This window comes from Diceros bicornis, chromosome 6, assembly GCF_020826845.1.
Source record: "Diceros bicornis minor isolate mBicDic1 chromosome 6, mDicBic1.mat.cur, whole genome shotgun sequence".
Taxonomy (NCBI): Eukaryota; Metazoa; Chordata; class Mammalia; order Perissodactyla; family Rhinocerotidae; genus Diceros; species Diceros bicornis.
In genome coordinates, this window is record NC_080745.1 from 65753615 (window position 1) to 65823680 (window position 70066).

Sequence of the window (70066 nt, forward strand, 5' to 3'; positions counted from 1 at the left end):
TTTCCTCCCCCTGCACTTTTCCAGGGGGCCAAGGCTGGCTGTGGGGAGGCTGCAGTGACAACGTGGGCTTCGGAGAGGCAATATCCAAGCAGTTTGTGGACGCCCTGGAGACAGGACAGGATGCCCGGGCAGCCATGAACCTGCACAACAACGAGGCCGGCCGCAAGGTGAGTCCTGCAGCCCCTGGGGTTAGGCAGCTAGCTCCATTCACTACCAGACCTAGGTGCGGACAGCTGTTCAGTTCATTTAACAGATGGGAAAAACGAGGTACCAAGCGCGCTGGCCACGTAGACTAGCTAGACGCCTCGCAACCCCCCAGAGGCAGAGACTCCCACGCGCTTAATCCCTGGCCCGCTCACTCCTTGCTCTCTCCTCAGGCGGTGAAGGGCACCATGAAACGCACGTGTAAGTGCCACGGCGTGTCTGGCAGCTGCACCACACAGACCTGCTGGCTGCAGCTGCCTGAGTTCCGCGAGGTGGGCGCGCACCTGAAGGAGAAGTACCACGCAGCTCTCAAGGTGGACCTGCTGCAGGGTGCCGGCAACAGCGCTGCCGGCCGCGGCGCCATCGCCGACACCTTCCGCTCCATCTCCACGCGGGAGCTGGTGCACTTGGAGGACTCCCCGGACTACTGCCTGGAGAACAAAACTCTAGGACTGTTGGGCACCGAAGGCCGAGAATGCCTGCGGCGCGGGCGGGCCCTGGGCCGCTGGGAGCGCCGCAGTTGCCGCCGCCTCTGCGGGGACTGCGGGCTGGCGGTGGAGGAGCGTCGCGCCGAGACCGTGTCCAGCTGCAACTGCAAGTTCCACTGGTGCTGCGCTGTCCGCTGCGAGCAGTGCCGCCGGCGGGTCACCAAGTACTTCTGTAGCCGCGCGGAGCGGCCGCAGGGGGGCGCGGCGCACAAACTCGGGAGAAAACCTTAAGGGTCTCCTCCCCTCCTTTCCCCATTTGTCCTTGGCTTCCTTTAGAGACCCCAGTAATAGAGGACCCTAGGGAATGGGGACCCCGCAGTACCAAGCCCAGGGATCCCAAGAGGGAGAGACGCTGCAGTCTCTCCGGAGCTTGTCACTTGCCAACCTCTTTCCCCCATTCCTCTGCGCTCTCCTCGAGCTGGGTCTGAATCGTCCTCAGCCCACACTTAGGTCTGAGAACTCTCTGTTCTTAGATTTTGAGCTATTGATCTTCCTTGGGTTAGGTGGGGAATAGGCGTTCCTCCTCCCCTTCCTAGCTGCCCTAACGCCTGACCTAGCCTATGCAGCCTTAAGAACTGGAAGAACCCTTCTCAAATATGCAGAGCCCGAGGAAAGCCATGGCTTCTCTCTTTTGCCCATTTTCTTGCCCCCGCCCCGACCCCCTTGTCTGCTGCCAGGTCTCCACCATAGCTGCATCCTCCTTCTGCAGAGCCCCTCCTGCGCTTCTGATTCCCTGCTAACTGTTGGCATGGACTCCCCAGGAATCTCTAATGCTTTCTCTCTCCTTCTCCTTTCCCTCTTTCCCTGAAGAGAAACTGTGAGAAAACTGACCCAGGAAAAAGCATGTCTTTGGGGGTTGGTTCCTAGACGCAGGGGGTTGAAGACGGAGGAAGCAGGAACCCTCGAGTGCTGACTTGCTGAAAATCCAGGGTGCTACTCATCCTCGTGATACCACGTCTCTAACGGACTTTACCAGTGGGGCCATGACCTTCCTAAACAATCACCCAAGGTGTTCCAGACACACATCCACAATGTCAGGAATTATGGAAGGGCAGATTACCAGTCATTTCCTATCCTTTAAAGTAACCTTCCCCTGCTCCTAACCTATTTCGTCCTAGCAACTAACTTCACCTCTTCTCCTTCCCCAAAGGATCCTTGTTCCTCTCAGTCAAGACTGAGCTAAATAAAGCCAATTTCCCATTCAGAACCTGGTTTGCACCTTTAAAGGCAGGTCATAAGGAAGGAGAAGCTGGAAGCCTTCCTTTTCACTAACCTGGTTCTCAAGACAGGCAGGATTCAGGGCATTGGATACTTGCCTTCAATAAGTAAACTTCCTACAATGAAACTGTTGCTAATAGGAAGTTCAGCACCTTGAACTTTAATTTATTGCAGTCACTGTGATATGTGCCTTTCTTCCCCCCAGGTATTGAATTTAGTCTTGGGGACACAGGAGAGGGCGGATGGATGAAATAACCTCTAGGCCCCCTCTTCCCTCCCATCTTGCCGGGATATCATGCTCCCTAGAGCCTCACTTCTCAGATGGCCTAAGCAGTTATCCTGACCTGACTGAGGCTAATCTGCCAAGGATTAGTAAACCATCCACATAAATCTTCCACCCACATGTTCACTCAGCAGCTAAGAGCCTATGCTTGTGGTGCTTGATTCTTCTGGTCCTCTTCCCAGAGAGAAGCAGTGGGGCAGGGACTTGTTGAAATAGGGCTCTGGGAAGGGAAGACCCAATCCCTAACAGACCCTCTGCAGCCCAAGGAGTTTCCCAGGTAGCTTCCTTCCCCTAGGCCAGTCCTGGGTCTAGGCAGCTCTTCTGGAGCAGAACTGGTCAAATGCTAGACAACCTCATCTCACCTCTCCCAGAGCAGGAGAGAAAACAGAGGAGGTGTGGCTCCAAGTAGGTAACAGGGGCTGAGGCTCTAGGGGCCACTGTGAGAGCAGAAGGGCTCCCATATTCCAAATTGACACAGTGGCCAGGTCAGACCCCAAAACACTGGCCTCATCCCTACACATCTTCTGATCCTACTAATGCTTACTGACAGGATCCCCTTCCTTCCTTACAGGGAACACACTTCCCCTCAGGGTCTCCTGGTGCTTCATCTCCAGCTCTGTCAGCAAAAGGCCTTTTGCTCCCTCCCTCAGCTTTGATCTGGGCCTCTTGAATCTCCCAACTTGCCCTTTTTCCCTAATCAAGCAGCATCATACATTAACCTGGCTGTCCCACTTGCCAGAATTACTTGATAGTGTACAATAAGAAAATCTGGCAAGGCAGCTAGAAAATGTAAAAGTACAATGCTGTAACAGAAAGCTGCATTCTCCAGGAGGTCTCTCAGCATAAAAGTAGGAGAACTATTGTGCTTTGTATTTGATAACTCAAGATCAGTACTTGAAACATGTCATGATGCCAGAAAATTCTTTCATAGGTTATTGTTTTGTATTCCCAAATGGATATGATTGATACCACACTCGAGTTCTATAAAGAAAACATTACTCAGCTATCTTAGATCTGTATTGCTTTTTCTTCCCCTCTTGCATTATCCATTCATTCATTCATTCATTCAACAAACACTGGAGTGGAAATAAACTGGTGAAGGACACACCGACCTCCCTGCATTCATGGAGTTTAGGTTCTTTCTTATACTCAATCTCCAGTGCTGTGTTCCCCTTTACAAGTGTGGAAAACTTCAGAGTGGCTGCTTGGGAAGACATCTTCCAGGTCAGCTAGTCAAACCTTTTGTTTTACAGATTTAAACTGATGCTGAGAAAGACGTCTGGCTTGTTCCATCAACAAGTAAGTTACTGTGGGGTGAGTACTGGAACCCAGGCCCCTTCCCTTCTCTTATGTGCTCTTTAGGAGCCCATCTGTCTCAACCAGAGGACAGAAGCAGAGGGAGGGCCTGAGAAGTGACAAGGACACTGGCTGGGGGGGCAAAACACTGTCTCCTTCCTGTTCCTGGCCTGTGAGCCTACACACAGGCAGGGCTTTCTTTTCTTGAAAAGAATCCCAGCCTTAACTGGCCTTAGCAGCAGGTTAGGGCAAAGACAGAGATAGGGTCGTGTTCAGCGCTGGTGGTGCTGGTGGTGGTGGGAGGGGAGGGCAGGCCAGGGCACTTGCCTATTGTGGGTCTGGATTGGATGCTTCCACTCATTCATTTCCTTTTAATTAACCTGCATTCCTGGAGGAGAAATATTTATGTTGGCTCCCATAGAGGCAATCCACAGACTGGAAAGAAGGGGAAAGAAAGCCTGCCTTAGCAAAACAATATCTCTAAAGAGCTCAAGAAGAGAAAATAAGAGAACAAAATGCCATTAAAACAGCCTTCTACCCCCACTGGAGTCAATGAAAACTTCATTTCACATGCTAATCCCTCACTCCGCCCCCTTCTCTTCTCACAACACCTTTTCCGAAAGTGTTTGGGAAAAGTCTTCGCAGTCAGTACACAGCTCCCTGCAGCTCAGACTTCTCCTTGTGTTAGTTCAGGGCCCCAAGTGGGGCTCTTGCTCCAGCAGAGGCTTTTTTCTCCCCCCCTTTAATTTAAACAAAGACTTCTGAGTTCATCAACCTCCCACTGAAATTCACAGCTGCTGAACAAACTAATCCCCTCTCCCGGCCTTTCTTCCCTTCAATGGGCTCTTGGCTTCAAAGACACTTTGGGAAAGGACTTTCCTGGGGCTCACACTGCTTCATCAATAGAAGTTAGTGCAAGTATTATCTGAAGAGCAAGTGGCTTTACAAACAAATACTGCCTAACAATCCCTTCCTCCCAAACACACACATCTAGCCCACAGACATGATGGGATCTACAACAGGATTAAAGATAGCAGCCCCTGGCTTCACACCCAGCCTCTTTGTGTAGCTCAGCTCTGCCCTGAAGTGGTGTGGGGAAAACCCTGGAGCTGAACGTCAGGCATGGATGGAGACAGACAGACAGAAACACACACACACACACACACACACACACACACACACACAGCAGAATGGCCACAAATGTTGCAAAGTGAAAGCCCTGCACCCTAATTCAGTGACACCCTCCTTTCTTCAACTTTCTTGACTCCCCATCTGTCCCCAAGCCTCTCTTCTGCCTTATTAGGGTGCAGGGAGCAAGAACAAAGGGGACTAGGAAGAGAGGTAAGGGCAAAATAGGACCCAGAAGAGACAATAACTGGGAGATGACCAAGGAAACCAAATCAAAGCAGCTTTATTGCACATTAAGTCCATCCATGCTTCAAATGCAGTGTCCGACCATGAAGATGCAGCCAGAGAAGGCAGCCCTGAGACATGCTGGGGCTGAGGGGGGAGAAGGGCCTCCAACCCTTGAGGAACAGTGCTAGGAGAGAGTCTTTCCTTAATATGGCTCCTATTCCAGAACTGGGCTTATAATCACAGAATGAATGGTCTGGGGCCTTGGGCCAGGGCTCAAATGGTTTGAATCAGGGGCTGTTCCCCATAGGCAGTGGTCCCTCTGCTCCTATCTCATAGCCTAAGACAGCTCCCAGCAAAAGGCAGTGCACCCCTGCCACCTTCCACCTAACCTAGTCCACCCTTAATAATGCTGGCAGATAAGAAGTTCCCTTTAAAAAGGGCCAAAGTTCCTTCTCTTGGTTCTGCTCAGTACTCATCCCTCAGGTCCATGACTTGTTCAAAGGGTGAACGTTCAACAGTCAAATCTACCCCGGCCTGTGTGGCTCAGAGAAATATGGACCTGGAAATATGAAGTCAGAGGCAAGGAGAAGGTAAGGTCAGGCTCTTAACCCACAGAAGGGGAAAAACAAAAGACCTAGAATATGGGTACAGTAGAGGTAGACTTGGAAGTAATGATCCTGCCACCCTCTCAGAAGCCACTTAAACAGAATAACCCTGGAGGAGAAGACAGCATGCCCCAGGTCCTGTCAGAGTGCAGTATCAGGGAAAGAACTGGCCCTGTGCTTTGCCTCAGAGGCTGAGAGAACCTTGGGCAGATCCTAGAAGGCCAGGCATACAGGGGTACAAAGCAGGCACTCCGGTGATTTGGAGCCAAGCCTACAGCATCACATACCTGGCAGCAAGAGAAGAGGGCTGGGAAAAACAAACAGAATCTGTTCCAAAATTCCCCTTTTCTGCAGGGAGGAGTTAACTAACAGCAGAAGTGGCCTCCTGGCAAGGGAGGCTGCCTGGTTTAGAGGTGCAGCTTATGAGCAATGGTGAGGGCAGCCTTCAGGACAGGCATGAAGCTGGAGACCTCACTGAAGCTGCTGCAGCCCACCACCTGGGCATGCACTGTGAGGCCCTGCTCAAAACTTCCTGCGTCCATACATCGGGCAACCTCGTGGAGCCCAGCCAGGACATGAGGAGAGAGCTGTAAGGCGATTGAACCTTAGGTTAGTAAGCCCAACCCAGCCCCTACCCTGGCAGCATGGAAAGGATAAGAGAGGACCTAAGTTCTGGAGCCCAGTCCAGACAAGATGTATGTATCTGGTGGGGAACCCAGGTCGGTGAGACCTAGGGGAGGGGACACTGAGCTCCCACTGGCCACGGGTGATGGTGGGAGGGCAGAAGGCAGAGGATCACTGCTAAGTGTACTTACTGTCCCCTCGCGGAGCTTTTCATATAGACATTCCAGACGTTGGGATGCCTCATCCAGCTTCCGTTTTGTCTTCTGCAGGGAGGGAAATGGATTCTGACTCCAGCCCCTAAGCCTAACACCACATAGGACTATAAAGAATCACAGTATATTAGAGCTAAAATGGCTTAATGCTACTTCTTTCATTTCACAGAGGAGGACTGGAGGCCCAAAGAGGGTAAGTGACTTGCTCAAGCACACACAGCCAGTGAATGAATGACAGGTTTCCTTATTCCTGGTTTCACCCGCCTTCCAGTCCTCCCTGCTGCCTTTCCAAGAGTTAAGTCTTGGTGCTGTTGGGTCCAGCTACCAAGGAGCTGGACTTCAGACTAGACAAGCCCCCCCATCAACTCCGCATGGACATCAAATAAGTATAAGATACAGACAGCATGTCGAGGGACAGTGAGAAAAAAGTCACACAAGGAACTACAACTAACGGGTCTGGAACCAGCTAAGGGTAAGGGGGGCACTGTGGGGAAGGTTCAGACTCACTAAGTCAGTGGCTGACAGGGAACGACGTTGTAGAAGCACCTCAAAGCTGGTCTTCAAAGACTGATGCTCTGGGGGCAGCTCCTTCCTTTCCATCTTCTTGGGTGGTTGTTGCCGAAGTTGCTGCAGAAGAAGCAGAGAGATAGGAGAGGCAAGCTGGCTTCCCTAAGGACTAGTCCTCAGTGACTCAGCGTCACGCTGCTCCCGCTAGAGCAGAGCAGAGTTGGGGAGAGGGGCCCTCTCCCTTCTCTGCAGCAGGGCCACTTGGTATCTGCCCCCCAACCGTCTCCTTTAGCTCAGAGTCGGCCTCTACCCTGAGGAATGAGGTCAATCACCATGCTCTCTGCTTTTCCACACCCAGGGAGGGCCAGAAGGTTTCCAAGGGAGGGGAACACACTGTTCTTGTCACCTGCAGGCTGAATTCTCCAGGCGCTCCAGGGGGACCATGGCCCACACCGGGAACGGGGGCTGGGAGGAAAGGACCCCTCGCGCGGCTCAGGGGTGAGGCACATAACTGGAGCTGTAATTGGTGCTGGGGGCATAAATGCCTCTGGCAACTAAATAGAGAGAAAGAAAGGCACATGAGTCTAAGCTGAGAGGCTCCTTAGGCCCTGGTTTGAGAGAGCGGCTGAAATTACAAGTGAACAAGGGGACAGAATAGTGAGTGGGGAACCGGGAAGTGGGAAGACTGGTGTGTGTATGTAAGAAGGAAAGAGGAGGGGCCTAGGGGAGAAGAATGAGTGGGGAAAGAGAGAGGGCAGAGCATAGCCTGAGAATGGGAAGGATTGGCTTGCATTCTGTAAGGAACTAGAATGTGAACCATTGGTGAATGTATGACGGAGTGGGTGGGGAGAAATGCATTGACCTTTTTCCTCTGGAGGTTTCCCCTGGGAGCTAGAGCATTTTTCAAGGAATCTTGAGGTCCTATACAGTACAAAGATAGAGGTATTAGGGCCATGGTCCAGGAACATGGGAAATTTTTGGTCTGAAGGCCAGCAAAATTATTTTAGTTGGAGTCCACCATACCTCCCTCTATAGACCAGCCATACTCTCAGCTGACATTCTCCAATCCAAGGGGCCCCAGTTCATTGGCTTGAGGAAGAGACTCCCAAGGTGGTAGTGGGGAGGGGAGGAGAGAGAGGCAATGATCTAGATGAGGGAAGCCATGGAAGGAAGACTGACCTGGATGAGGAGTCAAGATGCCAGTGGTTGGGATGGCACTAGAGCATGGAGCACCTGGTCCTCCTGGCGGGTGTGCCACAGGGAAGCTGACAGGAGGGGCTGGGGGCTGGAAGCTCATAGGGCTGAGACATGGTGGTCTCACTGGAAGCAGATGGAGCAGTTGAGGAGTCTCAGGCAGGGAGGCAGAGGCAGCCTGCATGGTGTCTGGGGGTACCGTAGGTGGAAGGGGACTGGAAAGAGGCCATGTTCCAGGGAATCCCATGGGGTTAAGAGCTTGTGCCCTTGGCCCTCTTAACAGCTGCAGCTGAGACAAAGCTGAAGTGGAGCAGAAACAGGTCATTTGCCGCCAAACTTCAATTAGGGAGACACTCAGAGCACATCAGGGAGGAATAGGACAGTAATAATAAAAAAAAAAAAACTCCAATAGTAATAAATGATTAATACATGTGCATGGAGATCTATCATTTACAAAGTACTTTTAACTATATTCCTTAGTAGACCCTCAAAACAATCCTGTTGAAATGCCCAACATAACACCTACTCTCATTTTTCAAAAGAAACAGAGTGGCTAAGTATATTGCACACAAGTACAAAGCCAGTAAGTGATAGTACTGGGAATTCAGACTTCAAATTCTGAGCTCCTCTCACTAGACAGACATACTGCCTCCCAAACCCATGCTGGCCATCCCAATTGTTTTCCTCTGTGCTCTGCCCACACAGATCTTCACTCAGTCACTCACCAGGCCTTACCCCAGGGCCCAGGGGCAAAGGCTGGGCTGCCTGGGATCCAGGTACCTTGTAGTCACTTGTATTCTGCATTCTGGAGTCCTGATAAGGGCTATGATGAGAAGGTGTCAAGGACATCATCAGTGATGACCGAGGTGTGAAAATTCTTGGCCTTGGAGATGGAGTTGGAACCTGTGAAGAGAAAAAAAGGGTCAGTACTTGGAAAGGAAAAAAAAGGTAAGTAATTGAAAATAGAAAAACAATAGAGAAAATGAAACAAAAAGCTAGTTCTTCAAAAAAAAAATCAACAAAATTGATAAATCTCTATAAAGATTGACAAAGATAAAGAGGGAAGACACAAGACATCAAGATCAAGGATGAAATAGGGAATATTACAACCGACTCTGCAGCCATTAAAAGGATAATAAAGAAATACTACAAATAACTTTACATTCATAAATTTGACAACTTAGAAGAAAAAGACCAACTCCTCAAGAACCACACACTACCAAAACTCAGCCCAAGGAATCCATAAAGAACTCCTAGAACTAATAAATGAGTTTAGGAGTTTCTGAACACTGAAAAGTTACAGGATACGAGATTAACATACAAAAATCAACTGCATTTCTATAGACTGACAATGAACAAGTAGAAACCAAAATTAAAAATGCAATACCATTTGATTTCACATTACTCGAGAAAATTAAATACTTAGGTTTGAATTGAACAAAACATGTCAGGATCTGTATGATGAAAATTATAAAATGAAAATGAAAATCCATAGAAGGAAAACTTTATAAATTGGATCTTATAAAATTAAAATATTTTGATCTGTGAAGGACCCTGTTAAAAAGACGAAAAGGCAAATTCTTATATGGTTATACACACACATACACAGGAATACATGTAAAACTGGTGAAATCCGAATCTGAAATCTGAATCTACGGTTTATACTAATGTCAATTTCTTGATTTTGACACTGTACTGTGGTTGTGTGGGACACTGGCATGGGGGTGGGATGGGGTTGGGATGCATGAGACTTTCCAGCACAGCTCTTTGCACCTTCCTGTGAATCTATAATTATTTCAAAACAGAAAAGAGACAGGGAGATGGGGAGAGAGAGAAACAAAGTAGGGAAGGAGAAGGGAGAGGAGGGAGGGGGAAGGTGGGGGAAGGTGAGAGAGAGAAGAAAACTAGGGTGGGAATTAAAGGTGGGACAGGCTGAATCATCAGCGCTTCTTCCTGATACCTCTATCTACAATCTCCCTGGATTTTGTTCCCTAGCCCCTCTAGTAAGCTCCTGGTGTTATGAGTTAGCATAAGTTAACAGCACCCTGTCCATCTGGGCACTATGGCCAGGAACCTGGGAGTCAGTCCCCCCACTTCACACACTCATCTAAATCATCACCAAATTCTGTTATTCTTCCTACTAAATATCTCAAATCCAACCTTACTCTCCAGCTTTAGGTCATTCACGTCCTTACCATCTCTTGCAACAGCCTCCTAACTGCATCCAGCCTTGCCCTTCCCAGACTCATAGCTAGTCCTTCTGCTGCATAAGACCATTCAATAGCTCCTGACTGCCCTCAGGGTCAAGTCTAAGCTCTTGAGCACAGAATGCCAGGTCTTTCCTGATCTAACTCCTACCTGTTACCCCAGCTTCATCTAACCTCACTCTACTGCCACAAACACCTGCTTTGCAGCCCCATTAAAACATTAGTTCCTCAAATGAGCTTTGTTTACCCGCCCTTCATTGCCTTTGTACATGCCATTCCCTCTGCCTGAAACAGCCTTTACGTACCCCTTCCTTTGCCTAAATAACTTTTAATCTTCAAGACTCAGATCAAACATCATACTCATTCTGAAACGTTCCCTAAACTTTCCCTGCCCCCCAGAGTAAACTGCTTTCTTCTGTGTGATCTCATGGCACCTTATCATACCCTAATCATGGCATTTATGAATTTTACTGTAGTTATTTTTCACATATCTATCTTTCCACTAGGCTATGAGCTAATTAAGGGCAAGGATCATCGTTTGTGCACCTTTCTGTTCTAAGAGCCTAGCAGTTGTTCAATAAACAGTTATTAGAAAAATAACTGAATCTATGCTTTATGAAAGCAGGAATTTTCATCATTTTTGTTCACTGATATATTCCAAGTGCCTAGAACCACACCTCGTAGACACTTGATAAGTATTTTTGAATAAATGAACAAATGAATGAACAAACAACGTCTTACCTGGTGATAAGGCTGGAATCCTGATCTGTAAGATGATGTATCTTTCGAGTGAGGGGTAGCTCCCACAACAACCCGGGGGAAGGGGAAAGGAGGAGACGGTTGGCCCAGGACACCAGAACCCTGAGCATGAAAAAGCCGATCTCTCAGCTGCTGAATTGGTAGCTATAGAAGTTATAATAATGAACACCTGTTTAAGTAAAATAAAAACAAGCAAACATACTCTCTTCCAAGCCTGGCCCCATATAGCATTCATACTTCAGCTGAGCCTCTACACTCTAGCCATGTGAGATGACTCAAAGGTCTCTAATCCCTGCTAAGCCTCCCTTCTTGCTGTTCTTTCTGCCTAAAATGCTCTACATCTGCTGGTAAGCTATTTCTCTTTGAAGGTCCAGCTCAACTGTGTTAACCACTGCAAAGCCTTCCTTGACTTCTCCAGGCAAAACCAGCCCCTTCCCTGGAGTCCCCCAGTGCTTATTAAAAGCTTCTGTTATGGCACTATAAGTTATTGACATCTGATTTTCCCCCAAGATATTGTGAGCTTCCTGCAGGACTAGATCTTATTTATCCTGGGAGCTTCAGCATTTAGCATAGTGCCTGGAACATCTAACACTCAGCCAGTGTTAGATGATTGAATTAAATGGTTTGCTTTCTCCACATGGCCCCACTCACCTGAGCACTCTCAGTAGGTAGGTAGCTCATGGCAGTGGCCAGGCTGCCCTGGGCTGCCAGGAAGGTGGCATACTGAGTGACCCTGTAGGTTGTGGCAGGACCTGGGCTCACGCCATTAGGACCACGTAGTAGCTCCAAGCTCCTGTTAAGGACCATCACTTTCTCCATCAAGTCCTATAGGAACAAAGATGAGGGCAGTCAGTCCTCTTCAAAGCACATCTTGCTCTCTAATCCCTGGCAGCTCACCCAGGGACTTCCCACTGTGGGTATGAGGGCACCTGGCCATAGCCAGGTGAAGGCAGCAGGTGATGATATACAAAAGACACGACAGTTAGACAAGGGCCACTCGGCTACACCTCCAAGCTGTTAGCATTGGCCTTGACTGGGCCCATCTGGGTTTTAGACTCTCTGCCTCTTTTTTTGCTTTCTTTACCCTTTCTGCTAGTACATCATCAATTTCAGACTCTCTTATATTATTGTTTCATGTGTGACTTTGTCTCCCCATGAGTCTGTGACCCCCTCCTTCCCTGGTCACCTGCAGAGTGAGTGTCTGGTACAATTTAGATCCACAGAACTTTTCATAGCAGCTAATAGAAGGCCCAGGTTCACAATTACTCAAATATAGAATAAACTTGTATATCCAAATCTGAAGTGGGAAAAAATTATGAAGGTTAATACCTAAGCAGCTGCTGCTCAGTCTCCCCCAGCTGAGAAGGAGGGAAGGAAGTATTGATAGCTTATCCTTGGGAGAAGGCCCCAGACATTGAGGGCCCTTCTCTCTTCCCTAATACCCTGATTCCAGCCTGGGTACCCAGAAGACTCACCTCTGATGTCCCTGCACATCCCCACCACTAGCCTCTCCTAAGGGTCTTGTATGGAGAGAACAGAGCCCTGCAGAGAAGGGGTACCTGTAGAGCCATGGGGGATGAAGCCTGCTGGCATTTTGCCCAGCACTCCACCAGCCGCTCCACACTCCCTGAGCACACATAACAGAGTCTGGCTTCAGAGGTTAGTGCCCTGCCGCCCTCCTGCTCCATGCGAGTACCCAGCACGCCTGCAGAGAGATAGAAACTTCTTTCATGGCACAGCTTCCCTGTGCTCCTCCTCCTTCTCCAGTTTGGAAATAGGTGGAAGACCATGAGCTATGGGACAAGTGACCACAGTAGCTTTGGACAAGTGAGGCTAACTCTGCTCTATAGTGAATGGCAAAGCTCTTGCATCAAGATGTGACAAGAAAAACAGGACAACAAATGATCCCTACAGAAAGTAGGGGCATGCACTGTAGTCCTTGCCTCCCAGCTGAACCAGACCTTGGCCCTGACAACATGGCCTGGCTTCCCAGAGCTCGGGATGCTCCTCTGCCTCTTCCCTCAGTGTGTCCATTAACTCCATGCTGGAGTCACACCACTCCATCCTGAAGCCTAGGGCCACTTACCACAAAGCTCAGGGAATTTTTCTGGCTCTGAGTATGTCAGTAGCAAGGCCAGTGCCTCTCTCCAGTTCTGCAGGCTACAGGAACACACCATATCCTTCCAATTCTTCCACACAACACAGGCTATAAGCTGTAACGGGCAGAGAGGGAAGGAGGCCATCAGCCACCCAGGCAGCAGGAGTCACGCACAGGGATATGCTAAAAAAAAAAGCCACTCATGAGCAGGCTTCCTGTAGACCACTGACTAGGGGCTAGGGGTGAGGTCGGGGTGGTTAGAGTGGAAAGAGGGACAGGCAGATGCTCTAAACTCTAGTCCCAAGGTGTGGGCATCCACCTGACAAGGTCCAAGTAATGCCCTCCCCTCCTCTCATGCATGGTGGGCAGTTACCGAGGAGATTCTGGTTTTCTTCTTGGCCAAGTAGCGCTCCTGTGTTTGCTTTAGCAGATCTGTGCCCCCAGCCTGGGCCAGGATGATGGCATCAGCAAAGTTCTCTTCCTTCAAACACAGTTCCACAGCAGGGCCCAGTTCTCCAAGCAGGAGAGCCTGGCTCAGCAGTCCGTCAGTGTCTACAGGCAGAGGCACCCCCTCCACGTTAGTGTGCCCTCAGACCCTAGCTTCCTGTCCCCTGCAGGGCCCACAGCACACCTCCTATATCTCTGTATCACTCAGCCTCCCCTGCCCCAAACAAAATTCCCAAGTTTCACTCCTCAACAACAAAATGCAGTGGGGTGTCCTGGGGTGCCCAGGTATGGTGGTAACTCTCTAAAGATAGGACCTAAGATGAGGGAAGGACTCGTGTGGTAGTAACACAGCTGTGATGTGTGCTTGCTCAGCAAGAACAGGGTCACAGTCCTTCAAGCAAGAAGACAGAAGGACAGAAAAAAAAAATATCTTGGTAGAAGGCCATCCAAGAAAATCTACAGCCAGAGAGAGCTCTAACTGGTAACAGAATCACCTAGCATTTGTGATGGTGGGAGGGAGGCAGGAGACAGGGGACAAAAAGGAAATGTCCTCAAGTCTGAGAACTCTGAGCCCATCTACTCCCATGCAGAGGGTTTCTCTCCCTCAGGGTCAGGGTACCTTCTGTGATGGGGATCTCCCATGGAGTCATGTTCTGAGGGACCAGCTCATCAAAGAAGGTTGAGGAGGTAGAAGCTTCCTCGGTGGTGTGTTTGGAGGCCTGTACAAGAAAGGACAGAGGTGGCTACTTAGGAAATGAACCCTAGAGACCGAGAGCTGGCTTAGTAGCTTTCTCTGGGAGCTCTACTGTTTGGTCCTTAATGGGTAAAGTTAAAAGAATAACCTGGTAAGGTTTGGGAAGGGCTCTAGTTCATGATTAAAACACAGCTCCAGGCCAGCCCTGTGGCTCAGCGGTTAAGTGTGCGCGCTCTGCTGCTGGCAGCCCGGGTTAAGATCCCGGGCGCGCACCGATGCACCACTTCTCTGGCCATGCTGAGGCCGCGTCCCACATACAGCAACTAGAAGGATGTGCAGCTATGACATACAACATCTACTGGGGCTTTGGGGGGAAAAAATATATCAACTTCATTGAAGTATAATTTCCATATAATAAAATGCATCCATTTGAAAAAAAAAAAAAAACACACCTCCACTCCAGCCCAAAAGCTTATGGACTCTGTGTCTCACTGTGCTTCCAAGAGATTGAGGAGTTTGAAGAATTCTACAGAAGCTGAGCAAAGGGTAAAGCAAATGAGAGCAAAGCAAAGGGCCAGGAAGGTGAAGCTACCCTAAAGGTAGATCTCCCGTGCTACCCTAGGCCTGGCTAGCTGGGTTTCTACCACACCTGGCTGCAGAAGGCCTGCTGTCTGTTACTGCTGAGGTCATCTCCCTTGAGCTGAGGGCTCTCACCCAGCCCCACGTCACTCTTCAACCACATGGCCACCTGCAGAGACCTATGAGTACTACTCTTCCTAGCACAAGGTCAAACAAGCATTATGCTTTCTTCCCACTTCCATACCCCACCAACTGGACTTTCTAAGATCCTTGAGCTATTTTCCTGGGAAAAAGCCTACCACCAGGAGGTAAAATGTTTGTATATGCATTAATGAAGCCCAGGAAGAGGTATTCTGAGATGGTTTCCGCTGGCAGGATTCTCTTAATCTCTGCATCAAGTACATGTTTCTGATGTGAAAGCAGCTTACCTCCTTTTGAAGCTCATCTTTACTGTATCCCAAGAGCTTTAGGAATTCCACTCTGGAGTCTTGCTCTAAGGTCACCTAAGGAACCACAAAACACAGAAGTCTCTATTAAATGAATGTGAATGACCCTCTCCTGTACCAGCTGGTCATCTGTGCCAGTGTACCCTCAAATACAGTTCTTTGTACTAGCAGAAGTGCCCTACTGAGACCAACATGATCTCTCCCCTTTTCTCCCCAGCTTTGATTCCTGCTGGGCTATGGGCATAGTGCTAACAAAACCCTTTCCCTCTTCTGCATGAGAATTGGACCTTCAGTTGACTTCCTAGATCTATTACCCTGGTAAGGTGATAAGAGTAAAATGTCAGCTACGTTTCTAGGCAACATTGCTTGTGACTGGTAAATTGCATCTGGACTGGAACTATATAAACTATAAATAAAACTATATAAAATATAAACTATTATTTATAGTGTCAATGTGGACACCATCCTCTAGGCTTGCTTGATTGCAAAGACTCTTCTAACTGAAAAGATCCCTTATAGGGATTCTAGAGACTATGCTTTTGGAGTTGGTACAAGAGATGTTGTCTGTCATGGGCATAAACCTTCTAAGCCAGGGCAACTTACACACTTGCCTGATGTACATCTCATCTCCTTGCACCTGAGCTGTCTTCTGGAAAACTGAAGGAGAGAACTCTGAACTGCTGCATGGACTGCTGCAAGGACTCCCACAGAAGAAAACCACCCAATGCTGCCCTGCTGACAAGCTATGGTTCCCATCCCATATCCTTCTGAGGAGACTGATGCCACGAGCCTGCCGTAGTCTTGTGAGTCTAAACGTCTAGTTGAGAACACTCCTGGTGGAAGTTGGAAGGATATAGTAAAGTCAGCCTACCCATTCAGGGTTCCAGATTCTGAGGGTTGAGCCATCCTGAAACCTCACCCTAATCTGGGTTAGCTGGCCTGGGCCCTTCATTTATCTTCCACTTAACCGTGAATTCTGACTACCATCTTTCTCATAGTCTCTCAGGGCCCCTCCTTCTTCCATGCTTTTCCTTGGAAATGTTCACCCACATTCAGCTTCAGGACCATCATGATGGACAGCTCTTGGTTAGCTTTTCAACCAGACTCCCCTCTGTCCTATGGGCACAGCTGCCTCCTTTGTTCAGCAGAGTAAAGGCTGAACTCCTGATCATACCCTCTATTCTCTTTCTCACTCCACCATTCCTGGAGCTATTACCTGTATCCTGCTTATAACAAAAGCATCATTTCTTACTCTTCCCACATCTTTTTCCAGCTTCACTCTGTAGTTGCTGATCTTTCTCAAATCGTTTCCTTTTCCAGATTCCTGGTGTCTACCTCCATAAAGTTCTACTATGTCTGAAGCACAGGTCCCCAAGTCCTTCTCAGACTCCCTGGGATGGCTTTGTCTTCCTTTTTTCATTCTTCTCTACAATCCCAAAGATCTGAAAATCCACTCACTGCCTGTCTAGTCAGTTATTTCTCTTTCTTCCTTCACCCCTCTCTTCTCATTTGAGCAATTCCTTTGACAGGTATAGCACTCCTCCTGGTGTCATAACCAACTTGAAATTAAATTAGTGCCGGAACTGAAGCAATGCCTCCAGAGTAGAGTGGGACCTGAGCACTGAGTCCCACCACAATGACTTACCTTGTGTGACTTGAAACAAACTCAAAGCCTTTTCATGACAATGTACCCTTCCAGCCAATCTTCTTCCCTTCTTCTCCCTTTCTATTGCCTTATCTGCCCTTTGGCATGGCACCGTGAAAGCTTCCACCTTGGCTCTGGTAAAGTATCCAGGACATCACCAAGAGTAGCAACAAAGGCAAATGTCACTTGTACTCCTCAGCTTCCCTAGCCGCAAATGTCTCTGAGCCTCTGGTAAAGGGTAAAGATTTATTCTGTGTCCACAAGGTGGGTGTCATGTAGGAAAAAACCTAATAGGGGTTAGGGCCTCTGTAATCTGGGTCACAGTGTAGCTGCACATCTCCTGGAGTTCACAGAGGTTGGAATACACGGCTTTGGGGAAACACTTCTGAGCAGCCAGCTTTCAGGCTTCCTACCTTCAGGAACTGCCAGAGCATCTTTTCACTTTGCAGTGATGTTTGCTGGATCTTGTTCTGACGATAATTCAGGAGATTTCCTGATCCCAGGGCCTCCTGCAGCTCAGCTGACCGCATCAGGAATTCAGATTCTGTGGTGACTTGACTGATAAAGACTAGGCGGAGGCAAGGCTGTGGCACCTGATGGGCAGGTGTGCTGGGGAGGCCAAAGGTAACCAGCTTCCCCCCAAACTGGTGAGGAAAAACAATATGGGTAAAGGTCATACCTTCAAGTTAAAAATTAACACCAAGTCAGGATCACAGGAAAGGCTATCTATTGGTTGACCCTAGGATAGGAAATCAATAATAAGAGAACTCCTGGGGGTGGAATAGCATCAAGAACTGAGTATGGAATATGCCCCTATACCAAAACCACCCCTGCACTTTTAGCACCATCAGCTTAAAACTTCAGCACATGGTACTCATCTTCTCCTCACCTGTCCTGGTACCACCATTCTCCCAGTCACCTGGACTAAACACCTTGGCATTATCACAGTCTCTACAGCCAAGCAACAACAAAGTTTTATTTTATTCAATGTCTCTCATGCAGGTCCCCTCGTCCCGTTCCCAGTGCTAGTACACCTAGATTACTGGAATAGCTTGCTAGCCTCTGGGTTTTTCCTCCTCCAATCCAAGCCTTAGACTACCACCCTATACCTGCTGCTACTCAGGAGCTTGTAATGGTTTCACAAGGCCAGAGGAGAAAGCATAAGCCCCTCTGCCTGTAGTGCACAAAATCCTCCAAAATCAGAGCCAGAACTGCCTCTCCAGCATTTCTCTCCCTGCTCATTTATGTGATCGTTCCACATCCCCAAAATGCCCAGTTCATTCCTGTCTGTGCCTTCACACACCACAACACCCTCACCTGAGCACCCTTCTCACCAAATTAGGTACTTTATATAAAGCATCTGGCACAAAAGCAGACTTGAGTCAAGTTCCTTTACTCCAGCAGTTCTCCACCTTAGCTGCACACTAAAAGCAACTGGGGAGCTATCCAGAGCCACCAGGCTGTACCCAAGACAATAAAACCAAAATCTCTGGGGGTGGGACCTGGCATCAGTATTTTTTAAAGTTCTTCAGGTTACTGCAACTGCAGCACGGTTGACAACCACGGCTTTAGTCCTGAACCGTTCACTACTTCCCTTCCTGAGAACCCCTCCTTAACGAGCTTTCCCAGTCAGAATTCTTCTCTTGACTCCCACAGCATAAAATCTACACGACAGATTAGTGCTAAAGAAACCCATCTTAACTTTTGATTTGTATAGTACGTGATAGTTTTACAAAGCGCTTACATATATTCTTATTTGAGGTTCATGTCAACTCACTAACAACAGCTGAGCAGGTATTAAGTACTATCCCCATTTTGAAGATAAGAACACAGAAGTCCTTAGGTAAGTGACTTGCCCAAGGTTACCTAGCTAATAAGTGACAGAATTATAATAAGAATTCAGGCCTCTTGACCTCAGAATTCTTCACCTCACTGCCTCCTCAGAGTGTTGATCTTACCTCCCTAATAAAACTGTTGGCTCTGAAAATAAGAAGCTCTACTTTTATACATCCATTTTTAATTCAAACCTAATATTTAAAGCACCTGACTGAGCTAGGTGCTCTAGGGCCTTGCTGCTCCTCAGACCAGCAGCAAGGGCATCACTCGAGAACTTGTTGGGCAATCAGAATCTTGGGTCCTACCCGAGACGAACCAGAATCTGAATTTTAATAAGACCCCAAGCGATTTGTATGCACATTAAAGTTTGAGAAGCACTGCTTTAGGGATAAAAACGAATAAGATGTCCCTATCCTCCAGGAGTCTATTACTTAGTAGGGTCTCCAGACATGTATATAAATAACTTTAGTAGAGTTAGAATGTATCATTACAGGAGTGTGACTCTGTGAGATTACAGAAGTGAGGTTACGTTTGACCAGGGTTAAAGACAGGTATCATGGAGGGGGTGGCATTTAAGTGAGTGACATTGAAAGGCTGCAGTAGGATTCAATGGCCCAGGAGAGAAGCTGAAGGGTAGGGTACAGGTGGAGGCAGCAGAGTTGAAGAATTATTTGTGGAACAGAAAGGAGTCACATGTAACTGGAGCACAGGGAACACGTGAGCATAAAAACTGGAAAGGTAAATGGGGCCCTGTGGACATTTGGTCTTGAGTCTATAAGGCAATGGGGGTCAAAAGTTTTGAGCAGAGGAGTGACAGGATGAAATCTGCATTTTTCTCTTTCCTGCTTTATATTCTTTTGTTTTTTCTTTCTTTTTTTTTTTTTTTGCTGAGGAAGATCCACCCTGAGCTAACATCTGTGCCAGTCTTCCTCTATTTTGTATGTGGGCTGCAGCCAAAGCATGGCCACCGATGAGCGGTATAGGTCCATGCCTGGCAACCAAACGCAGGTGGCCAAAGCGAGTGCACCGGACTTAACCACTAGGCCATGGGGCTGGCTCCCTCCTGCTTTGTATTCTAATCCTTCCATGTCTGGAACCACTACCAGCCCAGACATATAAGGATTAAAGAAAAAATCCGGTGTAATCTCAGGCTGTTCTCCATAACCAAGAAGTCTCAAGCAATCAATTCGTTTTAGACAAGACTAGCACAGCAAGCAGGGCGATGGGGTAGAGAAGGAAGCCATCGTAATGGTAAAGTGGGACCTGATCTGAGACACAGGCAGTGGAAATAAAACTCCTATAGAACATAGCTCCATGCTACGCACACAGTAGGCTTGACAAACACATATACACGCATACAACCACACCCATACAACCATACACACACTACACTTACAGCAAATGAAACGCCTGCTGGCCTTCTCATCCATTTGGGGGGTTTTTTCAAGGGAGGTATCAATGATGCTTGGGCTACTTGCTCTGGCACCTGCAATGGTGGGAGAGGCTGGCCTTTGCTGAAGGAAGAAGAGATCTGGGAGTAAAAGGACATCTGCATCACCAGCCTGAAGTGATGGCTTAGCCAGTAACTCCACCTACAAACTCCATTTGGGGAGGAATCCTTGAGATACTTAATTTGGCCCACAAAGCCTGGACTCCCATATTTCAGGGGATGGCGATGGGACTGGCAGGGAGGGTAGGACTCTTGGAAAGCATACTGCATCCAAGGTCTACAGTAGAGTGTGACACAAAATGGATCTATAGGAGAGAGCGAGGTAAGACAGTTCATACTTCAAAAATAATGGTCCTAGTACGGAGGTCCAGTGTCCCTGAAATACCACAGGGAACAACCAAGAACAAAATTTAGGACAATATGCATGGATCTTGATGGAATTTTGCTAAGTGAAATAAGTCAGACAGAGAAAGACAAATATCATATAATTTCACTCATATGTGGAAGATAAACCACAGATACAGAGAATAGATTAGTAGTCACTAGAGGGAAGGGGAATGGGGGGAGGGTAAAATGGGTAAAGCAGGTCATTTGTACAGTGACAGATGGAAACTAGACTTTTGGTGGTGAACACAATATAGTATATAAAGAAGTCTAATTATAATGTACACCTGAAATCTATATAACATTATAAACCAATGGTTACCTCAATAAAAGAAAATGTAAATGAAAACAAGAGGAAAAAAGAGCCCAGGTGAAGGCTTCCTTTGTATTGTGGCAGAAATTGACATCTTCCCAGGAAGAAGGGCTGTCCTCCCAAACCCAGGGCCCTGGTCTCCCAGTCTCCAATAGTCTCCACTTTTTCCCAGGCCATATGTCCTCTCTGCCTCCAAACAGAGACAGCCCCTTCCCTCCAGCATTCTCCATATAGCCCTTCAAATCTTGTCAGCCTGTCTCATCTGCTGGACTTCCCAGCTCCTACCCATCACAGAGTACAAACTGATTCAGCCATCGAAGGAGGAAGCAGAGAACACCGCAGGGTCTCGAGGGCACCACTGCACATCAAAGCACCAGCTGCTCTGTGTGGGTAGCTTATATACCACCTAACACGAGGGAACACAACCATTAGGGAAACTCTGACTTAGGTAAGGCAACCCAGAACACAGAGCTGCAGCAGGGATTCCTCTACCACCTCATCTACCATCCCAGCAGGCCCACAGAAGGGCCAGCATACCTCGCTGCTCCCCAGGTTCCAGCATAAGATCTGGTTGTCTTTGGCACTACTGAGCAGCAGCTCAGCATCAGCCTGGCTCCATGACACTGACAAGATCCCCCTAAAAAGGAAAGGAAAGAGGAACTAACATTTGTTGAATGCCTATATAAGGGTGCCTTACATATCCTGGATAAATCTCATCCCCATAAAATAAGCGTTCTGATGTCATTTTACAAATGAGGAAAATGAGGCTTTGAAAAATTAAGTAACTTTTAGCAGTCACAGAGCCAGAATGCAAGTCAAATCCCAGAGCCTGTGCAGTACACCTGTACCACTCTGCCTCCCATAGGTCACTGCAGGGTGGCCTGCTTCTTCTCCCTGATTGTACAGTAGGGACTATGAATCAGTATGAATCAGGCAAACACCTACCCCTTCGGGTGCTTTTATCCCAGGAGGGTAGCGAGGACCTAATTCTCATAAGTCTGCAAGGAGGTATAAAGGCAACGTGGCCCTTTACTTAGAAAGAAGAGACTGTGGGGCTGCTTTCTCTGCTGTGGGCCCAAGAGCTACAGCCTCAGAGGCAGGCCTGTTCAGAGGATAGACAGGAGCCAAGGTTCTTTTATTAAGAAGAAGTCTTGGAGGAAGCAACTTCATCACTTAAAGAAACCATTATCCTCAGATCAGAGCCTGGGGACTCTCCCAGGGGGACTAAACACTGGCTCCAATATTTCTCATGACCCCATCCGCACTCCCATCTCTGGAAGTTACATGGAATCTCAGGCTCTTCTCCATAACCTCTGGGTCTAAAGGAGTCCTCTTGGTTGGGGTTGGAGGTTGGACTGGGTGATTGTGTGTTCACTGGGATGGCTTTGAAGCGAGGAGGGACGTTTGGTAGCTAAAGTGAGGCATCATTGCCTCCTACCCTGGTCAGTTATGCGCCCTCTCCCCTCACCCACCAAGGATGTGGATGGGGTTTGAGATGATACCTGCTGTGGCTCTCCAGCACCTTCAGGGGCGAGGAGGCAAAACGCAAGTCCCACAGCTGAATCACTGGGAGATGATCATCTTCTGAGCATAGCACCAACTGGGTGGCTATGTCTGGGTGCCAGGCCAGTCCTGAGCAGTGCATCTGTGAACAAAGCAGACCTCAATGGGTGATGTAACCTGACTCTTTTGGTTATGAACTTTTTATGCCCATTGTAATGGGACTACTGTGAGGGTAGATTTTGGGTTTCTTCTATGTGACTGGGAACATCACAGCCATTAAGTAATAAGTGATGATCATGAATAAGTAAGGAGTGCTAGGAAGCCTCCAGATCACCTCTGTTTAGCTTCCCTAAGCTTTCAGTCTCAATAGGAAATCTGCTAAGGGGCTGAATCCACATGGGCAACAGCTAAAAGCAGAACCCTGGCCAGGGAAAGAGCAGTTCCAATGGCTACATACAAGAGAGAAGGCAGAGTCCAAGCCTGTATTCTACTTCCACAACTCACCCTATTGCTGTGATCACTGACTTTAATGATAGGTTCATTCTTCCTGAGATCCCACACAATTGCCTTGCCACTGGGGTGAGCAGAAGACAGAATGTGTTGAACTTGCTGGTTCCAAGAGAGTGCCTTGATGTCTTCTAGGGGCTGCTGAGGCAGGAAGGGGTCAGGGGTGGAGGACAACTTGTCACCCCCAAACCAAGAGACATCTGCTGTTCCACTGCTCCCAACCATCCAGAGAAAGCCCAAGAGTAAACATGGGGCTACCCAAACCAAGACAATCCCAGGGAACAGGGAGTTGAATTTTCCAGAGAGGATGCTTTAGGGTACTGGTGTACAGCAGAGAAAATGGCAGGCACACTTGGGTTTTACTCCTATCCCAAGGTGCTCCTGAGCCAAGATTTAAAAACAGCCCTCTTGTCTATGACAGAGAGGGAGAGAAGGAGGAAGGTGAGGGAGGGAGGGAAACAGACACCCAGGACCCCCAGAGAGAGTGAGGCAGAAAGAAAAGCCATTGCTACTTTTAGGGCACAAGGCATCAAATTCCTACTTAAGTTACCTCATAATACTGTAAGCATAAGATAGAGAAAAGCCAGGAAGCAAAAAGATGGGCCCAGTTAGAGACTGACAGACAGGTACACTCAGAGACAGAGATACCCAGACCCCCAGCTGCATGGCAGAACCAGATACAGAGACAAGGCTGACCCTCCCCACAGGAAGGACAAGGGTATATCTCGGTGTCCTCTTGCCTCCCTCCGCTGAGCCCAGAGCCCTACCCAACTCTGCCTAAGCTACACTATGATAAAGAGTACTCTCACTCCTCCTCTCAAAGTCTTTTACTCCCCCACCCTTCTTCATTTTCCTTCCAGAAACCCCTAGGATAGTTAATGACCACAAAACAACCCCCCCCCCCTTACCCTTCCCTCCATTCCTGCTATTATCTGGCTGGTAGCATGTTAGTCTGTGGAGCTTTATTGCCCTCCAGTGGTAAAGGCTGAAATCTCCTGTGCTCTAGCTGTCTCCAGAATTCAAGACTTTCCCTGGGAAAATCAGCTGCACACTCTAAGCAGCAGCCCCGGGAGCCTCCTCACCTATGACTTGGATCCTGGGGTCACTGGCACACTCAGGTTATTCAAATCCCAAATGAAGATTTCAGAATCATTGGCCCCTGAGGCAAGGAGGTTGCCCTGTATGAAGAATAGGCCTTTGGAGACACCATCCCAGGAAGAGATGAGAACAGGAAAAAGACTCACATTTGGGACTTCTAAAGCCTCTTCCATAACAGCCTGGGGAAGGTTCAGAGTTACCGACTGGAGGTCACAAGTGAACACTTCCATTCAGATCTGTTGCTCCATGGCTTGGCCATGTCTGACCAACTGAAATGTAGTACCTGGAAAGGATTAAAGTCGAGGGCTCTGACAGCACCTGTGTGCTTCTGTCTCTGGGCAATCACAGGCTCCTTCCCCGAAGACAGGATGTGGGTCACATTGTATAGAGTAAGCATGCCATTGTCCCCGCCGCCTGCAATAACCCCGGAGCCTTCCAGAAGCCCATTGCCAAAGCTCCCCCAGATCAGCTTGTGGAACCTACAAAGAGGAGGAACTGGCATCAGCACCAACTCAGATCCACGGCAGTAAGCAGAGGGTGGGCATCCTTGTCAGCCTCTGCCATTATGAAGGCATCCCCACCCCTAGCCGGGGCCTGCCTGTCTTCCTCATTTCCCAAACACAGAACAGAGGTCTCTTCTGCCCGGTCTTGCCCCTTCTCTAAATAAATACTCCACCTATATTATACTAGAAGCCAGGAGGCCACTGCCTTGGAGTTGTGTGGGAATGCTTTTTTTAAAGTTAATATTATTGGGGTTATCTAGGCTCAGTGAAAAATACTTCAAAGAGATTACTTCACTTAATCCTCACAACTCAAATAACAACAACAACTAACACTTATTGAATACTTACTATATACCAGGCACTGTTTTAAGTGCTTTACATGTATTAGCTGATTTAATGTTCAACACCCCATGAAATATTGTTATTAACTCCATTTTCAATTAAGGAAACTAAGGCACAGAGAAGTTATGAAACGTCTATAGGAAGTGGTAGAGTCAAGGTTCAAAACCAGGCCCACCTTATTTCAGAGCCAGAGCTTCTAACCATCATAAAATACTGTCTTTTGTTTAGAGGAAGATCCAAACTCTTCTGTACCTGACTCAAAGCAGGTTCCTGAGACCAACAAGTGCTATCCTGTCTTCCCTCTCAAGCTGGAAGTGAGAAAAGACCCAAGGATCTCTCCACCCCATGCTTCCCCGACATGGCTGGCTCACTGGAGCTGCTACGTGGCTGCAACAGGCAAGCCCCAGAGACACAGAGGCACGAAGAATAAACACACACTTGGGAAACACTTTTCTGGCTCTCTGAGGATGCTTCCCACAAGACACTGCCAGTGTCTTGCACAAAAGAAAAACGTGGACCCTGGGCCCCCTGCAGACAAGTAAGGGTACTCTGCAAAGCCCCCAGGGAAGGCATGTGAAATCTCCAAAGCCTCTTAGAGGGTCTGTCCTCTATTTCACAGCTAGCCAAGGATATTTCCACAGCCCTTCAGAGAAACTAAATTTCACATCGAATGATTTCATAAGATCCCCAATTGAAATGAAATGTTTCCACACCCTGGGAACAGTCAGCAAAGAAATTGAGTGGGGTGACTGGGCAGGAACCTGTTCGGCCAGTCATTAGAGCAGAGCCAACCTGTCAGAAGTTAAGAGCTAAGCACTAGTTCAGAGTAGGTCAACATCTGGACAAAACAGCAAAGTCGACACAAATGATGGCTCTAAAGCCACCGTCAGAAAGGCTATGTTTTCTAAGGTTGCACTGATCTTAATGTATTCAGAAGAATATGGCAGAAGAATGTGTTCTGCCATATACTGGCTCAAGAGGCTGCCATGTCCTCCAGGAGCTAGAGCTCAGTGTGGGCAGAAGGCAAGTCAACAGAGTAGCTAGAGAAGCCCATAATAGGTCACAGAGGAACCAGAAGAGGGTATGGCCAGTGAAAAACTCACATGGGAATGGTAGAAGAGGCTGCAGTGACCTCAGTGTGGTCAGAACACATGACACATAGACCAGAGTAAAAGGTACCTGAGACCTCAGGGGGGTGTCACCAAAGGGTTAGAGAATAGAGCCCAGTTACTTTAGAGTGACTGAAATGCAGAACACAGAATGTGACAAAATGATTTTCTTTCAGTAAGCACATATAAAGTACATTCCTATTGTTAACTACTTCACTAGTAAGGGTGAAGCTGCAGCCCAAATAGAACATGATAGAGAACACCCGCAACAGTGGAACCACTTGGGATAAGTTAAGCAAGGAAGGGGACTTGACTATTCAGTAGGCTCAAGGAGTGTCAATCATCTCTGCTCTGCAAACAGACAGGGAACAAGAGATAGCCGTGTGTGTGTGTGTGTGTGTGTGTGTGTGTGTGTGTAGAAAGAGAGTGTACAAGCATGTGAGCAAATGTGACAAACTGTTAACAACTGATGAATCTAAGAGAAGGTATATAATTGTTCTCTGTAACATTCTGCAACTTTTCTATGGTCGAATATTTTTCAAATAAAAAGTTAAAAAACAAAAAAGATGGCCTTTGGCCTGAAAATAGAAACCAAGAGATTCAAGGAGAAAGTATAGGGAGGAGAGTCTGTATAGGAATGTGGAAACTTTCAAAACATGAGAATACAGGTGGAATTCTTTGCTAAAGAGGTTCCCATGATAATGATGGCAATGATGGAGACCATATGGCATCACAGAATGATGGCTGGCACCTAAAGAAAATACCAGTTCTTTGATTCCTACCTAGACCTGGTGAAGCAGAAATTCCAGAGATAGGACCTCAGAGTCTACGTTTTTAACAAGAGCCCCCAGGTGATTCTACCAACGAGCCAGGGTTGAAAACCACTGTACTACAGATACATCAGACTGCATACCAGCCTAGAACAACAGGGGAAGAAGCTGAATTTCATAAAGATAGAATCAGCCCTAACAACCAGCTCATGACTATGTTTTTGGCAAAAAAAGAAAAAAAAAAAAAAAAAAAAGACAAGGCTGAAGAGAAGAAACTGAGGCCTCTTAGATCAGAAGGTAGCACCAGATAAGCTCATCTGAGGCCAAGCTTCAGCTACCTTATGATTAGGAATGTGTGCTGTATAAATTCTTGCTTCCATGATTTATGTACTTCTTTGTTTTGGATTTTGCTTTTATTTGCTTAGTAAGTTTTCTTTGGAAAAATCCCAACCTCATATTAGTGAACTAAAGTGAAAAAGAGTTTGTCCACATCCAGGCCAAAAGAGCTGAGGGATTCCAAGTTTCCTCAAAGTCAAACAGAGTGGTGAAGGCAGTGCTCCAAGCTGGAGAATGAAGGCAATGGAGTGGAGTGACAGCTGTCCTACAGGAGAATCACTTCTCTGAATGCCTAGTATGAACCAGGCTACTATGTGCCCACTATGGATCCCGAGTGTACAGCAGAGAAAACAGGGTCAGAGAAGTTAAATAACATGCCCAAGAGGAGAGCAGATGGCAGAGATGGGATTGGAACCCAGGTCTGTCCAATAACAAAGCCCATTCTCTGTCCACTCGGTGATCTTGATGTCTCTAGAGAGAAGGCAAGTCTTGGAAAGAGAAAAACTAAGAGAAGTACACAAAGTGATCTTTTTCTGCTTGGTGTTGTCCCTTACACAGGCACTCAAAGAGAGGTCACAGTGCTCCCCAAGTAGCTAGAACTGAGATAAAGGTACTGAAAGATAGATCACCTACTTTCTCCATGTTACTAGAGGATGGGTCATACCAAGGTTATGGAGATCACTCAGAGATCTAGAACCTCAGTGTAGACAGAGGATGGAGTGCAGCAAATCACACGTCGACCTCTGACATCAATTTAGCAACAGTAGCTATGTCCTCAGTTCAAAAGTCAAAACATAGACAATGTATTAGGGGCTGGCCCTGTAGCGTAGTGGTTAAGTTTGCACACTCTGCTTTGGTGGCCCAGGGTTCTCAGGTTTGATCTCGGGCACAGACCTATGCACCACTCATCAAGCCATGCTGTGGCAGGGTCCCATATATAAAACAGAGGATGATGGGCACAGACGTTAGCTCAGGGCTAATCTTCCTCAGCAAAAAGAGGAAGACTGGCAACAGATGTTAGCTCAGGGCCAATCTTCCTCACAAAAAAACCAAACAACAATGTATTATTCTCCCAGAAACCTTTCTTCTTGAGCGAGATTCATCTAACAAACCAAACATCGCTTGCTTCGGTGCACATGCTAATCCATATTGATTCTGACTAGATCCAGTGGCATTTATCCATGCACTCTCTCCAGACTACTTATAGCTTGAGGCTATCTCTTATCTACACCCACACCAGTGTTTCAGAACAGTTCTCTTTCAGTCAGGTATTTCTAAATAGATATTTCTTTGTTGCATCATGGATTGAGGATAAGAGGATCTTCAGGATTCAAATATAGTTGAGGCACCGGTCTGGTGAAAAGGGCAGGCAAAGGAAGGGGGAAGATTTTGCAAAGTATACATTTAGTTAATAATGAAGAGACACAGGGAGGGGTTAAAAAAAAGGAAAAAAGATGGAGACTAAGCTAGAAAAAGAAAGGGAAGGAGAAACTGAACATAAGACCAGAATTTGGAGCTCAGTAGGATCTTAGAAGTCATCTTGTACAACCTCTTTATACATAAGTGAGGAAACCTAAGACCACTGATGGAACTCAGTTTGCTCAAAGTCACATAGCTTTAGCCAAGGCTACAACTCAACACAACTGTGCTTTCCACTAAACCATGCATAAGATGACAAAAAGAAAAGAAAAGAAAGAGGAAAGCATAAAGCAAAGGATGGGTAGCCCTCTATCAACCCTGATCATCTTAGTCAACAGTCTGTGGTACTGACTTTTGAGTAAGTGACCTAACCCAGGCTGGAACAGAAAGAAGTGGGTGTCTTAGACCCCAGTGTGTCTAAGATGATTTCTTCAGAAAGGCCCCAACACGACTGTGTCAGAGGTAATCCCTTAAGTCTTTGGGAATGAGAATCAATCTTTGGACATGATTACAGAGGTGGAAAAAGACAGCAGGGATGTAATACTATCAATAGGGTTAGCTGTACTATTTATTTTGGTTATAGCCCCCAAATCCCTGCAGGGTGGAGCAGGGTATGAAGGGAAGTTCATAACTCCTGAATTCAGTACCAACACTTCAAAAAGGGTCCCTTCAACCTAGTTGGTTGTACAACAAACAGATCATCACCCCTGAAAAGCTCTTAAGGCACTAAGACTAACTGAAGACTAACTATAACTAACCGAAGTGGTGGATAATAATGCTCAGTTTGTTACCCCATAAGTTTCTAATATCACTCATTCATTCAACAAATATTTATTAAACACCTAATGCCAGGCACTGTTTTAGGTGCTAGAGATACAGCAGTGAATAAAAGAGACAAAAATCTCTGCCCACAAGGATCTTAGGATTCAGTCTCAAGATTTCTCAAGCAATTATATTGCCTCTTTCTTAGGAACTAAGGAGCCACTACTGTGCTGAAGCTGCTGCTTGGCTGGTCATAAAAGCCTTGGCCACTTCTCTTATCTCCAGCAGCATAAACATTATTGAATTAGCTCACCCCTTTCAGGAGCCCTTGCTGAAATGCTTGTTTAAAGGCTAAGAATATCCCATCACTATTGGTAAACCCTCCAGTGCCTGCTCTTCAAAAGTTACAGGTACTGGAAATGGAAATAGATGTAAAAAACCGCAAAATAAGGGATACTGTCATAAACTGATATAGGGGCTCAAGAAAGGGAGAACAATAACTAACCTTTCATTATTAGGTTAAACCATGAAAAGAAAGAGGAGGGTAGTTCTGTCTAAACATCTTAACTAGTCTCTCAGATGCACCAAAAAATGCACAAGAGGATGGAAAGTTGTATTCTAGACCAGTAATCTCTAAAATGAGATGGGCAAGATAATTCTCTGGTCTGTAAGAAAAAGATTTACCTTTTTAATCTAAAACATGATAGAAATTGCACTTTGTAATAATACAGTAATACATGTATATTATTTATATTGAATATATAATGACTATAGTAAATATTCATTTTTCCTGATGGTGCAAATTTGAAGAGCATTGCTTCAGACTGTAAGCCTTATCTTTACAAAACCTATAAAAGAGCAGTTGAATAATGGAAAGAAGGTAGGCTTTGGAGTCAAACAGGCCTAGACTTAAACCATAGCTTCTCAGAGTTTTGGTTCCCTCCTTTGTAAAATGGGAGCAATGGTATTTATTGCTTAGGCTCATTCCGAGGAACAAATAAAATATACAGAGCCCCTAGTATAGTGGCTGGCATGTATACATGTGCACATTAAATGCTAGTACCCAGTCCTATAAGCCTGCCAGAGCCGTGAAATCTATGAGTACCCAGTCAGTTCCTAATAGCCATGAGGAGAGAATCATTCGTTTTCCTCCTGCTGGCAGAAAAGGAAGATGTTGTGCAAGGTTGTTTTCCTCACAAGAGCCAAGGGAGGAAAGAGCCAACACCTCTAGGTTCAGATAGACACCAGGTACCTGTGGGTCGAAGCTTCTATCACATGATTCTGCCTGACACTGCTGCTGCTGCTGCTGACAAGAAAGGTGGGAGTGGGTGTTTTTAAAATCCTCTTGCAAAATAAACCCAGAGTTAACTTTTCTCCAACTTGCTGAAGGTCTTTCTCCTCTCACTTGTCTCCTCATGAGCCCTGAGAAGCACACACTACTTACTCCCGGGATTCCCCATCAGGGTCTACATCAGGATCTGCCCTGCATATCCATCAACAGTTCAGACACAGTACCTGCTTGAGGCAGAAAGGACTCCCTTGTGTTTCAAGTCCAAAGAAGGGTCCCTGAAATCAACCTCAAAGATTTCCAACGTGCCATTTGTGCTAAACGAGGCATCTAGCTGCTGGGCGGATGTTCCTAGGCACAAGAAAAGTCAGGAAGAGGCAGCATATGAGCAATGATATATGCATGGATTTGGGGTATAAATGGTTAGGGAGGGGAGAAGAGGAGGAACAGGAGTGGACTAGATACACCGTTTTTCAAATGGTTAACTCCAAAGAAAGCATGAGGTGCCTAGCCTTGAGCCATAGTTCAAGGCTTCCCCAGGTACCAAAAACACTTAATATCTGTTTGTTTATGCTATCCCCACCTTTCCATGACTCTAAAGCTTTCTCTGAAGCTCAATAAAGAATTCCGGATAGTATTAAGTTTCCCCTCAACCTATGTACTTCCAGTGGCTCCTAGTCCACATGTGGATCCTATCACCATACCTGTGGCCAGATACACAGGGTACTGGCTGGCTGGGCTCCACACTTGGACAGCTGGCCGCTCAAGTTCCTTCAGCTTCATGGTCTGTCCTGTAGGTGGCAGAAAACTGACATGGCCCTCAGCCCACTGAAAATAGAAACCAGCAAGCTTAAGGGCCAGATCCAGGGAGCATCTGTGGACAGGAGGAGATCTTGTTTCTCTCTCTCCACCATGGGATGGGGTATTTTAGGGCAACACAGGGTGACAAATACATGACCATCTGCAGATCTGTAATGACAGTTCATTTACCCAATTACTGAAACCTAATGCTTTAAACTTTAAAAGATATTCAACTGCACTGGTTGCCAAAGGTCCAATGGTGGTGATAACCATCAAACCAGACAATCTCTCAGTGACTTTATCTATTCCCTTGGCTTTAAATATCATCCATATCCTGAAGACTCCCAGACTTATATCATGAACACAAATCTCTCCTCTGAGCTCCAAGTTCTTATATACAACTGCTAATCAAATATTTTCACTTGGATATAGAAAAGATACCTAAAAGTTAGTCTGTCTAAAATGGGGAATTTTCTATTCTACCATCTCCTCCTCCCAAATCTGTTCTTCCTCCAGTTTTCTTCATCTCAGTAAATGGTACCACTATCCACCCAACTGCTCAACCCAGAAACCTGAAAATCACCCTGGATTCCCCCTTCTCCCTTATTCCCATCTAATCCATCATTAAGTCTTCCAGATTTTACCTTGAAAATATATATTAATCTGTCTACTTTTCTCCATTTCCACCATCACCACTCTATTTGAAGATATCATCATCTCTCATCTGGATTACTGCAATTATCTTCTTTGGTCATCTCCCTGCTACTCATACCATCACCCAACTCATTCTCTACATAGCAGCAGGAGGGAGCTTTTAAAATCAAAAATAGGATTTTAGCATTCCATGCTTAAAATCCTTCAATGGCTTCTATCACACTCAGAATAAAATTCAAACGCCTTATTATGGCCCTGCTCAAAAGCTCCAGCCTACTGCTTCAAACTCATCTCTCACTACTTCCCCCTTACTCATTGTGCCCCAGCCACATTAGCCTTGTTTTCATTCCCTGACTTTTCCCCACCTTAGAGGTTTCGTAAATTCTGTTTCTTACACTTAGAACGCTCTTCCTTTCATTCTCTGCATGACTGGCTCCTTATCACATCTTTCTGGGCTCAGCTTCTCACCTCCTCAGAGAGGTAAGACACCCAATCAAAAACAGCTTCCATTTTTTCCTTCTTAGCAATTACATATTTATTTACACTTACATTGTTGGTCTCCTCCACTAATAAATAAACTCCACAAGAGCTTGAACTGTGCCTGCTTTGTTCACCATGTTGTAACTAGTGCCAGAACAATGTCTGGCACATAGTAAGTGCTTGATACTATTTATTAAACAAATGCAGACATCCATTTTTACTCTGGTCTCCAGTTCAATTCTAATGCATATTCAAGATGCCATCCCAACAGGTTAGCAAAGTGGAAGAAAAGTGAAAAAAAAAAATTTAACACTGAACTTGAGGGAGGAAGCTTGGGACCTGCTTGAGCAAGCGACAGTCAGGTCAGTTTCAACCTACAAAAACAGGAGGTAGTATTACTTAATTTCTAATGTACTTTCCAGTTTAAAGAAAGTTTAAGGCTGCCAATTCAGCCAAGATTTCTAGCGGGCCTCTAAACGCTTGAGGCTACATCAACGTATCTTCTGACAGGCTGCAATATCATACTATATAGCCACCAGTGCCACCTGCTGGTCAAAGCCATTTTCACGTTTCTGGGGAAAGATCCCTTAACAACAAAAGCAGGAGCTGCGATTAGCACTCGATTAGCACATTTGACGTGCACATCTCATTTAACTCTCACAACGGTTTTATGCAGTACTATTATCATCCCCATTTTACAGGTTAGGCCGAGATGTGAACCCCAGTCGGCCTCCAGACCCCAGTGCTTTTAACCATTATACTAGTCTAAACCAAACTAAACTCCATAAAGTGTTTAAACCCGACAGTCTAGAAATTGGGAAGATAGGCTTTTAATCTGCTTTGTTAAGAGACATCTGTTCACAAAAGGCCCCTGCTGGGGTCACAATGGCGGGGGGTGGGGGGCGTTGAAGGTGGGAGAGCTATGACCATTCAACGAAGAGCTGAACAAGCTCTTGCAGGGAGGGAGGCAGCCAGCTACCCTTGGCAGCCCAGTCCCTAGGGAGGGTGGTGAGCACAGCTTCTCTCCGGCCTTCCCCGAAGCACGGCGCGCGGGGGTCAGTAACGACAAGCCTTCCCGCCCCCGCAGGTGGCAGAGACTCGGCGCGGGCCCCGGGTCGGGCCAGCTCAGGGCCCAGTGCGGATGGGACGGCGCGAGGGCAGCGCTGAGGAGACAGCCTTGTCGGGCTGAGGGGCTCGGGCGCGGCAGGGAGAGCCGAGCCGCGTCCAATCTGAGGGCGGGCGGAGTGGGGCCCGAGGGACACACTGGCGGGCCAGGGTCTCCGCGGAGGGCGCACTCCCCCTGGCGCTCTCGGTCCCCAGCACGGTCTCGGCTCTCAGCGGCCCCAGTCCTGGAAAACCAACCCGCGCGGAGAGCCCAGGTCAGGGGTCAAATGCGGCGGCGCCGGAGCCAGTCCTCTTCGAAGGGCTTTTGCGCTCAGCTGGGCACTGTGGACGGCGGCTGCGAAGTGCCAAAAGAGCAGGGCACCGCTGTCCACACGTGCCGCGAAGCCCAGGCGGAGGACCTGGCTGACCCACGGAGGATATAATAGGATTATACGGAGTTTTTAATCGGGCCTTCCTCACCTGTCCTGTGATTGCGCACTCATGGCGCAGTGGGTCAGATCCTGCGACCATTAAGTTCTGGTCTATTAAATCTGAGCCAGGCTCCAGGGGCAGCCTCTGAAAAGGGAAAATACTAATTCATCACCTACTCATTGGAGACGACCTGGCCCTAGCATCAGGAGCAATTAGTGGAATCCTACTTGAAAAAGTAAAAAGCAATGGAGGCCATAATTAGCCGTGAGTGATGCACTGCAGCCCAGCAACAACTGGTGCCCAGAACTGTCAGCTAAACTAATAAAGGGCTATAGGTGTGTGGAGGGCGAGGTACTGTAGACCAGGGGCTTCCTGGAAGGTTCAGGGACATGCAACAGGTGTTATATCTTGGAGCTGCAAGAAGATAGGTGATGCTCCAGTGAGGAAGAAGAGGTTCAACTGGCTAATAGGTGCCCTGACATTTCCCATGCCATGAAGAGGCCATGGCTGGGGGAGTGAGCTGGATACAGACTGTGGAATACCAATTCAACTGCAGATAATTGGGAGTTACTGAAAATTGTGGGTAGGGATGCAATAAGATAAAGATTGTTGTATTTTGAGACTAGCAACGTGGGTCCCCTTGGAGAAAGAACAGAGCTGGAGGCAGGACTCAAATTAGACTAATAGAACATTCAGGTACCAGGTGATGAAAGCCCGGATTAAAATAGTGGCAATGATTGTAAAGGAAAACTGGACAGGCTCTTGTGACTGATAAACGTAAGGACTTGGAGGGGGAGGTAAAAAGATCATTGTATTTTTTATGTTGAGGGAATTAACGGCATTTCTAAATAAGTGTTCTGTAGGCAGCTGAAGTTATTAGACCTAAGTTATTTGATTCAAAACTTTCACTTAATGCATGAATTCTATGGTATTCCTGCCTGATATACCTTCAAAGATGGTGAGCCAGTTATGACAGGGTCCCCAAGTTATTGTGACACAACTCCAGATTTCCTTTTCCTGTGGACTTGGGAGTTTTGAAGTCAGGACAGAAGACAATTTAGGGCACTGTCTGTGCCTGCCCACTCTTTCGACATACTAAGTACTCACTAAATATTTCTTGAACTTCTTAGCATCCACAACAGTGGATGAGACCTGAGGGGAAGTAAACAGTGTTGAATACTGAACCTCAGGCAACACCTCAAATTAGGGAATGAGGCAGAAGTGTCACAGATGGAGTGCTCTGAAAGACATTTGAACCAAATGCATAAGGTCCCAGTTTCAAGCTGGACATGATTTAAAAAAATAAAAAGTGCACTCTTCTCTCAACTAACACATCTCTTAGAAATTCTTTTTTTTTGGTGAGGAAGATTAGCCCTGAGCTAACATCTGCTGCCAATCCTCCTTTTGCTGAGGAAGATTGGCCCTGGACTAACATCCATGACCATATTCCTCTACTTTATATGTGGGATGCCTGTCACAGCACAGCTTGATAAGCAGTGCCTAGGTCCACACCCAGGATCCGAACCTGTGAACTCCAGACCACCGCAGTGGAGTGCATGAACTTAACCACTATGCCACCAGGCTGGCCCCTCTTAGAAATTCTTTTCACCTTGTTTTGTAACTGCCAGTCTCCTCTTCTGGGTAACTACTAGAAGGCAATTATTTTGTCGTGTTCAGTTTTATATTCCCACGGCCTATCAGTGTCTGATACATATTAGGCACACAGGTGTTTGTTAAATAAATCATCAAGTGCCTTGGCAGGCAGAGAATGCAGGCAGTGGAGACCTCCAAGGAGTGGCATTTTAGAAGTACCCACTCCTCTTAAAAGTCTCTTTCACTACCTAGACAACCACTAAAGGACCTGTATCTAACTTGAACAGAATTGCTTCTATAGGTCAGGTTGACTATATGCTTTTTTATGGGACAGGTTTTCAGGCAATGACTGTAATTTAAGAAAATGTCCCCAAAGGGACGAAAAGAATATGAGTTGGTTCACTTAAAAACAGATACACTGAGGGGCCGGCCAGTAGTTCGCACGCTCCGCTTCAGTGGCCTGGAGTTCGCAGGTTCAGATTCCGGGCGCGGACTTAGACACTGCTTATCAAGCCGCGCTGTGGCAGTGTCCCACATATAAAGTAGACAAAAATAGGCACGGATGTTAGCCCAGGGCCAGTCTTCCTCAGCAAAAAGAGGAGGACTGGCAACAGATGTTAGCTCGGGACTAATCTTTCTCTCCAAAAAAAAAAAAAACCAACAGATACACTGAGATGGACCCTCAAAAACATGATTTTCCGCTTTCAAAGGCTATCATAGGTGCTTGGATAAATCATTAAGTTAACAAAAGCCATGCATAGGTTCTGAATAACTCATTGAACTGTCCTCTAATTCATAAATGTATGTCAACTTATAAGAAGCTAGAATTTAGAAGTTGCTTTGGAATAAGGAATACATAACATTAGAGGCAGTCATAGCCCTAGGCCAGTCCAGAAACACCTATTTATCCTATAATATACTTGAAATATGTTAGAGTACAATTTTGTTTTTAAAGTAACCACTATAAAATGGTTTTTTATGGGAAATGAAGCTTGTTCCAACTTGGGAAGTCAGGAACATATCTTCCTTCTTCTTCAACCTTGTAAATGGGAAAAGGAGCTACCCTTACCACCTGCTGCACAACTGGAACCCTCAACTACTTTCACAGTCCCAGCAAAATCAACATCTTCTTGAGCTTAACTCCCTCCACCCTCCCATCCTTCCAGTCTCAGAGCAGGGAGAGGGTGGGGACAGACAGCAGGCAGAAAAAAAGGAAAAGGACGAGGTTCCTCACAGCAGTGGCTATTCCTGGGGAGATGAGGCACAGATACCACAGCACTAAGTTTTATTAGGGATTTCATTAAGGTTAAATCTCTAGAAATGAGGGAGTCAGTTAGAGGGCACAAAGCCCACGAAGCCTCCTCAGATCTCATAATGAACCACCGGCTCAGGCTCTTTGGTGGGATCGCCGCCTCGTTCCAGGTACAGATTGTTATAAGGATACTGCTTTGGCCCCTAAGGAAAAAACACAGGTCAGCAAGAACAGTATACATCCAGCCAATACCTGGCTACACCCCACTCTGAGTTAACAATCACACACGGTAAATGGGTACGTGGTGGCCTCTGGTCAGACCCAGCTGGGCTAGAATGACATGAACAGCGCTCCTCTTCCCTGCTCAGCACAAGGCAGAGAGAAAGCCTAGACTGTACGAGAAGGGTGCCTACACTCTGTGTGTGTGAGACTGTGAGACAGAGAGACAGAGAGAGCGCGAGCACGCTTTCTAAATGAAACGACGCATCCATCCATCTCTCTCTCTCTCGGGGTCGAGACACACTCAATCTCCTTTAAGTCACTCAGCCTCTAATGGTTCTACCACGAAAGTGGCCTAGCAAATGAGGCGTGCAGGAGCAGCGGTGGGAGAAAGCACAGAGGAGACACGGCTGGGATGTGCTTTAGGGGCTGCTGGCTTTACCAACAAACAGCTGTCAGAGAACGCAGCTCAAGGGGAGGAGTAAAGGGTGATATGCTTACAGCACTGAAAACGGAAGACCCACACTGTGTTTCTTGCTCTCCTGAAGTGAAGTTAGTGCTCATACCAACGCTACATGCACTCTCCAGCCTCAGGCCCCTGGAGCTTGGTAGGAAGGCTCGTGTCAGTGCACACAGACATACCAGCTACCATCAGGACATTGATTATCTCTGCAGAGGTAGCACTGAGCAGCCAACTGCAAATACAGCAACCTCCTTGCTTTCAGTTCCTTTCCTTACAATCTATCCTGTTGACTACTCCCAGATTAATCTTCCTAAAAACCTAGCCTTCATTATGTCATTCTTCTGTTCAAAAGCCCAACATGGTTCCCCACTGCCCAGAGGCAGACCAAGTCACCACTGTACCCCGTAGCACAGTCTGCACCTGGTACATAGTAGGGGCTTCATGAATATTTGTTGAATTAATGTGTTACTACACCATCAAGTCCAAATCCCTCAGCCACGCAATAAAAGCTGCTCAATCTAACTGATCAACTTACCTCACAATATTTTTTAACACAGCAATTTCCACACCTGATTTCCCAGGACATTAGAATTACCTGGGAACTTGTTAAATATTGATTCTAGAATCCCACTGTGGAGCTACTGAATTAGGCTCTCCAGAAAGTGGAACCCAGGAATCTGAATTTTTAGCAGCTCTTCAGGTAACCAATGCAGCTGGTTATCTAGGAACTATTTTATATGCCTATTCCACTCCAGCTAACTCACTCTTCTTTTCTTTCCTTCATTCTGTTTTCTCTTGCTCCAAATATTCTCTCCAACTTCTCCCCTCAATCCAAAGCCTATGTATTTTTTTTAGCATCTAGCATAACCCTTCTCTTTAACAGCACCTCATACCCCTTAGCATATACATTCACTACACACATATATATAAAAGCTGTGCCAAATTCCCATATCTGTTCAAATGTTGCTCGCCATGTCATTTATCTGAATTTTCTTCTTGTCTAAACTAAACTTCCTTAAAGCTGGACAGTATATTTTTTATGTTCTTTACATTCTCCAAAACATAACTGTCTATTCTTGTAGTAAACACTTAAATTGCTTCCAGTACCCTACAGGAAGTAAGTGCCCTTCATACCTCCAACAGAGAATAAAGTTTCAGCTCTAGATTCTTTGATTCTACCTTGAAAGATCACTCGCTGAAATATAATTGGTAAGTGGAGTCCCCAGATGGCAACTCTAGAGACTAGCTAGCTTCTATATTGCCATTCCTCACCTAGTCCTGAAGTGTTTCCTCTCATTCAGACTGATCCAAGATGTAGGCATGGAGCAGTGCTCCCGTACTTGTGCCAGGCCAATGGGTAAGGCCCTCTATAGGCTTTACCAGGAAGCCAAGCTTGGTATTGGCTGGATCCCTATTCTAGAGATTTCATTCCCTCAGGAAATGGGGCTAAGTAAATGTGCCTATGAGAGCACTTCTCAGATACTCACCACGGGCTGGTAGGTGGGGTAAGTCTCCCCAACCCAAAACATGAACATCATGAAGGCCACGAAGCCGAAGAGATGCTTACACATGACATTCCAAGAAACAGGCGTGGGGGACGTGTCCACACGGTTCCTGATATACATGTCTAGGTCCCAGTGCATCTGAGACAGAAAGGCAGATAACTGTCACATACTGCTCTTCCTGAAATGGCAGGCAGTCCAGAGTGATCAGAGCCTGATACAAAGGCGTGACAAACGCATTCGACTGCCCCGGGGCAATATTCCGAGAGCTATGTCTGAGATACTCTGGCCCACAGGACTAGATGTTGGCTTATGTCTGTGTTCTGCTGATCAGAGACAGCTCAATCATGAAAGTTCACAACTTTCACAATACAGAACTTCGATTGTTCCCAGAAGTCCCATTCCACGTGCATGGAACCTCAGATCTCAGATCACTGGACCTTGCTTCCTTGGGCAGAAAACCTTAGAATTACTTGGACGGAGAAGTATCATTTGAGCTAAAGAAAGAATCCTCAGGAAGACATTAGGGAGAAGGAAGGAAAGTCAAATAGGTATGGTTCTCTCACCGGTTCACCCCAATTCAACCTCAGGTCTGGGTGGTCCCAGTCATACCATGGATCCCTCTCCTGCTGTGAGCGGTCAGGGAGCTTCGGGTAGTCGCCATACCTGGGAGACAGCAAGAACTTCTGGAAGCAAGAACTTCAGAGTCTCCTCATCTCAGAGATGAGAAACCAAGTGACAGAGACAACTGCCTCCCCTAAGGACAGAGGAACTGCCTTTCAGATCAAGGTCTCAAGTTCTAGTCACTAAGCACAGAACTAACCACAGAAGTCCAAATTGTAATTAAAAGTTCATGTGAAAACTCTGAAACATAACATATATAAGCTTTTCTTACCTTCTTTCAACAAAAAGAAAAAAAGTCACACAATGTTATAATGTTAGAGCTGGAAGGGAATTTAGCCATCAATCACTCTGATTCCCTCATTAGACAGAAAATGAAACCGAAGTTTAGGGTCTGAACCCAAGGTCACCCAGCTAATTGGACTAAAACTAAAAGGGTACAGATTAGAAAAGTATTCTTTTCATAGCAACTGTGTTCCTCAACAACCAAACTGGCATACATCTCCACGTCTTAAACACCCAATGGGACTTTTTGCTGAACTGGCTTTTGCCAACAAATCCACGTTCAACTTATACAGACTTCTGCCAAGGCTGGGCTTGTGCACAACACAATAAAACATAGGAAATGATGACAACTAGACATGTATCACAAAGAGTGACTGGAAAACAAAAATAGGAGCTGCTGAAACCACGACTGAAAGAGTGATGCTAGGACAGAAAATGAGGGTGATGGTAATCACTTCGGATAATTAACCCAAGGGATTTTATGTGGCTATGGGGGGCGGGGATAACATCAGTTGGAGTAAGGAAGTTAGCTGTTTAATCTACTTAACAGTTACTACGATTTCCACAGCCTTAACAGCAAAAATCTTTTAGATATACACACATATATATAGAGTACTCCATCTCCAAATAAGGTTCTCATGACAGGAGTCCAGCTCCAGCCTGGTCACGTGCCTGAATGACAGCACCTGAGCCCAGCAGATGCTCACTCTAAATGAAACCTCGCGTTCTGGATGGAGCCAAGGAAGGTTCCTGCTATTCAGGGGTCCTCAAGGGAGCTATTAAAACCTCAGCTTCCTCATTTGAGGAAACAGCCTGAGCCAAGGAGAAAATTGAAGTCCTCTCGGCTGCAGCTGCTCACCAATCCCCTCCCACCTCCCTCCATCGAGAAAAGCACACCATTGACTGTGAGGGGTCACGAGAAGGTTCAGGGGAAAGGGGTCACAGTCGAGCCATCCAACCCAGTCGGCCTTCTCCCATCACTACCGAGTTGCGAACAGACCCTCTCTATCTCACCCCATGCCATCATCCGGGTACGGCTCGTAGTCTTCTACCCGCATATTATACTTCTTGGCGGCGGCAGCCCGTTCTTCTGGAGTCTTGGGATAAGGCCCCGGAAGCATGTCCTTGGTAATATGAGAGGCTAGAGGGCAGAGGAGGGCAGGTCATAAGCGACCCCGTTCCTCCTGCCGCCCCGACGGCTTCAAGCTGCAGTGGTTGCGGAGGCCGGAGCCCGAGACTTCGCAGGACCAGTGAGACCCTCTACCCCCTTTTCTGGACATACCAACTCCACCTCCGCCCCCTGTATGAACACGGCCACGGCGGTATCCATGATATCCACTCTCCTCCCGACACACCAAACCTCAGGCATCCCCTTCCCACACTGAGGTCTTGCCCGTTCTCGCGCACCTGTCCGTGCACCCGTCCGTGCACCCAAGGGCAACAAGTTCCGGGCTGACCTTTGCAGCCAACGGACTCCCAGGACCCCGGCCCTGGCCGCCGCCATTTTCACCTTCTTCCCGTTTCACCCCGCACATGCGCAAAAGCCTTGTCACGGCGGCTGAGCCAGGCCAAACGCGACGGGGGAAGCCGGTAGCGAAGAAAAGTCCCAGGGGCTCAAAAAGGGCGGGGCTTGGACGGTGTGGGGTAGCTAAAGGAAAGATGAGCGAATGGATAGAGGCAGAAAGCGAAAGCGGGGAGGAAAGAAAACCAAGGAAGTCACTGCTTTGATATTTCAGATTGTTTTGTCCCTTTTCTCCCTCAGCTGACTTAGACGCATGCAGGGATAATGGAGACTCAGAGCCTGAGCATCTCAGGTGGACAGCTGACCCACCTTCTCCAGGAGCAGTAGAAGAGAAATAAGCCTGTCTTAATCTCTTCTCTGACTGCTTTCCTTTTTCTTCTTCTTCACTGGCACTTCCTCCTTCCATCCCCAAACGTGATTATTCTTCACATTCAGCCCTTGGTCTTGCTTCTTCTTGTTCTTTTCTCCAAATGGGTTGATCTCCTTCATTTAGGTGAAGGGTGCAACACAAGTCGGCCCGAATTGGGTCCTCAGTTTCAGTAAGTGTTTACATCTGAATGTTCCAGTCACCTCAACCTAACAAATGTAAAACCAATCCTAGCACCAGAGGCAGTTCTCGGGAGATCCCCTAAAGCCTCAGATTTACTAGGACTTGGAATAACAGATTTCAAGCAGGACCACAATTAATAAACACTAGCTTAACAGGAGAATGGGAGACATTATTATGTTTGCATATGAATATGTTTTCACTTTATTTACACAAATGGGCTTTCCATAATTTACGCAGTATGAATATGCACGTATTTCCAGCAACTTTTAGGATGATCACTGTTTTGGAGCAGAATCCATTACTATAGACATTCTTGAATATATATCAAAGCAATAAAAACTGATATGTACTATTTGGTATATAAATTTTGAGGAGGACTACTTCACAGAAACTTGCCCTCTTGTAAATGAGCATCAGTAGTTGATGTTCAGAATAACTGGACAATATCTGCATTCAGTCACTAGCAAGCCCTGATCTAATTTGGGTCAGAAACAGAGTTGGTCTTAGTTATTTATTTATATAAAGATATAATTCACATACCATAAAATTCACCCCTTTAAAGTGTACAATAAAGTGATATTTTGTATATTCACAAAGTTGTGCAACTATCACCATTATCTAATTCTAAAACATTTTCATCATCCCCAAAAGAAACCCGATATGCATTAGGGTATTTCCCCCACCCCTCACTGCCTAGCAACCACTAATCTACTTTCTGTCTCTATGGATTTGCCTATTCTGGACATTTTATATAAATGAGACCATACAATGTGTGGCCTTTTGTGTCTGACTTATGTCACTTAGTTTATGTCACTTAGGTCACTTGTTTTCAAAGTTTGTCTGTGTTGTAGCATGTGTCAGTTCTTCATTCCTTTTTATGGCCAAATAATATTCCATTATATGGATATACAACATTTTGTTTATATATTCATCAGTTGATGGACATTTGGGTTGTTTCCACTTTTTGGCTATTAAGAATAATGCTGCTGTGAACATTCTTATACAAGTTTTTGTGTGGATGTATATTTTCAATTCTCTTGGGTACATACTAGCAGTAGAATTGCTGGATCATAGGGTGACTATGTTTAACTTTCTGAAAAACTGTTTTTCTAAGAAGCTGCATCATTTTACATTCCCACTAGTGGTGTATAAAGGTTCCAATTTCTCCACATTATCACCAACACTTGTTATTATCTGTCTTTTTTATTCTAGCCATACTAGTGGATGTGAATGGCATCTCATTGTGGTTTTGATTTGCATAACCCTCTGACTAAAGACGTTGAGCATCTTTTCATGCGCTTATTGGCTATGGTATATCTTCTTTGAAGAAAGGTCTCTCCAAGTCCATTGTCCGTTTCTTAATTGGGTTTTCTTTATTGTGAAATTTTTGTTGTACGTCATTGTGGGTTGTCTTTTTATTGCATTGTAAGAGTTCTTTATGTATTCTAGACACAAATATCTTATAAGACATATGATTTGTAAATATTTTCTCCCATTCTGTGGATTGTCTTTTCACTTTCTTGATGGCGCCCTCTAGGACCCCATTTTTATTCTGAAAGGTGTTGGAGTTTGTCAAAAGTTTTCTCTGTGTCTATTGAGATGATCATGTGGCATTTTTTTTCTTTTTCTTTTTAATTGAGGTATAATTGATATATAATGTTATATTAGTTTCAAGTGTACAACATAATGATTCGATATTTGTATATATTTTGAAGTGATCATCACAATAAGTCTAGTTAACCTGTCACCATATATAGTTACAAAATTTTTTTCTCGTGATAAGAACTTTTAAGTTTTAAGTTTGCAGCTTTCAAATATGCAATGCAGTATTATTAACTATAGTCACCATGCTGTACATTACGTCCCCATGACATTTATAACTGTATGTTTGTACCTTTTAATATTTTTTTCTTCTATCAATATGGTTAATTTTCAGATGTTGAACCAACCTTGCATTCCTAGAGTAAATCCTACTTTGTCATAGTATATAATCATTTTTATATGGTGTCGATTTGGTTTGCTAGTATTTTACTGAGGATTCTAGCATCTAAATTTATAAGGGATTTGGTGTGTAGTTTCCTTTTCTTGAGATGTCTTTGTTTCATTTTGATATCAGGGTAACACTGACTTCCTAGAATGAGTTGGAAAGTGTTCCTTCCTCTTTTATTCTTTAAAAATTTGTGAAAGATTGGTGTTAATACTTTTTAAAATGTTTGGTAGAATTTATCAGTGAATCCATCTGGTCCTGGGCTATTCTTTGTAGAAAGTTTCTGATTCCTAATTTAATGTCTTTACTTGTTATAAATCTATTCAAAATTTCTATTTCTTCTTAAATCAGTTATGATAGTTTCTGCCCTTCTAGCAATTTGTCTATTTTATCTAGGTTATATAATTTTTTGTAATACAATTGTTCATAGTATTCCCTTATACTCCTTTTTATTTTTGTAAAGTCAGTAGTAATATGCCGTCTTTCATTCCTGATTTTAGTAATATGAATCTTGTTGGTCTAATTTATTTTTAATTCCCAATGTTACATATTAACATATTCTTGTAAAAATTCAAACATTGCAGATAAAACTAAAGCCTTAATTGCTACCACAGCCCCAAACCTTCCACAGAGGTAACCTCATTATCAGTTTTGTGTTGCATAGCTACTATGCAGCATACTTACATAATTAAGCCAGTGTATTAGTTTCCTATTGCCTCATAACAAATTACCATAAATTAAGCAGCCCAAAATAACACCAATTTATTATCTCAAATTTTCTATGAGTCAGGATTCCAGGCATGGGCTAGCTGGGTCACAGCTCAGGGTTTCACCAAGCTGAAATCAAGGTATTTGTTGGGGCTGCTTTCTCATCTGAGGCTCTGTGTCCTTTTCCAAGCTCAGTACTTGTTGGCAGAATTCAGTTTCTTGCAGTTGTAGGACTAAGATCCCTCCTTTCTGGCTGGCTGTCAACCAGGAGCCTTTCTCAGCTCCTAGAGCCTAGCCACCATTCTCTGCCACATAGCAGTTTGCTCCTTCAAGCACAACAGGAGAGCTTCTTTGGCTTCAAATCTCTCTGACTTGTGTCTCTGACCACTAGACCCAGATTTAAAGAGCTGGAGTGATTAGGTCAGGCCCGCTCAGGAAAATCTCCTTTTGATTAACTCAGAGTGAACTGAATAAGAACTTTAATTACATTTTTGCCATATAATGTAACCTCGTCGCAGGAGTGATACCCTATCATATTTATAAGTCCTGCTCTTATTCAAGGGGGAGACTTATATAGGGCATGTACACCATGGAATGGAAATCTTTGGCTCCATCTTAGAATTTGGCCTCCCAGGGCCGGCCCCGTGGCTTAGCGGTTGGGTGCACGTGCTCCACTGCTGTTGGCCCGGGTTCAGATCCCGGGCACGCACCGACGCACCACTTCTCTGGCGATGCTGAGGCTGCGTCCCACATACAGCAACAAGAAGGATGTGCAGCTATGACATACAACTATCTACTGGGGCTTTGGGGGAAAAAATAAATAAATAAATAAAATTATTAAAAAAAAAAAAAAAAAAGAATTTGGCCTCCCACAACCAGCCATAAGAACTGTCTAAGTAAGCAATAGAAGTAATCAATAGGGCCTTTAATAACCCATATAAATTGTTTGAAAATGTGGGATGTTCATGCTTGGCCACTAATGATAACATTGGTCCCATGACAAAAATATCTTCAAGTAGGAGAGATGGTGACACAGGCAGAAAATCCAAATGATGCTAAAGAAAAGAAGACCGTCTTTGATTTTAAAAGAATTCATCTTGCCATATATCTTTCGCCTAGGCCTGCAAAGCAACCTTTACCCAACGTTTATCAATCAGACAATTGCTTTTCCTTCTGATTTCCTTAGATAGGTCAAGAGTTTGCTTCTCTCCCTATCCATGAGTGTAAAGTTTAATGCCCCACTAAACTTGCCTCCTTCTTTGCCTCTTGTGTAGGCGTCGGCACAATGCGGCAGCAGTAACATTTTGTGGATTGGTTAACCGAGTGATCACCCCTATTCAGTGGGACTAAAGAGGGACTAGCCGCAGGTCTTCAGGGGCGGAGCCTAGGGTGTAGAGCTGTAGGTCACCATTAGAAGGAGCTGCCCCGGGCGTCGGCTCCGCGTTCTTAGCGTCTCTGGACCGCTCTCTCTCGCAGCCCATCTCTATGGTTTCCGCTGTGGTTTTTCTCCGGAATAGGCGGACCTTCCGGTTCCGGTGGGGCCGTCCCTAGCGGCGGAGATGGCGGCGACAGCGGCGGAGGCTGCGGCCTCGGGCTCTGGAGAACCCCGGGAAGAGGCCGAAGCCGTTGGCCCCGCCTGGGATGAGTCCCAGCTGCGCAGTTATAGCTTCCCGACCCGGCCCATCCCGCGTCTGAGTCTGAGCGACCCTCGGGCGGAGGAGCTTATCGAGAATGAGGTAGGGGGCGGGGCCGCATCTGAGGGGGGAGGGGAAGGGGACCAGCTTGGGAGGAGAGGTCAAAGGGAGTGGTGATAGACCGGGGGAGTGGCAGGGCTGTGAATTAGGGCCTTAGGGGCGATGGAGAGGGAGGCGAGGAGAAATGGGCCTTAGGGAGTTCGTGCTGGTTAACAGGAGGAATTAGTTTGAAGTTGGGAAGTAGTTGGAATCTTGGGACAAGAATCTACCATTTCCTGGGACGACTTCATTTGTTCTTTTCATCCGGTGTATTCTCTTAGGAGCCTGTAGTGCTGACCGACACAAATCTCGTGTACCCTGCCCTGAAATGGGACCTTGAATACCTGCAAGAGAATATTGGCAATGGAGACTTCTCTGTGTACAGTGCCAGCACTCACAAGTTCTTGTACTATGATGAGAAGAAGATGGCTAATTTCCAGAACTTTAAGCCGAGGTCCAACAGGGAAGAGATGAAATTTCATGAGTTTGTTGAGAAACTGCAGAATATACAGCAGCGAGGAGGGGAAGAGAGGTAACTTTCCAGATCATTGTTTTCCATTGGATGTAGGGCTTCCATTTTCCTTTCCTGTACTTGTTTGAGGGTATGGAGGAGTTGGGTGAGTTCTTTAGCGTGAGGGATGAAGGAATGACTAGACTTGAACTGTGACTCTCTCGTTGTTCATCTTCATAAAGTGAGAGTCCCAGTTGCCTAGCAGGGTCAGGTAGCTGAATGAAATGAGTGAAGTTGTTTGGGTGAAAACTATGATGAAGCTGAAGGTATACGCCCTGTTCAAAGTGAGAAGTCATTACTTGATTCTCTTGTTTCCATTTGGGAGTGCAGTCCCAGGGTTGCCAGATATTCTGATTTTTCAAGAGAAGCCAGAAATCAGAGTTTTTATTTAAAATCTTTTTGATTTTTACATGTGCACAGCTAATTCATATTTTTTAAAATGCTGCAGGGGGCCAAACAAAAATGTCTGTCATTGGATTTAACCCTGAGATTGCCAGTTTGCAGCCTTTGTTTTAGAATATTAGGCTGGCAGGGGACAGTTCAAGCTGAAAAGTTGCACAGACTTTTGTGATTCTGGGGTGAAGGATATCAGCATCCTCTAGCTTAGGGAAGATCAGATTAGATTGGGAATGGGGGAATATTGATGTTCCACGTTTTACTGATGATGGCAAACACAAGACACACACATAGGAGTGATGCTTCCTGTCTACTATTTATCATTATTTATGGGGACTGTCTCTTATGTAGATACCAGACGGCTTTCAGTCCCTGGTTATAACATTGCCTCTGGGGAATTGCTTTCACTGAGTACTTCATGGTGAATGACCCTCTCCATCTCAGATTTGGTGCCCAACCCTGGGTTTCTCTCTAGTCTTCTGTCTCAGTTCTCTTCCTGACTCCTTGTTAACAGTATGTGGCTGAGTGAAAGGATTTGAAATATCTTTTTTTACGTCTTCCTGACACTTAGCAGTTGTCATAATGATAGGACTTTGACCAAGAGAATTTTGTAGGATTTGAAGTGTGATTGATCTGGTCTTTGTCTTATAAAGAGTGGTTCAGTTGAGTCATCTTATGTGTTAATTTCGTTAAATTTAACAGCATGCATATGCACGTGCACACACCCTCAGTGTTGAGAGAGAGAGATTGATTTAAATGGTGCTGGTGGAGTGTAATTCCACTGAATGAATGTATGCACTGGAATGAGCATGAGATAAGACACACAAATCCTCTGGTTTTCAGTCACTTTAAGTTTCTGGCTTCCCATGGTGAGAACATTTTGCCTCACTACGTATGAGCCATGAGTGTAGTCTGTACTCTATGGCTGATTGCAGGAAAATTTTTTACTGTGTGCGACTGTTGCCCTACCATCTGACTTTAGCACCAACCAGCTCCACTGTATAATTGTACTGGTGGTTGCAGTTCTGGGAGAAAGGGTATTAGGATCCTCTTTGAGCTATTTTGAGCAATTACAGTTGAGATATAACAGGGATTGTTCAGATTCGTGTTTGGGGAGTGTTCCTGACTCTTTCGAAGTTAACTTGCAAAATTTTTGTATGAACATGTATATTATAGTCTCTGGGGAGAGTCCAAAGGTTGCATTCAAGTCTGGAGGGTTCCATGTCCCCAAAAAGGTAGCTAGTATTTCCAGTTTATCAATATTTCTAATAAATGTTGCCTTAAACATCATAATTCTGGGCACTGAGATACCTTTGAGCCTTTTGAAGTAATGTTCTCAGAACCAGGACAAGAGTGCTTCTGTCTCTTCTTCATGTTTACCCCCTTATTAATATCTCTTATGGCGCTTGCCCAACTGTGTCTGGGTTTTCATATCCCTTAAGTAACTTCTGAGCTTCCTCAGGCGTGTTAGGAGACCTGGGCCTGCAGAAAGCCTGATGAGGAGTCTTCTTTCAGCTGTAGAAGGCTGCTACAGATAGGTGGCTGAATCAGTTAGGAAAAACTAGGCTTCAAGCCAGAGCTCAGCAACTTGAAACAACAAAGGTTTATTTCCCACTCATGCTACGTGTCCATCCTGGGTCACCTGGTGGCTCTGCTCTTACATCATCTTTTTCATTTTGGGACCCAGATTGCCCCAGCAGCTACCATCTGAAACTTTGCAGTTGCTGTGGCAGAGGGAAAGTGATGTGGTGGTAGTATGTTCTGGTTCTTAAAATTATAGTTTGGAAGCAACAAGAATCACCTCTGTGGACATTTCATTGGCCAATGCAAGTTAAAGAAGCAAGCCTGGCTTCCAGGGGTTACGGAAGAAGAACTCTTCCACAGGGAGGAAACTAGCTCTTGGTGAACAGTAATACAGTCTACCACAGTGGCCACCGATGGCCAAAGGGGATGTCTCAGACCCTGAAAGTCTCTGGAACAAGGCTGATTCATCATTCTAGGGTCTATGGATAGGCTTCGAGGAATCTGTGAAATTGTGTGAAAGTTCTATGTGTATGTGCATTTTATGGGGAACTTTCCTTGCATTCTTAAAGAATTCATGCTGTGACCCAGAAAGGGATAAGAATCACTTCTTTAAAATAAAAAGGTTGGTGTTGAACAGAGCTCAAAGAAGAGTAGATAAGGATTCAGTTCTGTGAGAGTCCGTGTTGGTTAAGATTCCCATGACTGCAGCTGTTCTCTGTGGGAGACGCTGGTGTGGGTTTGTATTTGGATTTCCAGGTGTGGGGAGGCCGTGCTACGGACTGTGTGTTCATGCAGTAATGGGATTTTCTTCTTGGGGAACGTAGGTTGTATCTGCAGCAAACACTCAATGACACTGTGGGCAGGAAGATTGTCATGGACTTCTTGGGTTTTAACTGGAACTGGATTAATAAGCAGCAGGGAAAGCGTGGCTGGGGGCAGCTGACCTCCAACCTGCTGCTCATCGGCATGGAAGGTAAGAAATCTCACAGAAAGCAGCATGGCTTGGAGTCATACAACCTGATTTCTAATCCTGTCTCCACCACTTCTTCACTCCATGACTTGAAACAAGTCACGTAACTTTGTTAAGTCTCAACCTTCTCATCTGTAAAAGGAACACAATAATAATCTTATAAATAGCCATGAAGATTAAATAAGATGATGTATGTTACATCTTTAAGCTAGTTTCACGCACTCTGAAAAGAAAGTTCCCTTTTCCATTCCTCAGCTGCTGTGAGTATGTATTCTCAGATATTAGAGATCTCTCTAAAACACTGCTATTCTCTATTGGATCTATCTCTGTTAAGAAGATTTTTATCCCAGTAGAAGAGGGAGACTTACCTTTCCACTATAAGTTGACTTTTATCTTTTGAATAGGTAATGTAGTCACAGGGTTAAATTTAGAAGGTATAAATAGATATGTAGTGGTAGATCTCTCTTCCACTCCTATTTGGCAGCCTCCCCCTTTCTCTCCCTGGAGGCCCTGCTTGTTATTAGTTGCTTCTGTGTCCTGCTAGAGGATTTTATGCATGCACAGGCAAATGTGTGAATATGTTCTTTTGATTTTTCTTCTTTTGAATAAAAGGAGAAGCCTTTAAACTCCAGTCAGGAGAAGGAGAGCTACTTACCAGCCAGAGTTGTTGTCTCCTACTTATTTTTTATTTCTGGCACCAGTTCAGTGCTGGGCCCATAGTAGGTACTTAGTAAATGGCAAATAAATTGCGTTGAACAAGGAAACAGAGTGATTATTCACTGTCATTCACCACTGGGCTCTGAAGTCTCTTCTCCCCCTTAGGTTGTCCTTTCTTCAGATTTGGATCCTTTGCTGCCAGTATCATTAAAGGTTTCCAGCAGTGCAGCTTATGAATTGACCCTTAACCTGCCCCTTTGAAACCAACTCTTGGTTGACCTGCCAGGAGCCAGTTCTGGTTTACGTGACTCTGAGCTTTTCTGTTGCATTCCTATCCTGTGGTAAAGTGTAGGGAAGCGGATCCGTCAGGTAGAGATGAGAGAGCAAATCTCTTTTGAGGATGCACATGGCCTCTCAGCACTTAAGAAGGCAGCTGTCTTGGCCCACCCAGGCTGACCTGGGGAATGTTTTCTCAGCTCCATACCCTGCAGAGGACGCTTCAGCTCTCAAGGAAGGATAAACAGAGGCCGCCGCAGTTACAAGGAATAGATGGAGCATACACTAGGGCAGAACTAATCCAAGATGACGTTTTAAATAATTTGCCTTATTCAAAGTATACAACACTCTTTAGGAATCTGATATGCTTCTCCGCAATGAGAATCAGTAGCTCCAGTGGTGCTCTAAAGAATTGTTGCATCCCGCAGGTGTGTTAAAATGGGAGCAAAGACGGAATCTTTGAGCTCCAGGAGAGCTACCCAAAGCAAGTACATATTCATACAACTTAAAATGACTGGTTAACTCCATCAAAGAAGATCATGCATGCATTGTTGATAACAGTCATTTCATTTGTTTCTAACTCTTATTTTGCTGTGTTTGAATTCTGGCCGGGGTCAAAAAACGTACAAGTATATACGGTATATTACTTTGCCAGACTTGTGAGTATTGTTTTAATCTGCTTCCAGTAAGGGCAGCAGCCGTCATTTAAGAAAATCTACTTTGCTTATTGGTGGTGAATCCTTAGCCAGTGATGGTTGCTAGACTTATTACCCATTAAAAGTGTAACACCTAATTTGCTGAGTGTTGTAATTGCAGTTTCACTGATTCTGCCTGACATTCTGATTTGGAACCTTTAGCTGAGAGGACAGGCTGGGTTTCTTTCCAGCACTGGTGCCTCTGTTCCAGCCTTTGCAATAGAGCCACTGCTCTAAATAAGAAAATGTCTTTCTTCCCACAGGAAATGTGACACCTGCTCACTATGATGAGCAACAGAACTTCTTTGCTCAGATAAAAGGCTACAAGCGATGCATTTTATTCCCTCCGGATCAGTTTGAGTGTCTCTACCCATATCCTGTTCATCACCCATGTGACAGACAGAGCCAGGTGAGCTTGTGTGGTCTGAGGAGGGTATAGGAGTCATGTGGGATCCAAGGCTAGTACGTCTTTCCCCCTCCCTGTGGTGGTATGCCAGGTTTGGACAAACTAAGAGGATAATTTCACAGTGTAGCTCACATATTCCAGTCCCCTGTGGTGGTCCCCAGATGTTTATAAGTACAGTCATGTGCCAACGATGGACTGCGTATATGACAGTGGTCCCATAAGATTAGTACCATATGGCCTAGGAGTGTAGTACGCTGTACCATCTAGGTTTGTGTAAGTACACTCTTTGCACAGTGACAAAATTGCCTAACAACGCATTTCTCAGAATGTATCCCTCTCGTTAAGGGATGCATGACTCTGTAAACAGCCCTGTAGAGCTGATTCTGGAGGGCTGACCTATCACTAATGCTAGTGGACTCTGGTTATCTTGTTTGATTGGATTACAAGTTCATGGAGTAAAATGTATGTCTCCATTAGATTTAATAATTGTTTTCTTTTGTTATGGATGCTACTTCTTTTTGATAAGGAGAAGGGTGAATAGAATTAAGATATGTCACTTAATGTTTTTTCTGGGTCTTAGTGATGTATATGGTTACTTGGTGGCCAACCAGAGAGGTCTTCTCCTTTCTTGAGGAGAAAGCTGCCTAACTACCTCATGTAGGAGTCTTTGCTGGTTAGAATATGTGTGTGGGCGAAAGTTTCTGAAGGTTGGGATGAAGGATGAGTCCTAATTCCTCATATCTACAGGCCATGAGTAGGTTTTCTGACCTGCCAGCTGTTATGATTGGCTTCTGACCTCAGGAGCACGGAAGCCTAGGATTCTTTATCACTTAACATTCGAGCATCGTCTGTCTTTAAGATATCATTCTCTAAGACAGAGACTGTGTGTGTATGCTTAATGTGTGTTGTGTCTTCTGCTGAATATAAATTCTAAAGACGTCTTTGTTTTTAAGGCATCTTTCTTTGACTACCAAAGTAACTAGCATATAGTAGTTACTGATAAAAATTTGGTGATTCGTTTTTTTTTTTTTCTTTCTCTTGAACCTCTCAGGTGGACTTTGACAATCCTGACTACGAGAGGTTCCCCAATTTCCAGAACGTGGTTGGTTACGAAACAGTGGTTGGCCCTGGTGATGTTCTTTATATCCCAATGTACTGGTGAGGAGGGGGCTAGTACTGGGGGCTTCTTGGGACCTTTCTTTCCCATCCACTGGAAAGCCTTATCTGTGTCCCTTCTTCTGAGTTGTGGCAAGAATGGTTTTATGTGATCTCCAGGAAGGTTGGCATATCCAGATGTGAGCATAGTGAACATGGGGGACATGACAACCCTATTTCTAGGACAAGATGACAATTGTTCAAGTCCAAAGAGGTCCCAGAGACTTGAGGCTGTAGAAACTGTTCTTGGCTCTTTGGTACTTGGAGACTGAACGCCACTGCCTCTAGCCCCAGGGTGTTTTTGACAGGATGAGAGTAACGATCCTGTCTCCATTATTTCCCTTAGCTGGACTCTACCTAGTTTTCCATCTGTCCTTCTGAAACGTATTGATGGCAAACAGGAGCCTGTTTATTTTCTTGCAGGTGGCATCACATAGAGTCATTACTAAATGGGGGGATTACCATCACTGTGAACTTCTGGTATAAGGTGAATATGGGTTTTTTCCCTAAATGGGACTGGGGTGAGGTAGGTGGAATAAATTATTTGGGGGCAGGGAGGGGAAGTAGTCTATCTCTGGAAATGATTCCCAGGTCTTCAGGGAGATGAAGAGGGATAGGATTGAACTGGGTTTTTTAGAAGGAAGGATGATGCTAGGAATAGGGGGTGACACTGAAGCTTTCTATTGAAGGCATTTCCTGAACTGCTGCTTCCTTTGCAGGGGGCCCCCACCCCTAAGAGAATTGAATATCCTCTCAAAGCCCATCAGAAAGTGGCCATAATGAGAAACATTGAGAAGATGCTTGGAGAGGCCTTGGGGAACCCACAGGAGGTATGTGGCTGCCCCAAAGTGGCACTTCTGTGGCTCAGTGGGTAGAGTGACCAGGGAAAGTCAGGGTTGGTGTCCCATTCTCCCCAGCTCCTCTGTTTCAGTATCTGGTGTCCTCTTTCTCCATAGAGGTTACGGGTATGTTTAGAAAATCCTTGTGTTCCGGTGAGAGCTGGGCTTGACTAGCGGATCAATTATAATCTGTTCCTTGCTAGTGGTAATGTTCCCCATGGGGCTTGTGTGCCAGCTGGGGACCCCTGAGGGGATTCTTCTGGAACAGGAATAGAGCAGTAAAGCATCTCCTCACACTTGCCCAGCTATGCCAAGGCTGCTCTAGGTAATGTTGAAATCCGCTTCTCACACAGGTGTGCCAGTGGCCTATTGGGTAAATGGGGGAGGTTTGCATTTGTAATGCTCTTGCCTCCATCCTGTGGATAGCCTCAGCATCCAGAGGACCTATGGGATTGGGAGATGGCACCAGCCCCAATTGCAGGTGACCTTATCAGGGTATAGAGGCATTTAACATTCTTAAGGCACACTTAAGGAACATGCAGACAAATACTCTCTGGTGTTTGGGAATTATTAGCTCCTCTCACTTCTGTCTGTCAGTTTAGTGCTGCTTACAGATACAGGGTATTGTGAGAGGGTAGTAATATAAGATGGACCCAGAGGAGAGGGCCATGCCCCAGAATACTGGGTTGACCTCCAGGAAGAGAATTGGCTAGAGGGTTTACAAGATTGAATGAAAGCCTCGTCCTCACCCTTCGGTGGACATCGAATGTCTCTAGACACACCTTGTCCGGCTCCAGGGCCAGGAGACAGGCAGTTCTGACTGGCTCCTCATGTCTCTTCACAGGTGGGGCCCTTGTTGAACACAATGATCAAGGGCCGATACAACTAGCCTGCCGGGAGTCAAGGCCTCCTGCCAGGTGACTGCTAGCCCGTCCACACCGCTTCATTGATGAGGACAGGAGACTCCAAACGCTAGTATTGCACGCTGCACTTAATGGACTGGACTCTTGCCATGGTCCTGGAGGCAGGTGTTTAGGGCACGGCAGGGTAGTTGGCACTCCACTCCCATTTGGAGGGACTTCTGACCCTTGCCTCTGTGCCCCAGCGCCTTCTCTCCCTGCCCCCCTCAAGTCCTGCATTCAGTGTGTGGAGTCCCAGCTTCTGGGTGTCATCGTGTGTGTGTGTCAGTCGGTCAACCTCGGGCTGTGTGTGCATGCACACACGTATGTATCTGTTCCTCGCTCCCTCCGTCTGGGTCGTGGTGCCACTTCTGGCTCTCAGCCCTGTCTCCTACAACCTCAGTGCCTCAGCCTGAGAGAGAGGAGATGCTCTTGGACGCCCACTACATCTGCGCTGCAGGGCCAGAGCTGTCCTGACTGGAAGGAGGTCAGTCTGCCTCCTTCCAGTTTTCACAGAGTCATGCTCTAGGCTGAGTGGGAATGGCTGCTGGGACTCTAATGGGAAGAGTGAGAGGGAGGCTTGCCTTTGAGAGCCTAGATAGCTTTCTACGAGAGAGATTTGGACAGGGTTCCACCTTGGACCTTCAAGCTCAAGCCATACATAGAGAAGAGCCTTGGGACACAACAACCAAGGATTGTGCTTAAGTCCCAAATTACAGACACACACAACATCTCTCTTTCAGCACCAGCTCTTGCTCCCTGTGCCAGGTACCAAGGGAGTCTTCCTAGCAGTGGGTTCTCTAGGTTCTAGGAGTGCAAGCCTCTGTGGATGTGTGTGTGTGTGTGCACATGTGTGTGCATATGTATCCACACTGGCCTGCCTCTCTGCTTACCAAGTTTCTCCACTGCTTAATCTTATCCAGTGGGACATACAGTGGGAGCCCCAGGGCAGGCGTGCCTGACCTAGCCTAAAGCTTTTAAACTCAATTTTAGCCATTGGATGTTGGTCAGGTCTCACTGCAACCTGCCTGAGGCTGACTGGCTAGAGCCTCCAGGTCCCCTGACCCTCCCTGCCCAGGCCACATCCTCTACGTTTGCAGAGCTTCCTGGCTGAGTAGACGAAATGGGGTCAAGCTTAGGCAGCGAATGCGCCACCTATCATCCACCTCATGGCAAGGGCAAAAATGTAGCCTTGCCTCTTAAAGCCAGCACCTCCCTGAGACCCCACTGTAATGTTCCACAAACACCCTCAAAAGTCAGGGCAACTGGTGGAGCACAGAAGAGGAATTTTCTTTTCTGTTCATAGCTACTCATGGGAACCCCTCTCAGGGCTGCAGCTTACAGCTGGGCAGCTGTGCACTGCACAACTCAAAGGGCCATCATTCACATCTATTCAGTGGAAGTGGGGCCCCTGGAACTGGGCAGTATGGTGGCTCTGTGTCTTCTCACCTCCACGCCCATCTCCATGCCCTTTCTCTCTGGAAGGAAAGAGGAGTTGGAAGTCTCTGGGTTTATTTTTCCTTTTTTTTGCCAAAGGTTTACTTCCAGTGTCTGAGCTACAGCTCTTACCCCCGAAGCTCAGTTTACAGTTTCAGTGCACTGATGGACTGAGAGGATGTGTGTGTGTGCGTGTGCGCACCTATGTGTGTATTTTGGGGAGGGGTGTTTATTTTTAGTCCCCCATTCTGGGGTTCTCTGATGTAGTGTGGGTGTGCAAACATGGTACCTTCTCAAATGTAGTTCTTTCAAATATAGCCAATGCTGGACAACGTGGTTGCAGTGATCTCCATCCTCCATCTCTGGGGAAAGAGGAGCGCAGCAGAGAAAACAAGGCAGACGGCGGAGAAACTTGATCTCAGTCACACTTTGAAAGATAGCAGATTATTTTCGTTCTCCTCAGCAGGTCTGCTGCATTCCTGGCTCAACCCTCAAAGATGTGGGTGATGTGCCACTCAGCTAGTCATTGCTGGGTGCTGTGCTGACACAGGTCTGTCCTAAGGTGACTGAGAAGGAGGGCCCTTCACAGGATTGGTCCTGATCCTTGGGTAATATAGTAGTGACCCCTGATTATTAGACACTTAACATGTGCTTAGTGCTTTTATCTTTGTTCCTCACTACCCTGCAAGGTAGGTATTCTCATTTTACAGCTGAAGAAATGGGCTCAGAGAGATTAAGTGATTAGTGGCAATCAGGACTTGAACTTCACGTTGTTGGGCTGCAAATGCACTGCTGCTCCCTTTCCACCAGACTGTTGATTGTCGTTTCCTACCTTCTCCCTTGTACTACAGGCCATCCTCAGGTCTCACCCCACTGGGCAGTGTGTGGTGCAGGCAGGCTTAGCCCAAGAGGGTGCAGAAGATACAGCTCAGGGTGAAAGCCCTTCTGGGCTCCAGCCCAAAACATCTTGGGAAAACTGCTGGGAAGCCATATTAAGAGTTAAGAGCACTGGAAGGTGCTATGGGGAAACTGAGTTCTAGGTCCCCTTGCATTACTTGTATGTCCTTGAATAGGTCCCACAACTTCTTCCAGCATGCTTCTGCGTCTATAGAATTGAAGATCAAGTTCTAGATGATTACTGAGAACCTTGATTCATGTTCTGCTGCCTCCTTTTCCCGCAAGGAAGAGATCGAGGCTCTTCCTTTCACTTATTAGGTTAGGTCTGTTCAGGCTCAAATTCTACTTGCAGCAGAGGAAACATCTCTTCTCTGTTGTTTCCTCCTGTCTTTGCCGGCAGCATGGAGGCAGACACACCAAGGGAAGGTGGGGGTTTAGGCCTGTATGGAATTGCAAAAAAGCACTGTGTTGCAAGCTCCCATTTTTACACCAGCAGGTACAAAGGAAACTGCTCTCTTGTGAAGTCAAATATTTGTTGGTGGGTTGGAGTTTGGGGGATTGAGGAGGGGCTGTTCTGGGCATCAGTTGAGCAGATGCCCAGGATGCCTGGGGGAGACCAGCTTCCCCTACAAATCAGAGCTCTAAATTACAAGGTTTTTACCAACGCGAACAGTTGGGGGAAGTCGTCTGCTCTCATTTGCGTAATGGTTTCTGTCACTGGTGATTAGACACAGGATGAAGGAAAAGAAATTTGACAATTAGGAATGAGCGATCATTAATCTGTATCTGTTAGGAGACAGAGAAGGGAAGGATCCTTATCAATGGGCCAGCCCAGTGTGGGGAGACCCACCCCCTTCCCCCCTAGAGACTCCTGGGCCACACACCCTTTCATTGTTCCCACAGGCAGGCTGAGCTGGTATTTCTTAACAAAGGCTAAGTGGGCCCAGTCCCCAGCCTGAGGTGGATACAGGAATGGACATCTACAGGCATGAGCCAACAGAGAGATGAGTGTCAAGTGCAAGTGATAGGGCAAAGAATAACAATAGAATAGTTTTGCCATGTGTTTGCTGTTTGTAGGAAATGTTTTTGTAATCAACACTCCAGATACCCTACCTGTGACAAGTATTTGTTACTTCCCAGCACTGCAGGGTGCAGAGAAAACCTGGTCTTTATCCTCTGGGAGCTTCTGCTTAGCTAGAGAGGAAACCACACAAAACAACCAGAGGTTATGAAGCCATGTATCGTGCACACTGTGAGGATGAGATTAGAGACTGTTGAGAGGGGGAAGATCAGCAGAGAGCAAAGCTCTACCTCCCAGACTCCTTCAGGCTCCTTCAAGCCCCTGGGCTCCCCAGGGAGGGACTCTTCACCCTAGGCCTCCCAGCAGTGTTGATTTTGATTTTCCCCCACGTTAGTACAGCTGTAGTTATATGGAGGGCACTGAGGCCCCTGCCCAGATGTGTGGGCAGCTGATGAGATTAGCAGGCTGAGTCTTAACGGTGTGGAGAGTCCCAGCTTGGATCTTCCCAGGTCTCTGAGTTACCTCTCTTCCCTCTTCTGTCTCCTCAGATTTCAAGGACAATATTAATTTGCACCAGTTGCTATTTGTTCCTCAGTTTTGTGGCTTGTCTCTGGTGGGTTCCTTAGATCAGAGGCTCCCTCAAGGTTTGGGGGCCTGCAGGGGGGCTGGTAGTCTTTGTCTCCTCTCAGAATATCAACTTCCCACGGATGGAGCTGTGCTTTTCTCGTTGGTAAATTCCCACCTCTGAGTATTCCACCTTCAAAATCCAGAGCAGAGCTTAGTAGGGCTGCAGAGAATGGCCCTCAGTGACCAGTTTTACCCACACAGGGTGGATGCTGTGATGCACCTAGAAATGGCTCCTGGGGTTCCAGAGGCCCTGGCCTTTCAGCCCCTGTCTCTGTTTTCCCTGGCACCCTCGGTGCTTGTCCTCCAGTCCCTGCCCACTTCTCTAGTGTCCTCTCACACCACCTGCTCCACAGAGATGTTCCAGCTTCCCTTTCCAGAGCGCCTCCCATTTCTCCTGCTCAGCTTCCCCCCACCCAGTCTCTCCAGCAGCCCCTTCACCAAGGTCCTTTTTCTTAAACAGTTGCCTTTTCCTCAGAAGCTCCATGGCTGCAAGTGTTTGAATAGACTGTCTCTGGGATCCTTCTCCCTGGGGTCATCCTGTTCATCTTAGAGTCATCTTTCTTTTCTAACCTTCGATAGTTCTGTTTACTTACCCGCAGTTAGTCCATTTGTTCTGTGTCTCCTCTCCTCTTGCTGTTCCTTTGTCAATTCATACATCCTGGTTTAGCTTTTCTAACTCTGGTGGCCCTTTCTGCTAATCTTCAGTCAGTTCTGTTTAACCCTCATAGGTCTTGGGATCTTCAGCCCTGCTGAGTACTTTGGGTGCATTTCTGGGGGACAAAGCCTGAGATACTGGCATCTTTGAGGCCCAGGGGCCTGCAGTCAGTGAGGCCTCCAGAGATGGGTGAGGGGAGGGTACCTAGTGAGTCATGGACAGTGGAGAGCCAGTGAGGGGGGATTGGGCAGGAGATGCCCCAGGAGTGGGGCTGGGCCTGGCAAGCCAGGGTGGAAGACCTGAAGTTTGTGTTTCTGTCTAAATGGGTCTGTGTCCTTGGGGTCCAACAATTCAGGAATGGTGGGCATTTTGTGAGTATCTCCTAATTTCTCTCAGGTGTCTGGCCATGCTCTGAGTCACCAAGTTTGGCTGACCTCTGCATTTCAGCATTTGCTGGAAGGGAAACAGCATATTAAGTTGTCATATGTCAGGAGTGGAGGTCTTGGATGAAAAAGGCCCTGGAAACGAGCAGCAGGAGAGAGGGACCCAGTGGTCGGCTTATACCCAGACGGTCTCTTCAGTCCCCCAAGTGTTTAAGTACAGTAGCTGATGAAAGAAGTTAAAAAACTGGGCCTTTCCTTCTTCTCCACCTAAAATCTGGTCTTAAGGTATTATTTTGGGAAGGAGCACGTGTCCTTTAATTTCCAATGAAAAACAATCTAGCATAGTGTTTAAAAGCATGGATTTTGGAGTCAGATGTCTTTGCTTTGGGTTTTTAGCTTTGCTACTTAGCAGCTGGGTTTGACCTTGTTGATTGACTTAACCTCTCTGAGCCTCAGTTTTTTGAACTGTAATGATATGTGTGTGAGGGAAAGGGGCTGTTGAAAGTATCTACCTCAGGGATGTTGGATTAACCGAAACAATGTTTGTAAAGCGTTAGCACAGTGCCTGGCAAGCACTTAATAAATGGCTGTGGTGGTGGTGGTTATATTTATTATGTGACTTATCTAGAAACTTGGCTTCAGTGATTTTTCTAAGCAGATTTCCGGTGATTCCTTCCCTGTCAAGAAAATCATAGGGATGAACAAGGAAGTTAACCCTGGAGAAACCCATATTGAGTTGGGGGCAGACAGAAGAGCCTTGGTACTTAAACCATACTAGAAGGAGAGAAATAGAGAAGTGTCTGATGCCTTCTGCCTAGTCAGCCAGACTTTACCACTGTCCCCACCAGTCAGGGGGGCAGGGTGAGAAGCTGTCAGGTGCAAGCTTTTCTTACACTGTGTGAGGGGTGAGGGCAGCCAAATGAATTCCTGTTACACCTTGAGAAGCTGTTGCCAACCTCACACCCTGAGGCACTGCAGCAGTCAAATCAGGCCCCCTTGGTTCAGTTTTATTCCATGCCCTTCAGAAGAGAGTTCAGAAAAATATAAGACTGGGATCCTGATAGCTACCATTTGTGGAGTCACCCTGGAGTATTTCGGCTCCAGATCCTGTGCTAGTCCCTACCCATGTGCTCTCAGTTCAGTGGGGGCCACAGGCAGGAGTTAGCGTTACAGGTGCACAGAGGAGAAGCACCTGACAAGCTCAGCTGTTCACGGTAGGCTTCCCGCAGGAAGTAGTGTAGTCTCAGCTGCTATCTGGAAGATAACCAGGGGTTGGGGAGTAGTAAAAAGCATCAATTTCTCCTCTGGCTTCTCTCTCTCCCAGTCTCAAAACAAACACTGCTCCTCCATGTTTAAGGATTTTGTTAGTCTCTGCTGGGAAATAGCCAGGCGATGGGCCCTAAAAAGAAGAAAACCCTTTGGTCAGCCACAGAAATCTTTGAAAATCATTTTGGTTGCTGGCCCAGGTTTGTCCTGGAGTGCAGATGGATTGGACTGGCTCTTTTGTAGCCCCTCCACTGTCCTCTTCCTCAGAAGGCTGCATTTTGGCTTCTGGAGCCACCCTACTTGGAAGAGATGCTGGATCCAGTTACTCAGACATCAGCCCGAGAGAGATTCTGGCTGCCTGGAATTCTCAGCCTCTTGCACACTGAGATCCCACTGATCTCGTCAGTTCTACCCCACCTCCAGCCACTCCTCTCCCTCTACTCTGAGCCAAGCCCCTCCACAGTTGCCCTCTAGCCACTCACGTCTTGCCTCTGACCCTGGTCCCCAGCCCCATGGGTGAAGAAGAATGCACTCTAGCTTGTGCCAGGCCGTCTCTGGACTGCAGGCCATTGTGTAGTCATCGTGTGTTCACCTCTGGCTTCTAGATTTCTTTGGCTTTGAGCCTTGGAAGCTTTCTCTGGGCCCAGAAAATTTTGCTGTATTTTATTCAGTTTGCTTAAAAGCTGTTCTCACTTGGTCACTGAGGTCAATCCTGCCCTTCAGGGAGGCTCTGCTCCTTAACCAAAAATCTAAGCCACACCTTGGCTAGGTTTTTATTACCTCTTGAATATATAGTGTATAGTGCAATATGGGGTAGTGATTGAGAGTAAGGGCTTTGCATACCTGGCTTTGAATCCTAGATCTGTCATTCTACATGACGTTGGGCAAGTGACAAACTACCTGAAACTCAACCTTTTCGTATGTATGGAGATTACATTACCTACCTTCTCAGGGTCACATGAAATAAGGTATGTAAAGAAAGGCTTAGCAGAGTGACTTCCCTAGGAAGGGCCCAGTTGTCGTTGGCTTCCGGTGGCCCCAGCCCTTCTTTCAAAGCCTTTACCTCTTCCCTGTCTAGCTTTCGGACTAAGGTCCTGCTTCTGGTCTCAGGGTGAGTCTAGTTGTTGGCTCACGAGCAGAGCAGAAGTATGAACATAAACTTTCCTGCTCATGTTACCAGTCCCTACCCCTTCTCAGTGACCTCTCACTCACAGGGACCCTATCACAGTGCCATCGCTGGGGAATGGTCTTCCAAAATTTCTATAATATTAAAAACCTGAAACACACTGTGAGTAAAAATAGAAGACCTCAGGGCATGTCTTTTGCCCAACAGGATAAGAGGCACTAAAGGTGTGTGTGTGAGCTGGAGGTACAGCGGGCAGGGATGCAGGAGACGAGGAGATTGGTGCAGAGGTTGCCGTGCTAGTCTAGAGGCAGGAGGACCATGGGTTTGAGAAGGTTCCCTCCAAGTTTTTGAATAGTGAGCTTTTGACTATGTTTTTTGAGCAAAACCCCCTCCAGTTTATGATCTGTGTGATCACTATTCTCACAAGGGCTGTGTGATGTCTTGACAAGGACAGAGGCGGTGGATGTCCCTCCTGGGTTTGAATCCTTATTTGCCACTTCCTAACTCTGTAACCTTAGGTAAGTTAAGGTCTCTAGGTCTCGGCCGCTTCACCTGTGAGGGGTGGGAAATAGCACATGGCTTGCAACTTTGTCATGAGGGTTTGTGATAATGTTTTTAAAACACCCAGTTCAATATGGGCACTCAGGAAACGGTTTATTACGAAGACCAAGTGTCTGTGGACAGTGTTTAGTTAGTGCTTGGAGAGAAAGGAACTGCTGGCAGCAGAGCTTTTCTGATCTTCCTCTGACTCCCAAGGTACGATGCTCACAGTGGAATCACAGAGGAGATGACTTGGGGTGGGGTAAGCAAAATGGAAAAGATCATAAGGTTGTGGAAGAGACTGCAAGTCCGTGAAAAGCAAGGCTGGGGACAAAGATGGTTTTACTAGGATGGGGTCTTGAGGAACAGAAGCAGACACCTAGGCTCTAGGTTACCAGCTGATCCCCAGAAGAACAAAGGAAATGGGGCGGGAACGTGTCTGTGGAGTACACAGTGGCTGAGTGGAAAGAACACAAGGTTCAGGGGCAGTGAACCTACGTGTGAATCTTGGATGTACTTTTCCCAGGCTGGGTGATTTTGGGCATGTCCATCTCTCTCTGCTTCAGTCCCTTCATCTTTAATGTTGGCTAATAATACTGCTACCTTCCTTACAGGGTTGATGGGACAGTTTGTGTGAAAATGCTGTCTAAACCAAGCACTATATGTTGTGTTGTTTTTGGGGTGGGGGTTTAGGAGAGCTTTTCCGGAGTGGGTGGGTCACAGAATTGCAGAAGTGCACAGATTAGAGCCTCCCACATTTCCAGCGGGAAATAATAAAGCAGCATTTCCCACTAAAACACTGTTCTTTCACTCTGCCAACATTTGACTAGTAAGGATTTTGTTTTGATTTAAGAAGGAAAAGCAGTGTGATGAGAAAAGGGCATAAGTTTTGGAGTTACGTGGACTGGGTTTGAATCTTGGTTTCACCATTCCCAACACTGGGATGGTCAGATTTCTTGCTGTCTCTGAGCTTTGATTTCCTAACAGGTCTCCTCCTGTGGCTATTGGGAATTACTGAGCACCTCAAGTGAAACAACTCAGTGCCTAGTGCCTACCTAGTAAGTGTCCAATAAATGTTAGTTCCCTTTCTTTCATTTCTTTTTCCCTTAGGAAGCATCCAGTTCACCCAGCATAAAGGGGATTCAGTTGTCCATGCCTTAGTGTGAACAAGTAATATGAAATTTCCCTTCTTTTCTAGGATGAGGTCATTTGCCCTAAAGAAGTGTGAATGTGAGTGGGGAAGGATCATGGAGAAGGAGTCCTGGGGATGGAGTAGGGATGCTCTGGTCATCTAGTTGGCATGGGGCTGGGGCGAAGAAAGGGTGATGTTGAGAGGTGAGAGTTTCAAGAAAGAAGGTGAGTGCAGGGTGCTAGAGGGAAAAGCCGATCGAGGGGGGCACGGTGGAGTGGAGGATAGGACAGTGAGCTAAGGGTGAGGAGACCAGAGTTCTGCCAGGTGAACTTAGGAATTGTAACTACAGGTCAACGTTGTGAGAGAAGCCCTGCATTCAACCAGCTGTTATCTTAATACAGATCTTCCTCGACTTATGATGGGGTTACATCCTCATAAACCCATCGTAAGTTGAAAATATCATACATTGAAAATGCATTTAATACACCTAATCTACTGAACATCATAGCTTAGCCTATCCTACCTTAAATGTGCTCAGAACACCTACAGTAGCCTACAATTGGGCAAAATCTAACACAAAGCATATTTTATAATAAAGTGTTGAATATCTCGTGTCATTTATTGAATACTGTACCAAAAGTGAACAACAGAGTGGTGGTCTGGGTACAGAATGGTTAAGTGTATCGGTTGTTCACCCTCATGATCACGTGGCTGACTGGGAGCTATAGCTCACTGTCACTGCCCAGCATCACGAGGCAATATCATACGTATATCGCTAGCCTGGGAAAAGATCAAAACTCCAAATTTGAAATATGGTTTTTACTGACTGTGTATCACTTTCGCACTATTGTAAAGTTGAAAAATTGTAAGTCAAAGCATCATAAGTTGGGACCGTCCGTACCCGTAAGAGTTGTAGTCCTCCCAGAAAGGAAGAATATAAAAAGAAAGCAGAAATCCTCAAGATGGGAAGACTTTTAAGTGTTTTCAGAGCCAAAGAAATGCACCACCCACTCAAGGTATATGGCAGCCTAGGTAGGGTTCTAGACTTCTGTGAGAAAATGCAGTTAGGTATTGAAGAGCATCAAACCCAGGGATATGAGCTGGGTGACCACCTCTGAGTGATGGAGATGCTGTGATAGGGCTTACAGAGGTCACAAGTAGGACTTTTTGAGTCTCTTAGAATCCAGTCAGTGGCCCAACCAATGTTTCTGGTTGTTTTACAACCTCAGCCATCTGAGAAGGCAACTCCAAAATATATGGGGTAGCATCAGTTGTTTCCTTGATAGGCAAGCATCTTTTAACACTGGACAACTTAGAACGAGGGACGGACATGTTTAAGAACATCAAACCCACAACATTACTTTGTTGGCTTGAAGGAATGTATGCAGTTTGTATTTTAAATCCTTGACATGTGGAAGAGAATTTGCCTGTTAGATTAACAGGTGTACCTTGTAATACCAGCTAAACAGTGTTAAGTAATTTATTTAGACTTGAATTTTAAGTTGGAATCTTGCTGTTTCTATATAGATTTGGAACATTTAAAATAAGATTTGCTGTATTTATAAACAATGTATTTGAGATATAATAATTAGGTGTTTGGGAAGGTGTGTTTTAGATAAATGAAGTACTTAAGGAAATCAAATATATTAACTCTACATTAAATCTAATTTCTTTTTTTATAAGCAAAATAATGAGAGTTGTAAGGTGAATTTAAAAGCTTAGACAAGAACTAGGATTTTTGTATTTATTTTGAAAATTGAAAATAACTTTTAAAACCAAAGTAATTTCTAGGTAATCATTTCTGTACATAACAGTCACCTTCATGGATATCAGAAAACTCCCAGGAGAGGTTCTATCTAAATGTAGTATTACCACAAACCCATCACTAGAGTACCAGGCAACTGACAGCAGTTAAGATGGCCGCCATGGGTCAAATCAGAGCTACAGACATGTTTTTGAGTTTTTTAAAATTAGTTGGCAACATTTTAGATAAACTTACATCTAAAAAGCCAGATTTTTGTCTTCTCTGCTCTGGAAAATTAGAAGATCTGACAACAATAAAATTACATTTTCCATTTGACAACAGTTGGCTGGAGCTTTTGCCGTAATCTTCACTTCTCATGTTGGTACCTTCCCCCTGGTTTGTCTGTCTCACTTCTGTGACCTATCTGGCAGTGACTCCTAAACTAGAGCTTCTCTGAGATTCCTAACAGCTGATATATAGCCTGGGATAAGGTCTCAGGAAAAGTGCAGGCCCTGCCCTTCTCTGTGTTCTCATCCCCAGTCCAGCTGGGCTGTCTTTTCCCATCCGACCTGGCCCCAGGACAGGTTTCAGCCCCTGTAGGAGGTGTGTAAGAAGTTCCCAGGCTCAGACTTCTCCATGTTTGCTGCTCTTGACTATGACCAGACCGGTTCCAGGTCTTCTGTTGGCCATGTTGCCTAGGCTCTGACCTCTTGTCTCGGTTCCTGTGAACTTCCTGATCACCTTTGTAGTTTGACCACCACCTCACTTTGATATGTGAGGGATCCCAGGGTCTGTGTTTTATGAGGCTCCTATGCCTCATTATATCTGATCGTTTTGGCTTGGTTGTGAATCTTTTGACTCAGACCCCAAACCCAGACCCCATCTCCACAATCCCTGCTGAGTGTCTGGGCAATGTGGTTACTCAGCTGAGGGGTGGAAGCCAGATTGCTGAAAGTTCAGGAGACATGGGAGGTGAGGTTGGAAGTGTTTGAATTTTCAAGAGAAGGACAGAGGCAGAAGCCAACCACAGTTTATGGAGGCAGCTAGTAGAAGGCTTTTTAGGTGAGGGAGGCCGCTGCACGTATGTGAAGACAGAGAAGATGGTAGGAGAGAGAATTGAAGTGTGAGAATAAGGTCTCAGAGGAGGCGCAGGGTGATGGCATGGAAAATAGCAATATTTGGTTGCACCCAGGGAGGTCGAGAAGCTCAGAAACATCTTAATACCTCAAGCAGTGCAGGAGGGGGCACTGTCTATAATCCCATGAAGTTATGGCTAAATAAATGATGCTAGAGGTTTGGAAAGTAGAAAGAGGGCATTGCTATGATGTTGGGGCCACAGCCTGGGGCAAGAGAAATTTCCAGCAGTGCAGCCGACAGCCTCTCACAATATCTGTAAACGTAGCAGAAACATCTGAACCAAATGGTCATGAGGCTTGGTGAAGAGCCAGACCCAGTGAGGGGTGATTAATGGATCCATGTCAGCCTAGACTAGAGGGAAGTCTCCAGCAGTATGCCTTAAGGCCCAGTCTGGGCCTGTGTCCTGTCTGACATTTTTATTGACAGCTGACTGAGGCAGCAGGCTCATCAAGTTTGCAGGTGATAGAGCTAGGAGGGGCAGCTAATACTTTGCATGAAAGAGTCAAGATTCAAAACGATTTCAACAGGCTGGAACACTGGGCTGGAACCAACAAGATTAAATTTAACAGGGATAAATGTAGAGTCCTGCACTTAGGTTAAAACAAAATCAATGACATAAGTACCGGGTGGGGGGCGGGGCCAGCTTGACAGCAGTTCATGAAGAAAAGACCTGGGGGGTTTAGTTGACTGCAAGCTCAATATGAGTCACCAGTGTGATGTGACTGCTAAAGCTCTAATACAGTCATGAATTGCATTAACCAAAAAGGAGCAGCCAGCTCACGGGAGGTGCTCACCCCTCTGCTTTCGGGGATTGTCAAGCCGCCTCTGGAATACTGGGTCCAATTCTGAGGTGCTGTTTTTAAAGGAGGTCAGTGACAAATGAAAGAATATTTTGGACAAGCAGCCATCCTGGCAATGGACCTGAATACTGCCAGAAACTTGCCAGAAATTCTGTGGTGCTGAGGTTCTGGAATGAAGGGCAGGAGCATATAACCTAACTCCAGGAAAAGACAGTTGTATCTGGAGCACTTTTCTGGGATTTGGGTGAAAATATAGGGGTGTACTTTTCCTCAGTTCCTGTGGGTACCCAGAGGCGTTGGCCTGTAAATCTCATCCCAGGGCTTCCTGAAGTTGTGGGATTATGGGTTACTTAGAAGGGATGTAGGATGAGGGTCAGCGTGCGAGTGGGTGAAAAACAGGACGGTGAAGTGAGAAGGAACCTGCAAAATTTGGACCTCAAGCACCACTGGTCCAGCGCTCTACCCCGGGGACGTGCAGTTCCCACTTTGGTCACAGCGTGGCGCCATCGCTCCACGTGGGGATCCTGAGCCAATGGCGGGAGCCGAGTGGGCAGCTAGGCAGCAGCTGCGCTTCCAGCTCTCGGCACTGCGGGGAGCCCGCGGGACCGCTCCCTTTAGGCACAGTGGGCCCGGGACTGGAGTGTGGCAAGAAGACTGCTGGGTCGTGGAAAACCTCGCCCACAACGCAAACACACGTGGAATCCAGATGTGACTCCTGTTAGGGCTACGCATTCTGGCCTGAGCTACTCTGCATGTGGCTTCTTGTCTGCCCTTGACAAGCCACGATGCAAAGGGCTGCTCCCACAGCAGGAGAATTCCGGGCACCAAGAGCTCCATGGATCTCTCTCTGCGGTCATGGAGGAGCCTGAATTCCCTGCCACTGACTGGCTGTATGACTGTCACCAACTTACCTAAGCTCTGTATGTCTTGTGTTGCTTGGCTGCTGGCAGTAGAATAACACTGCCAAGTTCATGGCGTTGTTGGGATTGAATGAGTCAGGCATCTAGGGCAATGATTCTGAACTCTTAAAGGAATCACCAGAGGAAGTTGTGGAAAATGCAGATTTCTGGTCCTCCCACCAGTCATTTCGTATTTCTGGATGGAGCCCAGGAATGTTTCTTTAACCAGCTCCCCACGGGATTCTAATGTCCAGGGTCCTCAGACCACATTTTGAGAAACTGACCTAGGACGTGCAAGGCTGCCTAGTGTACATTAGTTCCCTTCCTCGGAGCCCCCAGGAGGAACAGTGTGGCGATTGTGGGGCTGGACTGACAAGAGTCCACAGACTTGCTCTCCAGATCACTGTAGCCATGACGGTGGGAGGAGGAGGGTGGGTCTGGAGATGGGGACACAATATTTAAGCTCAAAATGGATGTTTGAGACCTGAGGGGATTGGATGTACTGAGGGCCATAGAAGAGTTGGGGTGCTGGCACCAGGAATGGGGAGCGCTTAGCAGCTGGGCAATGGAGGTGTGTTGATGTAGTGGAGTGTTGTGTGTAATGTGGTGTTGAAGGGAACCAGGTCAGAGTGTAATGAAAGGGAGAGGATGGAGTAGAATACATTGGTGTCTTCTTGGGGGGTTGGAGATGGAGGTTTGTTATATCGTGATGGGGCCAAGAAGATGGGATGATGGAGACTGTGATGCTCAATGAAGCCCCGTGGGGGCAGCCCTGCTTTGTGATTTGTGGTGAGGCGTGAGCCCAGGCTTCTGACTATTCTCTTTCTTGGAGTAAGAGGGGAGGAGGATGCTCCTTAAGAACTTCTAGGGGAACTTCCCTCCCCCAGGGTGGGTATAGGTGAAGTGTTTGTGTGGGGGGGGGGGGAGAGGAAGGTTAGCTTATGCAATGAGATTGTCAAAAGGCCCTTCTTCTGTTTCCTGACTGACTTGAGGAGAGGGGGTCAGCCTCCAGGATACCCTCCTCTGCTCTGCCTCCACACACAGAATATTGTGTGACCCTCCTGATTTCTCTTGGGGCTCAGGTCCCCAAAAGGGGGCACTCCTGTCAGCTGCTCATGACATGTGGATGTCTACTAATTGAAACACCTTCCAGAAATGCTGAAGACCTTCCCAGAGAAACATTCTAGAGAGAATCCTCAAATTCCAAATCCTTGAACACTGGAGCTAGAAGAAAACTTAGATGCCATCTGATATAGTCTTCCCCAGCTTGATCCTGGGGAACAGACACCTAGTGTGGACACCCTGGGAGACAAGATTTCACACATTCCCTAGAGAAAAGGGAGATGCAGTAGAGCCAGGGAGTGGGCTGTGGGTTCTGCAGTAAATACCTGGGAGGTCAGAGGTGGGTGAGCGCCTACAAGAGAGGACTCCCTAGAGCAGGGCAGCTGGATCTGCATCTTAAAATGCATAGGATTTATTTCTTAGTTATTTTTTTCCGACTATGATTTTATGAAAAATGAGAAAAACAAAAAATATTGGGATGAGAGAGTGGAGCATGTTGGTCTGTCTAGAGGGGAACAAAGCTACAGAGGCCTGAATCCATCTGAGGTTTGGAGCACAGTGAGAAACCAGCTTGGTTAGAGGGCTGGGACCACTGTCCGGCAGAGTGAGAGAGAAGGGGGGAGA

At 46.3% G+C, this 70066-nt stretch overlaps 4 protein-coding genes across 4 annotated transcripts in view; 2 read left to right on the forward strand and 2 right to left on the reverse strand.

Moving 5' to 3' along the window:
- The window catches only part of WNT8B (Wnt family member 8B), a 3845-nt gene extending 2922 nt beyond the window's left edge, over positions 1–923 (forward strand). Inside the window, exons 4-5 of the mRNA XM_058542693.1 lie at positions 25–167; positions 378–923. Coding sequence (XP_058398676.1) covers positions 25–167; positions 378–923 — 689 coding nt within the window. The remainder of the gene's footprint in view (positions 1–24; positions 168–377) is intronic.
- A 3960-nt stretch (positions 924–4883) lies between these two features.
- On the reverse strand, positions 4884–36742 carry SEC31B (SEC31 homolog B, COPII coat complex component). The gene is given in 27 exon segments (XM_058543777.1): positions 4884–6037; positions 6266–6337; positions 6794–6913; positions 7200–7257; positions 7259–7347; positions 7656–7714; positions 7973–8287; positions 8713–8890; positions 10936–11097; positions 11605–11778; positions 12513–12658; positions 13040–13166; positions 13425–13603; positions 14118–14217; positions 14842–14940; positions 15200–15274; positions 17276–17506; positions 20095–20229; positions 21081–21251; positions 21383–21482; positions 22348–22490; positions 22853–22996; positions 23938–24033; positions 24237–24432; positions 30710–30833; positions 31187–32405; positions 33780–36742. Coding segments are annotated over 26 exon segments (3552 nt in total). The 5' UTR covers positions 31266–32405; positions 33780–36742; the 3' UTR covers positions 4884–5857.
- Positions 36743–36814: 72 nt separating this feature from the next.
- Positions 36815–41418, reverse strand: NDUFB8 (NADH:ubiquinone oxidoreductase subunit B8). Its single transcript, XM_058543775.1, has 5 exons — positions 41296–41418; positions 40903–41029; positions 39549–39648; positions 38968–39123; positions 36815–37001 (listed from the first exon to the last, which is right to left on the reverse strand). Exons 1-5 carry the CDS (start codon positions 41390–41392, stop codon positions 36909–36911), a joined length of 573 nt encoding a protein of 190 aa, XP_058399758.1. The 5' UTR covers positions 41393–41418; the 3' UTR covers positions 36815–36908.
- A 4761-nt stretch (positions 41419–46179) lies between these two features.
- HIF1AN (hypoxia inducible factor 1 subunit alpha inhibitor) lies at positions 46180–60355 on the forward strand. The gene is made up of 8 exons (XM_058543778.1): positions 46180–46391; positions 46670–46920; positions 49644–49792; positions 51681–51826; positions 52875–52981; positions 53402–53465; positions 53698–53808; positions 54662–60355. Exons 1-8 carry the CDS (start codon positions 46215–46217, stop codon positions 54704–54706), a joined length of 1050 nt encoding a protein of 349 aa, XP_058399761.1. The 5' UTR covers positions 46180–46214; the 3' UTR covers positions 54707–60355.
- Positions 60356–70066: the final 9711 nt, after the last annotated feature.

What these genes read in the sequence shown, in the direction of transcription:
- HIF1AN (XM_058543778.1), top strand. Translation starts at nt 46,215, where the DNA reads ATGGCGGCGACAGCGGCGGAGGCTGCGGCCTCGGGCTCTGGAGAACCC. An exon ending in CAGCGAGGAGGGGAAGAGAG is followed by an intron (nt 46,921 to 49,643) that starts GTAACTTTCCAG and finishes TGGGGAACGTAG; the next exon opens with GTTGTATCTGCAGCAAACAC. An exon ending in CCTTGGGGAACCCACAGGAG is followed by an intron (nt 53,809 to 54,661) that starts GTATGTGGCTGC and finishes GTCTCTTCACAG; the next exon opens with GTGGGGCCCTTGTTGAACAC.
- NDUFB8 (XM_058543775.1), bottom strand. Translation starts at nt 41,392, where the DNA reads ATGGCGGCGGCCAGGGCCGGGGTCCTGGGAGTCCGTTGGCTGCAAAGG. An exon ending in GGTTGAATTGGGGTGAACCG is followed by an intron (nt 39,124 to 39,548) that starts GTGAGAGAACCA and finishes TTTCTGTCTCAG; the next exon opens with ATGCACTGGGACCTAGACAT. An exon ending in ACCCCACCTACCAGCCCGTG is followed by an intron (nt 37,002 to 38,967) that starts GTGAGTATCTGA and finishes TTTTTTCCTTAG; the next exon opens with GGGCCAAAGCAGTATCCTTA.